Raw genomic sequence first — 72,089 nt, 5'->3', positions numbered from 1 at the left:
TCCCCTACATCTTAGCAAGGGGTATTTAGCTACTCATACTTACGCAAATAATAGGAACTAATTCGATAATAGACATAAAGAATTGCATAATTGAAATAATTGATAAACAAATTCGCATAAAACTATCACTAGGGTTTTGGGATTCTATCTAGCAAGAACTAATACTAATGAAATGAAATAACAATACAGGAATTGAAAGATTAGAATTACCGAAGCAAAGGAACAAGAGTAATCCGAAAGCAAAGTACGACCTTTATTGAGAATTCTAAACTACGAAAATAGCTACTGTATTTTAGGAACTAGGTGATGATGAATCTGATGAGGAAGAGTTACGTTATATAGAAAATATCACGTAACTCCTTCTCCAAACCTAATTACAAATGGGCTTTCTAACTCTCGATCTTTTAATTTGCGCATCAGCTCGCGTGGTGGTCGATCGACCACTGAGGCCAGTCGATCGACCAAAGGTGCTGTACAGAATTGCATTCTGACGATTCTTGCAGCGCACACCGATCTTAAAACAGCTGCAATTTCTTCGTTTCTTGGTCAAATCAGGCATTCTACGCGGTGTTGGAAAGCTTAGAGGATAAGCTTTCACCTCCAATTGGAATCACTCGATTATCTGCTCTAGAACTCTAGATATAGCCATCTGAACGAGGCTGCAATATCGTGAAATGCTTTTTTGCTTGTTAAACTCGTACGCACCCTTGCTTTTGCTATCTTTAGGCCTTGAAACGCGCACCAAGCTCATTCCTCGAGTCAATACTCCATGTCAAATGCAATGCTAAGTACTTAGGGACGGATTCGGCTTATTTTCCACTGAAATTTTCATATTCCTACAAAATCTCAAGAAAAGGAAGAAATACACGAAACAAGGGAAATAGTAGCATAAACTACTCAATTGAGCTCTGAAATGCGTGTAAAATAGGGTGTAAAACATCATATAAATGACACGCATCATTCATCCATTTCAACGACATTCTTCATCTAACAAGTGCATATGATACAACAATAGACAAGTAAATGAACTTATTGTATAACTTTACGTAAACAAAATTTTGTATAAACATATCACATCCCCTAATCACATGTTACTAGCATAGCCACATTGTAAATCATCCATCCTGGAACATCATTATTCATCACATATTATCATATATGAACTACTTCCTTTTTCCACCACATCATTCATCATTCTCATATACTTTTCCAACGATTCCAAACAACATTGTAAACAAACTATCATGCAACATGCTTATTCACAACACTTTATCATTTACCACATTCCCCATTCCACCCCAATCATTTTCCAACATTTCTATACAACACATCATCCAACATTCGCACTAGAACATTAGTAAACACATAACAATCCCATGACACCACATAGTGACTGGTTTAAAGTTGTAGGGCGAGTTCGCGACTTTAGGACGTCTCCCAAGTCTTTGCATTAGCTCCTAACAACTCCTACTCGGGTTTATTTTATTTTGTCTCTCTAGATTCATTGGGTTCATTAGCTACAGGTTCCAAAATCGTCTCTCTGATACCACTTTGTAACACCCCCATACTCCAAGTGCCTTACCAGGACCACTTAAAGCATGAGAATGCTACCATCTCGGTTACCCGAGGCAATGTATATTAAATAGACCATAAAAAAACGTACTTAAATAAATAAGTTTAAGTGATTACATAACAAAACCAACTTTAAGGTAAAGTACAACTAATCTACAACCAAACTACAACTGAAGTAACAAAAGTATAAAGACAACACAGCGGAAGACTACTATCAAACTCGTGGCAACTTCATCCCTAGCTAATCCCGCGCGCATCCATATAATACCTGCTAGACAACTGCTCACCACCCCCGAATGGATCACCACATTTTTTAAAACATTTGAACGGGGTCAATACTGATTACATAAAACAAACAGCTGCAATAAAACAATACCACAATCAATTCAATCAACCCAAACTCTATCACAACACCACACACCTGACTACACACTAAAGTGTGTAGCCCTGCCAGTTTATCCATCGCAACAGGTAATCCTCGCCGCCAGTGGGGGACCGCGGCCGTTCCCACCTAAGCCCCGCTCATCTCATCCGAGCGGTAAACCCATGTTCATTAATGTGCACATCCCTTCTGTGGCGGGTTCCACAGAAGGCGAATCAAGGGCGTAAAGCCACTCCCGCAAGTGACTCCACTCAGCCAGGGACGCACCCCGAAGATCACAGACAGTTATAGGACAGACACCTTACACAATCAACAATTAGCAAAACCAATTCCAATACGATAAACAATCGACAACAACAACAATCCCCAACAATACTTTGTAACCAATACTGAGTAGGGAAACCCTACCTGGAATAGAAATCACCACAGACGATCTAGCAGCTAATCAGAATTTCTCCTCTACGAATCCTCCTCCTAGAACACATATACATACAATTACTACCAGTACTACACAAAACACCCAAAACCCCCAACATTACCCAATTAGGGTTTTAAAGAAACTCAACCAAACGCTACGAAAATTGTACAAGGAACTTACCCTTGACACGATGATCACAATGACGTAAAGAAAGATATGATCCGACTAACCTAGCTTTGGGATTTGCCAATAACGCGAGAGATGCAATGTACGTAACTTCTATTCTTCTCTTGAAAGGTTTAGAATGTTGAAAAGTGTTAAAGAAAATAATGACGGAAGCTTTTATTATAATCTCGCGTTATTGACAAAACCCGTCTAAACAAACCCGAAAAACACACTTACTCGATCGAGTAAGTCACTTACTCGATCGAGTGCCCCTTACTCGATTGAGTGTCCCACTTACATGATGGAGTACCCATCAGGTCATCTACTGTTTTGCGTAAAAAGGTACTTACTCGAGAGAGTAAGCCCCACTCGATAGAGTACCCATAGACATAGAAAATCGTATTATTACACTAACTATTTTTATTCATACCATTTCTTAGGTCCAATCTCATACCCTCCAAAAAGTTTTATCAACTCGTGTCATCACTCTCCTTTTTACTCTTGGTACCTCACCCTTCTCTCATCATTCCATAAATCTCATCTCAAACTTATGCTATCCCAAGATACCTAAGTCACACTCAATAAGGTCACTCTCACTTGTCCTTTAAATTCCGTTTGCTAACTATGAGTCCGAACAACCGCTAAATATCCAACCTTGGTCGCACTCCACTCCTTATTTATAGGTTGTCTCTCATGATCAACTCACCCAACTCAAAACTTGGCATAGGCTAGCATACCTTCCTAGGTTTCCCAAATTCTTAAACTCGATGACTATATCCAATTTCACACATCTCGTCGAAGACATATGCCTAAGGTTTAGGGTGAGAAAATCATTCTATTAGGCTCACACACAAATTCTATGCCCGAGGTAGGAAATAAAATAACTTGGGATGGATAGAAAATTTTCCCAACGCTTAAATCAATACCGACACTTTAAAATAAACCCTTGACACGAGCTTGTCATTGAGATGAAGTTTACTTAACCCGAAGAATGGAATTAAAGAAATTACGGCATGGCTTCCTTTGTATTTTAACCAAACCACGAACTTGCTTGAAAAGCACACTGGAAATATGATGAACTTTCTAAAATGATGCAAATTCAAAAATAAACACTATCAACTTTACCAACTTTGTAAAATGCTCTTCCTTATTATGAAATTTTACTCAAACTTGACTAAAATGTGAATTATTATACTAAAACTGTACTCCCTTCGTTTTGATCAATAGTTATCTATTGCTTTTGGTACAAATATAAAGGAAACAAATATGGGTAAATTTGGACCACACAAATCTCTTAACCCCACGTACACATGAGAAATGGCCGACAAAAGGTACCCAATATTGAAAGTAGATAACTATTCATTGAAACACCCCAAAATGGAAATAGATAACTATTGACCGGGGCAGAGAGAGTAACATTTTAGGTCATTTGTCTCAAATTTCTCGAAAACTCTAATACGGAATAATCCGTTATAGGATGGTACATATCACTATAGGCCAAGTTCGAAGCCTTACGAATCGGTTAGGATAAAACCTAACTTGGAAAAGTCAAAATCCAGGGTACCTTTTATCGGCCATTTCTCATGTTTTTTTGTCAGTGGAACCCAATTATCCTAACTGGTTAAAATGTTTATGAAACGGTTTGTAAAAGGGTATTTGAACCCGTTTCCATTTGAAAAGGTTGTTTAGACCGCTTATGTGTTAATGTGAAGAACGACACTTGAATAATCATCATTGTATTGACGATATTCGATGTCGGGTTCGGTTTTGCAAGCTTGACATGAATAAATTTGAAACATGTTTAAGGTTTAGGGTTTAGGGTTTTAAGTAGGACATGAATAATGTTTGAAAAATGTTGATTATGAACTAATTGTGTTAAGTTCAATGTTTTGTAATTAGTAAATGTTTATCATCGTACTCGGATTTAAACCGATAGGGTATGTGGAACCAAGGATGATTATGCATGTATGACTAATATGGTTATTTTTGCAATGTAAAGAAATGAATAAAAGGTTTTAAGATGTCTTTTAAAATGTAATTAACCAAATGTTATCACCGTAACACGGATTAAACCGTCATGGTATGAGGAACCAAGGGTGAACTTGATTTATGGTTAAAAAACATTATCATGAAAAATGATTTGAAATGGTAAACACCGGTTGTAAAATGAAATAAAAATGGAAAGAATTAACTTAAACACGTTTGAGTTCTGACGTGGAAAGCCCATTTAGGCGTGAACCACCTAGTTGTGACTAGGGGCTTCTGCTTCCAGTCAAAACTCAGTTTTGGCTCCTTCGATTCGTATTTTGAACCATGTTATGCATGTTTTAGCATGTTAAGGTAATAAAAACAGATAAAAAGACATGAAAGAAGAGGATTAATTATACCCTAATACTTACATGCTAGGTTGAAGACGAGATATTGACGGAAGTGTAAAAACTTGTTAGGTCGGATAACTCGGTTGAAGACCATTTTATCAATATAAAGAGTGTTTCTTTAGTTTAGTGATTGTGTAGTTGGTCAAAGTCGTCGGTAAAGTGAGTTAATGCATGATGACGGTACCAAACAATGTGTATGGCTTGTATTTTCGATCGGTAAGTCGAAAATACACGTCGGTTTATGACTTGAGAAGTCAAGTCTAGTATTTTAAGGGATAAATGAGGGAGCGGACACTCACGTACCTGCAAATGGTGGCATTTGAGGGGTATTTATAGGGGATTGAGTGGTTGTGTGCGTTTTGAGTGACGTGGCCGCATAGGCTACTCTTAGAGACGCGAGCCATTTCGCAGGTCTTCGGGCTGTCTTGTCACTATCACGCATTTGAAATCATGATTTGTTCTATCCTATGTTTTGGATGGTATGATTGTTGTACTTGACCATTCAAGTATACCGTGTATACTTAACATGGAAGCTTTTTTATGTTTGTTTTTTGTGTTTGATCCGGTTTAGCTCGTTGTTGGAGTCGGGATTTGAATTTTTGAGTCGATTTTTATCCAGTGTTGGTTTTGACTCTATTTAGTGTTATTGAGACCCCATCGTCGTGCATAAAATACTCCATGTTCTTTTGAAAATTTTTGTAAATGTTTTGTTTTCGAAATCGTTTTGAGTTTTCCGACGTATAGTTATACAAAATGTCTATTAAAGGAAGCGATTCCTTAGCATGTTGTAGTTCGATAATCATCAGGTGTTTTTTGGGAAATCAACAGAAACTGGGTATCTACAGAGCCCTCACTTTGACTGAGGCTTGGACTGTTGGAATATGTGTCCTCCGACAATAATGCGATCACAACTGTTGATCATAATGATCACATGTTAAAATCTCATTTTAAAAGAATACGATTGGGAAGTATTTTTACTGTCAACTGGTCAACATATATCGGTAATGATTGGCTGACTAAAGTTTGACATTAGTGTCGTGCGACGGTGGTGATCAGTTGATCCCCTAGGTCATATCTAAAGGATATTACTCTTAATTGATCATTTAATTAATCGTATAACGTTACGAGTTAATTAAATTACTTGAAAATTGACGGACGATTTTGGAAGTAAAATTTGCGTGTCTCATTATAATCTGATTAAATAAGATACGGTCCGAGTAATCGAATTGTTTCATTACTCAGATGAAATTATTGTTTATAGAAACAATTGAAATTGAATGAATCATTATAAATACAAATTGTTGTGATTTATAATTGGTAAAATATTTTGGTACAAGTAATTATGAATTACTAAGTCGATTTTGTATATGACGTATTTTTATTAATACGTTGATTTTTAATATGTTAAAAATACATAACAAATTTATGCCACATATGACATGTGACATAAGACAAATTGACATTTTGACAAAGATAATATGGAGTCCATATTATCTATGTGTACCGAAAATAAGAGGCTCATTAGGCTAATATTGTGTTGGATATATTAGTGGAAAACATGATGATTACAAAATAGCTAGCCATGCAAAACCTATTGTTCTTGTGAAGGCAACCATGAGCATGCATTGGCTCTTTTTGTTCCTCCTCTCCCACCCGGTTTTGGGAAGAAAACCCTTGCGGTTTTTCTTCTTATTTTTGCCCAATATTCACTTAGATAAAAACTAGTGATTATTATTCATTCATCCCATCTAAAAACAAGAGTTTTAGAAAGAGAAAATTTCCTCCATTATTCCTCTCTCTCAACCGGTTTTGGGAGAGATACCAAATAATTTTTGGGTCAATTTTTCTTACAAAATTAATATTATCTAGTATACATTATATTAATCTTATTAAGAGTGTGTCTTGGGTATTAATCCTTGGGAGAGATCCTATACTTGGGTCTTTGTTCATCCATAAAGGAAAGCACAAGAACAAGAGAGAAGTAGATCTCTCTTGTGCCCTAGAAACCGAAATTCCAATGTAAGGATGAATGTTTCTTCTATATTTTGTTTATAAGTTTGCATGCATAAGATCATTTATTAATTTTTTGACAAATTAACCTAAACATATATGAATATGTTAGTATATAGATCTAATTTTCCTTCAATCGGTATCATGAGCCATGGTTGTTTGCATGCAAATCGGTTAAAAGTTTTTCCGAGTTATAAAGATTAACATATAAAACTTGTATAATTTGTGTTATTATGATATATCACAAAATTAATTTTTTGCATGTTAAAGTTTATGATCCTAAAATGTTTTTAGGATATTTTGGTTACTTTATGGATTTTTATTGTTCATATTACATAATAATGGCATTAAAATATGATTTTACGAGTATAAATGTTATTTTCGGACTAAAATTAGCTAACCTTCGAATTTTCCAGTGATTTTCAGTTATGTTGTCACATATATTATTTTGAGATAACCTGTAAATTTTCATAATTGTTGGACTTTTTATGCTCAAAAAATGGATTTTTCATTATTAAAATCGGATTTAAGTGAAAAATAGGTTAATATGAGATAAATTTCGAATCTGGTCATAGAAATTTAGTATGTTGTCACATGCAATTTTACAAGATGTGTGTAAAATAATAGGCTATATTAAAGTCTTTTTGCATGATTTATGGATTTTAAAATAAAAATGGCATGAATAGTGACTTAATTAGTGAAATATTTATAAAACATACTCCATGACTAAGGAAAAACGTCCAATGTTGCATTTTATTATCTTTTTCAGATATAAAATTGAAAAGTTGGTGAATATAATTTTTTTCATGTTTTTATGATTATTTAGTTAAAACCGATAAACCGCAACATTGTTTTTCCGGATAAATTTCGAAATTTTTAACCTAAGTTTTTGAACATTATGAGTGTCATGGTATTTTTCCAGAATGTTCATGAGTTTAAATTTCAAATTTTGAATTTATTAGAAAGTTTGTGATTTATTTGAAGATTATAGCTTATTTTTATAATTTTAACTCCATTAATGAACAATTTTAGAAATATGAGTTAATTATGGTAAAATAATTAGTGAAGACTAACTTTTGAGTCCTAAGAGGTTAGGGTAATTAACTTATGCATAAATATGAATTTATGTAATTTTTGTGATTATAAAATGTTGAAATCACGCAAATCCGTAAAAACCGAGTAATATACGATATTGGCTACTTAAAGGCGATTTAGCATAAAATTGGGCATGTTCATACATATTATAATGCTGCATTTTCTTTATGATTGTCATAATTTTATTTATGTAATTTTTGAATTATGTAATTTTTACTTAGTATGGCCTTAGTTTTTAATTGGTATTTCCCGAAATGTATGGGAATATCGATTCGGTTATAATTTATTGTGATCTCGTATCACCGTTTTGTAATTTAATAGATTTATTTTATTTTAGTTACAAATGTATAATAAGAAATTATGTAATTTGCTATGTAATTTAATTTATCTCGGAGTTCCCCAATACGGATTTCTTCAAGATGGCGATACATAAAGACGGTGTTACCTCGAGATACGTGCCACAACCGAAGTTCAAGGGACCAATGGAGTTGGTTTCCGAATATGTAATAGTTAACTAGATTTTCTATTTTAGGAAGGCCATACTAGGATTTTTTTTTATGCTTTGCATTTTATTTATATGTCGTATGCATCGCTAAATCGCCATAACTAAAACATGCATCTTCTTTCATCGAGTTTATCGACCGTGTCAATTAGAATTATCGTAGTTCACCGCTTTAGTTCACTTAAAACGTGATAGATAATAAATTGACATGACCTCTCGCTAAAACAATTAATTGAGACATAGCCTTACCAAATTGTAGAAACCATGAAAACCTATTTCGCGAGGGAGTGCACTCGGCCCTACCGGGGTACAAACCTTGTTACGTAGGGGAAGTGGGTGATGAATGTTTATCCACCGAATTCATGTTGATGAGGGTTTCATCGGCCATACCGTGCCCAAGTTGATGTGGATTTGGATCATGGACACATTTATTCGAAATTTGGATTGAACTCAACGGAAGTATTCGTGACCGTAGTCGCATGTGTTCCGGGCTAAAGATAAAAGTTAGTGTAAATTTATCGACCAAGAGTTCTAGAAGTAGAATAGATTAAAGCGTTAATCCACTGAGTTATATTGATAAGGGTTTCATCGGCCATACCGTGTCCAAGTTAATATGAATTTGGATCTTGGAATCATTTATGATAGTTGGGTAGAGGTCACTATTTAAATGCTCATATCTTGTTAATTTATTTACAAGTGTGATTTAAAAAGGCAAAATGTTAATATTTCCTTTTCCTCCATATTTGTAGTTCATTACAATGAATCCATCAAACGCTACCGCACCAATAACTATTGAGTCTTACCACAATGTTTTTGACGATGTTTGCTTCAACAATGATTTTGACACTACTAGAGAACTTCATTTTGGGATAGGTTCGGATGGAAACCTAAACTTCATCACTTCTTCTAAACCACCTACTACTACTAGACCTCGTGTGAGCCCGTCTTAGGAAGACTACCTCATACAATCTATAGGGTCGTTGTCTCTGGAAGATAAAGATGCCAAAACTAGTGGGAGCTCAAGCAATCAAGTTCTTGCTTCAAAGGGCAAAAAGTTCAAGAAGAAGGGAAAGATAATCAAAAACTTCAAGCAAGTTAATGATGAGTGCCATTATTGCTATGGCATCGGACATTGGCTTAGGAATTGTCCCGTATATTTGCGAAATATAAGGGAAGGAATCATCGTTCCAAAAGGTAAAATTCCTAAAGAAATTTATGTTATTGATATAAATTATACTTCCACTACGACATGGGTACTAGATACCGACTGTGGTTCTCACCTATGTAACCATTTACAGGGTTTAAGAGATGTGAAGAGGCTTAGCAAGGGAGATGTGGATCTACGCCTTGGAAATGGAGCTCGAGTAGCGGCCGAATCCAAAGGAACTTATGTTTTAGCTTTGCCTAATGGATTTGAATTGTATTTACATAATTGTTTTTATGTGCCTACACTCTCTAAAAACATTATTTCAATCCCTATGCTAGACATAGACGGTTTTTGTTTTGTCATTAAGAACAATCGTTGTACTATTTCTAGGAACGACTTGGTTATAGGCCAAGCTTCCTCTATCAATGGCATTTACATTTTAGAGACCTCAAATCCGACTAATGATATCTATAACATTCAATCAAAGAAACTCAAATCAAGTGACCCAAGTGAAGCGTTCATTTGGCATTGTCGATTAGGTCACATAAACGAGAATCGCATCAATAGATTAATTTCAACTAATGTGATTACACCATTTGATTATCAATCATATGGTACATGCGAATATTGCCTACTTGGCAAAATGACTCGTAATCCTTTTAGTGGTAAAGGGACACGAGCAAGTGAGCTATTGGGACTCATACACACCGATGTGTGTGGACCAATGAGTATCACCGCTCGTGGTAATTATGACTACTTTATAACCTTCACCGACGACTTAAGTAGACATGGGTATGTCTATTTAATGAAACATAAGAGTGAAGCGTTTGAGAAATTCAAGGAATTTCAAAACAGAGTAGAGAACCAATTGGACAAAAAGGTAAAAGCACTACGTTCCGATCGTGGTGGGGAATATCTTAGCCTTGAATTTGATTCACACTTGAAAGATTGTGGTATTATATCACAACTTTCTCCACCTGGAACACCACAACTAAATGGTGTTGCCGAAAGGAGAAATCGAACCCTACTTGATATGGTTCGATCCATGATGAGTCAAACCGAGTTACCGAACTCGTTTTGGGGATTTGCGATTCAAACCGCAATTAGATCTTTGAACAATAGTCCCACTCCATATGAGATGTGGACGGGAAAAGTTCCCAATATATCCTATATGAGGATTTGGGGATGTGATGCTTACGTCAAAACTAAGAATGACAACAAGCTTGCCCCAAGATCCGAAAAATGCACCTTTGTAGGTTACCCCTCGGATTCTCGAGGATACTACTTCTACAAACCTCAAGAAAACAAAGTGTTTGTGTCTTGCGAGGCTGTCTTCTTAGAAAGACAATTCATTTCTATGAGACAGAGTGGGAGAAATTTTGAACTTGACGAAGTTCAAGAGCCACAAACCGAGAAAGAGACGCAAGAAGATGTTCCTTCGTCGTCTAACGCGGTTGTACCTCCTCGACTAAGAAGAACGAGTCGAGTAATTCGCCATCCCGATCGATATGTGGGACTTATCGAAGAAGATGGAACACTCAATGTGTTGCTTATAGAAAATGATGAGCCCGCTACCTACAAAACCGCAATCTCTAGTCCTAATTCCTCCTTATGGCTTGAAGCCATGAAGTCCGAAATGGATTCTATGCATGAAAACCAAGTTTGGGACTTGGTAGATTTGCCTAAAGGGGCAAGACCCTTTCAATGCAAATGGATATTCAAAGTCAAGAATGGCATAGAAGGCCATGACGATGTCTACAAAGCTAGGCTAGTGGCAAAAGGATTTACCCAAGTTCAAGGTCTCCATTATGATGAGACCTTCGCCCCCGTAGCCATGCTAAGATCCATACGGATTTTGTTAGCGATTGCCGCATTTCATGATTATGAAATATGGCAAATGGATGTCAAAACCGCTTTTCTAAATGGGCATTTAGAAGAGGAGGTGTACATGATACAACCCGAAGGTTTTGTTGATTCTAAAAATCCTAAGAAAGTGTGCAAGCTTAAGAGATCCATTTATGGTCTTAAGCAAGCATCTAGAAGTTGGAATCATCGATTCAATCATGTTATAAAGGAAAATGGTTTCACTCGAAGTGTTGAGGAACCGTGTTTATACATGAAATTTAGTGGGAGCAATGTTGTGTTCCTAATCTTGTATGTCGATGACATACTACTCATTGGAAATGATATTCCAATGTTGTCTTCTGTTAAGAAGTGGTTAGGTAACCACTTCCAAATGAAGGATTTAGGAGAGGCACAACGCATATTAGGTATCCGGATCCATAGAGATAGATCCAAGAGGATATCGGCACTAAGCCAAGAGTCTTATGTTGATAAGATTCTTCGACGGTTCAGCATGGACAAATCCAAAAGGGGTTTGGTACCTATGGTAACTGGGACAATATTGAGCAAGACTCAATCTCCCTCCAAACCCCATGATGTTGAACGCATGAAGACGATCCCTTATGCTTCCGCTGTCGGATCAATCATGTACGCCATGATATGCACACGTCCTGATGTCTCGTATGCCTTGAGCATGACGAGTAGATATCAAGGAAATCCAGGTGAGAGTCACTGGATTGCTGTCAAGAACATCCTTAAGTACTTGAGAAGAACTAAGGATTCTATCTTAGTGTTTGGAGGAGACACCGAACTTCGTGTTAATGGTTACACGGACTCAAGCTTCCAAACAGATAGAGATGACATGAAATCACAAGCTGGTTTTGTTTTCATGCTCAATGGTGGAGCCGTTAGCTGGAGAAGCTTCAAGGAAGCTGTAACCGCGGATTCAACAACGGAGGCTGAGTACATTGCAAAGATCGAAGCTCGCCAAGGAAGCTGTGTGGATTAGGCAATTCACGGAAGGTCTAAGAGTAGTACCTACCGCCAATGATCCCATCACTCTCTATTGTGATAATAGTGGGACAATCTTCCAAGCTAAGGAGCCGAAGTCTAGTAATAGATCTAGACATGTACTTAGAAAATATCATGTAATAAGAGATTTCATTGAAAGAAAGAAAATTGCGATTTTTAAGGTTGGGACGGATGACAATATAGCCGATCCGCTCACCAAGCCTTTATCGCAGGCTAAGCATGATGGACATGTTGCGTCCATGGGACTTAAACGTGTACCAAGTTTTTGTTAGATTTTGAAATGAAATAAAAGTGTTGTTTTGTTCATGTTCAAAATCACATTTGTCTTTTATCTTTAATTTATACTTTGTTACATCCAAACGGGTTGTAGTGACAATTGAACCCCGTTAAAGTGAACACGAATTAACATAGTATTTGCCCATAGTCACTTGTATGGGGTGACGTCTCGAAGTGACTAGTGTGTGATTCGATTGATGGCAAGTTCAAGTGCCATAGAGTCATGTGAGACGACTAGTAGATCACATAGGTAGACTGTTAGGAACATTTTGTCGGGCCTAATGACCGCTTATAGAGTTCTGGCAAATTTATATAGCCTGGTCATGGCGAGAGCTGCTATAGTATTCAAATGAGTCGATTCTTTTGACTAAAGACTATTCGCCTAAGATGTCACAGTTTCAGATTAACATTGATTTGTGTTACTACGACCTTCGTAAATGGGGTCAAATGGGCATATTTTGGGTTATGATGGTTGTGGCTAGTTGAAGGGAATGAGTGCAATAGGAATTGTCCACCCCGAGTCAGGGTTATAACAATATCTCAGGGCCACTCGAGGAGTAATAAACTGGAAATGCGTGGCCACGCTCGGATTGTATCCATGGTGGATAAATCCGGTCAATCAGTTATTCTCCAGATCGAGGAAACCACTCTCGATATGATCACTTGCAAGTACGATCTGAAAGACGCCTTGCATTGAGTGGGAGATAGTAATAGGACAAGAGAATTGGTGACGCACACTTGTCGACAAGTGGGAGATTGTTGGAATATGTGTCCTCCGACAATAATGCGATCACAACTGTTGATCATAATGATCACATGTTTAAATCTCATTTTAAAAAAATACGATTGGGAAGTATTTTTACTGTCAACTGGTCAACATATATCGGTAATGATTGGCTGACTAGAGTTTGACATTACTGTCGTGCGACGGTGGTGATCAGTTGATCGCCTAGGTCATACCTAAAGAATATTACTCTTAATTGATCATTTAATTAATCGTATAACGTTACGAGTTAATTAAATTACTTGAAAATTGACGGACGATTTTGGAAGTAAAATTTGTGTGTCTCATTATAATCTGATTAAATAAGATACGGTCCGAGTAATCGAATTGTTTCATTACTCAGATGAAATTATTGTTTATAGAAACAATTGAAATTGAATGAATCATTATAAATACAAATTGTTGTGATTTATAATTGGTAAAATATTTTGGTACAAGTAATTATGAATTATTAAGTCGATTTTGTATATGACGTATTTTTATTAATACGTTGATTTTTAATATGTTAAAAATACATAAGAAATTTATGCCACATATGACATGTGACATAAGACAAATTGACATTTTGACAAAGATAATATGGAGTCCATATTATCTATGTGTACCGAAAATAAGAGGCTCATTAGGCTAATATTGTGTTGGATATATTAGTGGAAAACATGATGATTACAAAATACCTAGCCATGCAAAACCTATTGTTCTTGTGAAGGCAACCATGAGCATGTATTGGCTCTTTTTGTTCCTCCTCTCCCACCCGGTTTCGGGAAGAAAACCCTTGCGGTTTTTCTTCTTATTTTTGCCCAATATTCACTTAGATAAAAACTAGTGATTATTATTCATTCATCCCATCTAAAAACAAGAGTTTTAGAAAGAGAAAATTTCCTCCATTATTCATCTCTCTCAACCGGTTTTGGGAGAGATACCAAATAATTTTTGGGTCAATTTTTCTTACAAAATTAATATTATCTAAAATACATTATATTAATCTTATTAAGAGTGTGTCTTGTGTATTAATCCTTGGGAGTGATCCTATACTTGGGTCTTTGTTCATCCATAAAGGAAAGCACAACAACAAGATAGAAGGAGATCTCTCTTGTGCCCTAGAAACCGAAATTCAAATGTAAGGATGAATGTTTCTTCTATATTTTGTTTATAAGTTTGCATGCATAAGATCATTTATTAATTTTATGACAAATTAACCTAAAACATATATGAATATGTTAGTATATAGATCTACTTTTCCTTCATGGATGGGGCGAAAGTCAAAGTATAACCCCCAGGTCAATCGAAGATTTCAACCCGGAGACCGAAGCGACGTCAAGGCGGCTCGAAAGTATTCGGGCTAAGGAGCTGCCGTCGGGAAGGGGGGCGCCAAGGCGACTCGGGGATACGAGTGAAGGGCCTGCCGTCGGAAACAGTTTAGAGTCTGTCGACTGTCCGTATGGGTCGTTTAATGTCCGTTAGACTACGTACAAAGGCTCGCCAACCATAGGAAGGAGTCATACTTGAGGCATCTTTGGGATATGTCCTTAAATCGTTTCTTGTTTGCACGCAAAGTCTCGCCAGCCGTGTTGCAGATATGATAAGGCTCGCCAGTCGTGTTGAAATTGCGTTTTGAGGCTCGCCAGCCGTGCTGCGGATATGTTAAAGGCTCGCCAGCCGCGTTGAAGGTGAGTTTTGAGGCTCGCCAGCCATGTTAAAGGCGCGTTTTGAGGCTCGCCAGCCGTGTTGAAGGTGTTTTTTGAGGCTCGCCAACCACATTGAAGGTGCGTTTTGAGGCTCGCCAGCCATGTTGAAGGTGCGCTTTGAGGCTCGCCAGCCATATTGGAAGTGCGTTTTGAGGCTCGTCAGCCATGTTGAAGGCGCATTTTGAGGCTCGCCAGCCATGTTTAAGGTGCGTTTTGAGGCTCGCCAACCATGTTGAAGGTCGAATGATCGACTGTGGGAAATAGCCGCATTGGACGGGCTTATTTCGAGAGGTTGTTGAGTTAGTGGACTTCGTGGGGAGATCTCTGATATCCCGCTGGGGAATTTTGGCGTTTATATTAGATTTTGTGGTGCCGGAAGGAGATAGGCTTGAGCCTGGCTCCTGTGGACGGCGGTCTCTGTTATCGTCTTTCATAACTTCGAATTTCGAAGAGAGGTAACAGTTTTTACTGCCGTTGTTCGGAGTTATTAGAAATAGCGGATGTGAATTCCGCCATTTGATGTTTGTTTGGGAGATAACGGTTTTAATTCCGTCTTCTTGTGATTTGAAATTTGTGAGAAGTAGTGAATTTAAACTACTCTATTTTGTTCGAAGGAGTAACAGTTTTTAATGCCGTCGTCTGAAATTGTGAGAATAACGAATCTGAATTTCGCTATTTTGAGGAAGTGATGGTTTTTAATCCCGTCGTTTAAAGTTTGCAAAAATAGCGAGTTTCAATTCCACCATTTTGTATTATTATTTTTTTTTGGAAAATGACGGTTTTTAGTTCCGTCGTTTGAAATTTGTGAAAATAGCGTGTTTGAATTTCACTATTTTGTATTTGTTTGAAGAGCGACGGTTTTTAGTTCCATCGTTTGAAATTTGTAAAAATAGCGAGTTTGAATTTCATTATTTTGTATTTTTTTTAAAGGAAAATGACGGTTTTTAGTTCCGTCGTTTGAAATTTGTGAAAATAGCGAGTTTGAATTTCACTATTTGGTATTTGTTTGAATAGCGACGGTTTTTAGTTCCGTCGTTTAAAATTTGTGAAAATAGCGAGTTTGAATTTCACTATTTTGCATTATTTTTTGAGGAAAATGACGGTTTTTAGTTCCGTCGTTTAAATTTGTGAAAATAGCGAATTTGTGTTCCGCTATTTTGTTTTGGTGTGAAAAGTGACGGTTTTTAATTCCATCATTGAGAAAAATAGCGGGTGTATGGCGAAATTGGGCCAAAGCCCAAAATTTCGCTGTTAAAGATGACAGTACCCCAAAGAGGCGCAAGCCATTTTGCAATACAAGGGCCTCCCCTTTTTTCCTAAAAGACGCGAGAGCAGGTTGCTCTCATTTCACTTCGTCTTCCTCCTTCAAACACACGATAATCACCAAAATCGCCATTTTCGATCATGTTTTCTCGCATATATTTGTTCCATTGTCCTTATGTCATCTCAAGGTATGTAAACCCTCTTGAATCCATTTGAATTTGTTTGCCTTTTTCTCGATTGAATTGGGGTAAAACCCTAACCCTCTCGAAATTGAATTGGGCGTTTTTGTTTGTCCCATTTTTGAGTGAAATTGATGATTGCATTAGGTTAGAAACTTGTTTAGGAGTGTAGGGGTGCTTTTAATTTGCATTTTGGTCCCCATTCCCGCTACCTAAGAGCAAAAAACCTGAGTAGACGAAATATCGTCGTATTTCACAATGTTGCGTTTGTTCGCTTGAGTTGTGTTCCCCACTAGGTTGCATTGTTGTCGGGAAATACCGTCTTTGCCATGTTGGACATTCGTTGGGTGTTAGAGGCAAAATTTTGAATTTTTGCCTTTGTCAGACGGTCTTATGCTGACGCAATAAGCGTCTGTTTGGGCTCAAACTCAGCCGTTTTGCTTTGAAATGGACCTTAATGGTAGTTTAGGTCACTTTGAGACGTGATCAAATCATGTTGTTTTGTTATGGTCGTAATTTGAATTTTTGACCTGTTTGTGCCCGAATAGGCGTAAAGTCGCCTTTTTCGAGCTGTGAAAAATGGCCAGTTATGTCGGGAATTTTGGTTGAATATTTTTATGGACCTTGTGTGGGTCCGAGGTGTTGGGTGGTTTTTGTAATTTATCGTTGTTTTGACTCGACTTTTGCTTGAAGAGAAGGGTTTTTTGTGAAGTGTTTTTTGTGAAGTGTTTTGCAGAATGGGTTTGGGCGGGTTTGCCCTTATTTTTTTTTTGTATTTGCAGGAGGTTTTTGTGTGTGTATTTTTTAGGATTCTGCCTGTTTTGTGCCGTCGTAATGCCTAAATTTTGGCTTACGTTATTTTTGTTTTGTCTTGATTTCAGGTGAGTGTTCCGGTGCTTCTAGGCCCACTGGGTCCGTGGCTAAGGTCGTGGAGGAGGAGGATGATCCAGGGGGAGGAGAGACAGTTGTTGTCTTGTCCCTGTCGAGTTGTGTTTTTCCCTGGTGGCCTTTCTCCAGCCTTTAATCACGTGTTGATCATTGGCTGTTGTTTGCAGAAATTTGGAAGTCTGATGGTTAGGGGTTAACACCAGTGCCTCGTTCTACGTTGCCGTTTTCAATCGTCGCTGAATTCTAATGATTGGGGGTCAACATCGGGGTGGCACCGTATGTCGTGGCTCTTTCTTATCGCTGAATTCCGACGATTGGGGGTTAACGTCAGGGCGATGCACTATGTCACAATTCCTGATTGTGATGAAGTCCGAAGTCTACCAGGTATTTATTTCATTTATTCACAGAGTGGGAAAGACGGATTACAGTCATGGTAACCACCTCTGCTTCTTTCTTTTCGATGTTGTTCACTTTCTTTTCTGATTAGAAGGATAGGGAGTGCATAGTTCGGTAGGTGGCGGATAACCCCCAGTTTATTGTTTTAGGCCAGTGTCTGTATGATAAATACTTGTACCAGATCCTGTTTGTATGGTCAGTCGTTTGTAAATATGTGTTTTTGGTTTGTAGTTTATTTGTGTTTGGCTTTTTTTTTGTGTTTCGGAGGAGCACGGTCAACGGCCGATTCCCCATTTGCTTCAGCATTTGTTCCTGCATCGTTAGTGTAGAAAACAGGCAACAGGCAGCACATACGCATACACGTAAACACGCAAAAGGATTTGATGAAAACAAAAAAACCACGATGACTCGAAGTTAAAATTTAAATTGTTAAGAAATTTTGAAAATTCCGTGACAAGTCGTCACGCTTGGATTTTTCAAATGAAATTGTTTTGATATTTCGAGAAATTAATTCGTGTTTGAATTAAATTGCATCGAATTTTGCCGAAAATTGATTTGCGACTCGAAAAACTAAAACTCAAACCGTCACGGATGAATTTCAAAAGAAATTTCGCGACTGTGTTAATTTTGATTTTTTGGGAGATTAAAAACTCAGATTTGCAGGAGCTTGAATTTTTAAAAAATATACGTTGTGTTATCAATTTTGATTTTTGTGGAAAATGCGAAAAAGTTGTTATGAAATATTATAGTACAATATTATATGGATGTCCATATCTTAGAATATTTTAGAGTGTATTTTCTTATGGTAACTCTACCCTCATTGTATGTGTATATATACCCCCTCATAATGGAATAATATACAGTTTTGTCTCTTTCTTTTCTTCTCTCTACAATTGTCTCTTGTCTTTATTTCACAACATGTTATCATATGGACATCCTCTACCTAATTTTATTTTTATTTAAAAAATAAATAAATAAGCTTATACGTCGGTTCATTCTACCATAAACATGTCAGGCCTATCTAATATGCTCATGACTAATGACTAATGACGACTTTTATCAATGTTTATGACTTGTCTCAGTGAAGGAATACTAGTACAAGGTAATTGCTTTCGATATATTGTATGCTTAGTAATTATAAATTAGTACTTATTATTGAGTATTGCATAAAATCATGTCGAATGTTTTGAAACGTGGAGTCCATGAAAGATAATCTACTTTATTGAATTGTTCTTAGTGAACGCATGTGAATTTATATATGAAATATGACAAATGTATATATAAAATTCATCAGTTTTTTTATATTATTGGAACTAAAGTTCAATATATGTGAACAAGTTTCAGAAAAAGGACATATCATATAATTTTGGACCCGAAGTTCCAAGGGATTTACTTTATAAAGATGAGGAGATATGTCTGTATAATGACTTTGAACTGTAGTTCAACCTTTTAAAGGTGTGTAATAATTTTAACACCGTCTCATCAGTACAATATTTTTATATTGTATAAGTGAAAGTGGCCAGAAGTCAACGTGTAAATGCTAGTGACCAGAAGTTCATAGCTGTGTTTTTGAACCGCAAATGTGTTTAAAGCGGTTTGTTTTGAAAGGCGAATTTATTTGCGAATTGATTCTTGTTCACTTGATGTTGAACAGTATAATGAGATATGAAATTTGATCCATTCCTTGAAGTAAATGTGACATCTCATAAAGACTTTGTCCGTAGCAGAGATCAAAAATATGGCGTTATGATAAGCCTAATGTTGCGGCCTTAATTGAGCCTGATAATGTAGCATTTGATGAGTCAAGTAAAGAACCCTTAATTGAGCTTAATGATGTAGCCTTATTAAGCCAAATTCGTTCATTGAAAGAAACGAAAATATCTCATGAAAGTGAATATCTCATGAAAAGTCATGTGAGAATATGAGTCTCATATATGCAAGAGTTTGGTATGAGAAAAGAAAAAGGATATACGAGCTGAAATTTTGATATTTATACTATGACCAAAGTTCATAGTATTTACATATACAAACTTATGACCGGAAGTTCATAATGTTTACAGATATTAAAACTGTGGCCTAAATTTCACAGTAGTGTAATTATGTAATTGTCGATATAAATTATGACACAGAGTCTCTAATTCTATTCCGTATACTATTTAGATTTTGGAATTTAAAATTACATACTATGGAAGATTGGAAGTTGAATTATCTTTCCTCTTATTGGTTTATTTTTGTTTATGTATGTCGGTCACCATAATGGAATAATATACAGTTTTGTCTCTCTCTTTTCTTCTCTCTACAATTGTCTCTTGTCTTTATTTCACAACAAAAGCGAAAAATTTTCGGAATTTTCGACTGGTACGGAAAGGATTCGTCGCGGATCGGGGCGACTAGCCCTTCCCCCCTAAAAAGGAAGAGAAAACTCGTACGTTTAAAGCTGCGTCGTGGAAACCGTGCCGAAATTCGTAAAACGCGAAAACAAGGAAATGTGTTTGTGAGAAAACACAAAAATTTCGGACAGGCCAGAAGAGGCGCGAGCCTTAAGGCAAGAAAATATATGCGTCAGGAAGAAACACAACTTGATAGGGACAAATCAAGTTGCGGATCTTGAGAATCAGCCCAAAGAGGTGCGAGCCCCTGGGCACTGCAAGGGAGCTTCACATTTTTTCGGAAAAAAGCGCTGATTGTTTTGTATAAATAGGGACGTTTGTGCTTTATTATTTCATCATCCAAAACACGAAAAACATCTCTACGAAAAACCTTTATTATTCTTCCACAAAAAAAATTCATGGATACTTTCAAAAATTGGTTGTCTCTTGTCTTTATTTCACAACAAAAGCGAAAAATTTTCGGAATTTTTGATTGACACGAAAACGATCCGTCGCGGACGGGGCGACTAGCCCTTCCCCCCTAAAAAATAACAGAAAACCCGTTTGTTTAAAGCTGCGTCGTGGAAACCGTGCCGAATTTCCTAAAACGCGAAAACAAGGAAATGTGAGTGTGAGAAAACACAAAAATTTCGGACAGGTCTGAAGAGGCGAGAGCCTTAAGGCGAGAAAATATATGTGTCAGGAAGAAACACAACTTGATAGGGAAAAATCAAGGTGCGGATCCTGAGAATCAGCCCAAAGAGGCGCGAGCCCCTAGGCACTACAAGGGAGCTTCACATTTTTTCGGAAAAAAGCGCTGATTGTTTTGTATAAATAGGGACGTTTGTGCTTTATTATTTCATAATCCAAAACACGAAAAACATCTCTACGAAAAACCTTTATTCTTCTTCCACAAAAATAATTCATGGATACTTTCAAAAATTGGTTGTCTCTTGTCTTTATTTCACAACAAAAGCGAAAAATTTTCGGAATTTTTGATTGACACGGAAACAATCCGTCGCGGATCGGGGTGACTAGCCCTTCCCCCCTAAAAGATAACAGAAAACCCGTATATTTAAAGCTGCGTCGTGAAAACCGTGCTGAATTTCGTAAAACGCGAAAACAAGGAAATGTAAGTGTTAGAAAACATAAAAATTTCTGACAGGCCTGAAGAGGCGCGAGCCTTAAAGCGAGAAAATCTATGCATCAGGAAGAAACACAACTTGATAGGGACAAATCAAGGTGCAGATCCTAATAATCAGCCCAAAGAGGCGCGAGCCCTTGGGCAATACAAGGGAGCTTCACATTTTTTCGGAAAAAAGCGCTGATTGTTTTGTATAAATAGGGACGTTTGTGCTTTATTATTTCATCATCCAAAACACGAATAACATCTCTACGAAAAACTTTTATTCTTCTTCCACAAAAATAATTCATGGATACTTTCAAAAATTGGTTGTCTCTTGTCTTTATTTCACAACAAAAGCGAAAAATTTTCGGAATTTTTGATTGACACGGAAACGATCCGTCGCGGATCGGGGCGACTAGCCCTTCCCCCCTAAAAAATAACAGAAAACCCGTATCTTTAAAGCTGCGTCGTGAAAACCGTGCCGAATTTCGTAAAACGCGAAAACAAGGAAATGTGAATGTGAGAAAACATAAAAATTTCTGACAGGCCTGAAGAGGCGCGAGCCTTAAAGCGAGAAAATCTATGCGTCAGGAAGAAACACAACTTGATAGAGACAAATCAAGGTGCGGATCCTGATAATCCGCCCAAAGAGGCGTGAGCCCCTGGACAATACAAGGGAGGTTCACATTTTTTTGAAAAAAAGCGTTGATTGTTTTGTATAAATAGGTACGTTTGTGCTTCATTATTTCATCATCCAAAACACGAAAAACATCTCCACGAAAAACCTTTATTCTTCTTACACAAAAATAATTAACGGATACTTTCAAAAATAGGTTGTCTCTTGTTTTTATTTCACAACAAAAGCTAAAATTTTTTGGAATTTTCGACTGACACGGAAACGATCCGTCGCGGATCGGGGCGACTAGCCCTTCCCCCATAAAAAACAAGATAAAACCCGTATGTTTAAAGCTGCGTCGTGGAAACCGTGCCGAATTTCGTAAAACGCGAAAACAAGGAAATGTGAGTTTGAGAAAACATAAAAATTTCGGACAGGCCTGAAGAGGCGCGAGCCTTAAAGCGAGAAAATCTATGTGTCAGGAAGAAACACAACTTGATAGGGACAAATCAAGGTGCGGATCCTGAGAATCAGCCCAAAGAAGCGCGAGTCCATGGGCACTGCAAGGGAGCTTCACATTTTTTCGGAAAAAAGCGCTGATTGTTTAGTATAAATAGGGACTTTGTGCTTTATTATTTCATCATCCAAAACACGAAAAACATCTCTACGAAAAACCTTTATTCTTCTTCCACAAAAATAATTCATGGATACTTTCAAAAATTGGTTGTCTCTTGTCTTTATTTCACAACAAAAGCGAAAAATTTTCGGAATTTTTGATTGACACGGAAACAATCCGTCGCGGATCGGGGTGACTAGCCCTTCCCCCCTAAAAGATAACAGAAAACCCGTATATTTAAAGCTGCGTCGTGAAAACCGTGCTGAATTTCGTAAAACGCGAAAACAAGGAAATGTAAGTGTGAGAAAACATAAAAATTTCCGACAGGCCTGAAGAGGCGCGAGCCTTAAAGCGAGAAATTTTATGCGTCAGGAAGAAACACAACTTGATAGGGACAAATCAAGGTGCAGATCCTAATAATCAGCCCAAAGAGGCGCGAGCCCTTGGGCAATACAAGGGTGCTTCACATTTTTTCGGAAAAAAGCGCTGATTGTTTTGTATAAATAGGGACGTTTGTGCTTTATTATTTCATCGTCCAAAACACGAATAACATCTCTACGAAAAACTTTTATTCTTCTTCCACAAAAATAATTCATGGATACTTTCAAAAATTGGTTGTCTCTTGTCTTTATTTCACAACAAAAGCGAAAAATTTTCGGAATTTTTGATTGACACGAAAACGATCCGTCGCGGATCGGGGCGACTAGCCCTTCCCCCCTAAAAAATAACAGAAAACCCGTATCTTTAAAGCTGCGTCATGAAAACCGTGCCGAATTTCGTAAAACGCGAAAACAAGGAAATGTGAGTGTGAGAAAACATAAAAATTTCTGACAGGCTGAAGAGGCGCGAGCCTTAAAGCGAGAAAATCTATGCGTCAGGAAGAAACACAACTTGATAGAGACAAATCAAGTGTCCGATCCTGATAATCCGCCCAAAGAGGCGCGAGCCCCTGGACAATACAAGGGAGGTTCACATTTTTTCGAAAAAAAGCGCTGATTGTTTTGTATAAATAGGGACGTTTGTGCTTTATTATTTCATCATCCAAAACACGAAAAACATCTATACGAAAAACCTTTATTCTTCTTCCATAAAAATAATTCATGGATACTTTCAAAAATTGGTTGTCTCTAGTCTTTATTTCACAACAAAAGCGAAAAATTTTCGGAATTTTTGATTGACACGGAAACATTCCGTCGCGGATCGGGGTGACTAGCCCTTCCCCCCTAAAAGATAACAGAAAACCCGTATATTTAAAGTCTGCGTCGTGAAAACCGTCTTTGAATTTCGTAAAACGCGAAAAACAAGGAAATGTAAGTGTGAGAAAACATAAAAATTTCTGACAGGCCTGAAGAGGCGCGAGCCTTAAAGCGAGAAAATCTATGCATCAGGAAGAAACACAACTTGATAGGGACAAATCAAGGTGCAGATCCTAATAATCAGCCCAAAGAGGCGCGAGCCCTTGGGCAATACAAGGGAGCTTCACATTTTTTCGGAAAAAAGCGCTGATTGTTTTGTATAAATAGGGACGTTTGTGCTTTATTATTTCATCATCCAAAACACGAATAACATCTCTACGAAAAACTTTTATTCTTCTTCCACAAAAATAATTCATGGATACTTTCAAAAATTGGTTGTCTCTTGTCTTTATTTCACAACAAAAGCGAAAAATTTTCGGAATTTTTGATAGACACGGAAACGATCCGTCGCGGATCGGGGCGACTAGCCCTTCCCCCCTAAAAAATAACAGAAAACCCGTATCTTTAAAGCTGCGTCGTGAAAACCGTGCCGAATTTCGTAAAACGCGAAAACAAGGAAATGTGAGTGTGAGAAAACATAAAAATTTCTGACAGGCCTGAAGAGGCGCGAGCCTTAAAGCGAGAAAATCTATGCGTCAGGAAGAAACACAACTTGATAGAGACAAATCAAGGTGCGGATCTTGATAATCCGCCCAAAGAGGCGCGAGCCCCTGGACAATACAAGAGAGGTTCACATTTATTCGAAAAAAAGCGTTGATTGTTTTGTATAAATAGGTACGTTTGTGCTTCATTATTTCATCATCCAAAACACGAAAAACATCTCCACGAAAAACCTTTATTCTTCTTACACAAAAATAATTAACGGATACTTTCAAAAATAGGTTGTCTCTTGTTTTTATTTCACAACAAAAGCTAAAATTTTTTGGAATTTTCGACTGACACGGAAACGATCCGTCGCGGATCGGGGCGACTAGCCCTTCCCCCATAAAAAACAAGATAAAACCCGTATGTTTAAAGCTGCGTCGTGGAAACCGTGCCGAATTTCGTAAAACGCGAAAACAAGGAAATGTGAGTTTGAGAAAACATAAAAATTTCGGACAGGCCTGAAGAGGCGCGAGCCTTAAAGCGAGAAAATATATGTGTCAGGAAGAAACACAACTTGATAGGGACAAATCAAGGTGCGGATCCTGAGAATCAGCCCAAAGAAGCGCGAGTCATGGGCACTGCAAGGGAGCTTCACATTTTTTCGGAAAAAAGCGCTGATTGTTTAGTATAAATAGGGACTTTGTGCTTTATTATTTCATCATCCAAAACACGAAAAACATCTCTACGAAAAACCTTTATTCTTCTTCCACAAAAATAATTCATGGATACTTTCAAAAATTGGTTGTCTCTTGTCTTTATTTCACAACAAAAGCGAAAAATTTTCGGAATTTTTGATTGACACGGAAACAATCCGTCGCGGATCGGGGTGACTAGCCCTTCCCTCCTAAAAGATAACAGAAAACCCGTATATTTAAAGCTGCGTCGTGAAAACCGTGCTGAATTTCGTAAAACGCGAAAACAAGGAAATGTAAGTGTGAGAAAACATAAAAATTTCCGACAGGCCTGAAGAGGCGCGAGCCTTAAAGCGAGAAATTCTATGCGTCAGGAAGAAACACAACTTGATAGGGACAAATCAAGGTGCAGATCCTAATAATCAGCCCAAAGAGGCGCGAGCCCTTGGGCAATACAAGGGAGGTTCACATTTTTTCGGAAAAAAGCGCTGATTGTTTTGTATAAATAGGGACGTTTGTGCTTTATTATTTCATCATCCAAAACACGAATAACATCTCTACGAAAAACTTTTATTCTTCTTCCACAAAAATAATTCATGGATACTTTCAAAAATTGGTTGTCTCTTGTCTTTATTTCACAACAAAAGCGAAAAATTTTCGGAATTTTTGATTGACACGAAAACGATCCGTCGCGGATCGGGGCGACTAGCCCTTCCCCCCTAAAAAATAACAGAAAACCCGTATCTTTAAAGCTGCGTCGTGAAAACCGTGCCGAATTTCGTAAAACGCGAAAACAAGGAAATGTGAGTGTGAGAAAACATAAAAATTTCTGACAGGCTGAAGAGGCGCGAGCCTTAAAGCGAGAAAATCTATGCGTCAGGAAGAAACACAACTTGATAGAGACAAATCAAGGTGCTGATCCTGATAATCCGCCCAAAGAGGCGCGAGCCCCTGGACAATACAAGGGAGGTTCACATTTTTTCGAAAAAAAGCGCTGATTGTTTTGTATAAATAGGGACGTTTGTGCTTCATTATTTCATCATCCAAAACACGAAAAACAACTCCACGAAAAACCTTTATTCTTCTTACACAAAAATAATTAACGGATACTTTCGAAAATTGGTTGTCTCTTGTCTTTATTTCACAACAAAAGCGAAAAATTTTCGGAATTTTTGATTGACACGGAAACATTCCGTCGCGGATCGGGGCGACTAGCCCTTCCCCCATAAAAAACAAGATAAAACCCGTATGTTTAAAGCTGCGTCGTGGAAACCGTGCCGAATTTCGTAAAACGCGAAAACAAGGAAATGTGAGTTTGAGAAAACATAAAAATTTCGGACAGGCCTGAAGAGTAGCAAGCCGTAAAGCGAGAAAATCTATGTGTCAGGAAGAAACACAACTTGATAGGGACAAATCAAGGTGCGGATCCTGAGAATCAGCCCAAAGAAGCGCGAGTCCATGGGCACTGCAAGGGAGCTTCACATTTTTTCGGAAAAAAGCGCTGATTGTTTAGTATAAATAGGGACGTTTGTGCTTCATTATTTCATCATCCAAAACACGAAAAAAATCTCTACGAAAAACCTTTATTCTTCTTCCACAAAAATAATTCATGGATACTTTCAAAAATTGGTTGTCTCTTGTCTTTATTTCACAACAAAAGCGAAAAATTTTCGGAATTTTTGATTGACACGGAAACGATCCATTGCGGATCGGGGCTGTAATACTCCGTATTTATGGTCTTGGGGGTACTCTATCGAGTAGCCCTTACTCTGTCGAGTAGGGGTGTGTCGCAGAATAAAATAGTTTCTGACCTGTTGGGCACTCGATCGAGTAGTGGGGCACTCGATCGAGTAGGGTACTCGATCGAGTACCTTGGGTACTCGATCGAGTGTCCGGTTTATCGGGGGTTTTCTCGGGTTTTGTTAATTACGCGATTAAGGTATATAAACATATTCGTCTTTATTCTAAAACACTTTTGCCAAAACCTAAAACCTGTTTAAGAGAGAAAGCGATTGGTCCTTCTTCCTAATCGCGTTCTTGACAATTCCTGAGATCGACGGTCGGTTTGCATCGTAGTTTGTGTCGTTGGATTCCTTGCGTCAAGGGTAAGCTTCTAGCATAATTTTTATAACGTTTTGTTGAGATTAGTGAAACCCTAATTTAGTAATTGGGGGTTTTTATGAATAAGTGATTGAATAGTAGTATTCATGTGTATATGTTAGGAGGAGAGTTCATAGAAGAGGCGTTTTGAGACATTTTGTAGATACCGTCAATGCTTGTGTGCTTTCCAGGTAGGATTTCCTACTCAGTATTAGTCCCATAATGGGATATTGGTGATGTGCTGTAGTTAGTTAATTGATTTGTTGATTGTAATTGTGATTGTGATTGTGATTGTGATTGGTTTCTATGGCTCTCGAGATGCGTTCTCGGCTGAGTGGGGTCACTTGCGGGAGTGATCTCACGCCCTAGTTTCGCCCTTAGTGGAACCCGCCACGAAAGGGGATGTGCACATTAATGGACAGGGTTATCGCTCGTACGATGAGCGGGGCTTAGGTGGGAACGGCTGCGGTCCCCCATCGGGTGGTCGGGTCCGGGGACGGTCGGTGATTGAGACGGTTGGTTGGATGTGTGTGTGTGTGTGGCAGTTCGGCTGTCTGTTTGTCTTATTATTGGTATCTGTTTTGATTGTGTGATTAGTACTGACCCCGGTGTTGTTTTGTAAAACCTGCGGTGATCCATTCGGGGATGGTGAGCAGATATTGAGCAGGTATAGAGATGATACGGGGATAGCTGGGATGGCCACGACGTGACGATAGAGTCTTCCGCTGTAGTTTAGCTTTTATTTACATTTCAGTTTGAGTAGACAGTTTGGATAATGTATCTTTACTATCGTTTGGGTTTCAAGGATTGTATTCATTCATTAAACGATTAATAATAAATGTTGTTTCTTTATCATTTTGTTGTTTGATTATCATACCTCGGGCAACCGAGATGGTGATGTCTCCATACCTAAGTGGTCCTGGTAAGGCACTCGGAGTATGGGGGTGTTACAAATGGTATCGAGCGACGATCCGAAACCCGTAACCAATGAACTTAATGAACGTAGAGAGTCAATTAAAATGAACCCGGGGTAAAAGTTGTAGGAGCTAGTGCAAAGGCTTGGGAGACGTCCTAAAGTCGCAAGGGGTCGCCCTACAACTTTGAACCGGTCACGTGGGGAAAATGTGTTTGAGTCATGTATGTGCTTAGTAACTTGTGCAATAAAGTGATGAAGTGTGTTGAATGTTTGGTGTTGAAATAGGAAGTTGAGCATGTGAAAGAAAATGATATGTGAACATGTTAATGAAATGATAACATGTTGGATGTTTATAATGTGGCTTTAATAGCATGATGAATTGATTTTGTTGATTAGTAGAATAGATGCGTAGCCTATTTGTTAGAATATAATGAGGTGTGATAAAGTTGGCATGTTAGTATACGAATAACATGCGGGTAGCTTGTACGTATTGGGGGTACTTGATCGAGTGAGACTAACTCGATCGGGTAGGTTTTTGGCGATTTTGAGTCCGTAAACGAGTTTTAGCACTCGATCGAGTAACTAGGGTACTCGATCGAGAAAGTCACTCGATCGAGTAGCCTAGATACTCGATCGAGTGGGTTAGAGATCAGAAGGTCCGTTTAGTTTCGGGAGTTTGGGTACTCGATCGAGTACATAGTGGCACTCGATCGAGTAGCCGGTTACTCGATCGAGTGGGTTTGGATACTCGATCGAGTAGGTGCTGGGCAACGCGTGTTCGTGTTTTGAAGTTTAGTACGCGTGTTTATGTTTATCCCTTTCTTCTATAGCTTCAAGATGCCGCCCAAGAGAAATGCCTTGTACGCGAGAGCTGAGCTTATGACTACGGATGACATCGTTAAGATGTTGGAACACCAAGACGCTCTTACGGAGACCCTGAAGAGAGTGAATGAAGACAAGGATAAGAGTAAGGAGAAGGAGGTTGACCATGCTAAAGTCAGCCTCTATATCGCGAGGTTTAACCCGAAGGAGTACAAGGGGGTTGAGGAGCCTAACCACCTTGATAGTTGGCTGAGGGAGATGGAGAACATACTAGATTTAGTTCGTTGTCCTGATGAGATGAGGGTGGATCAAGCGCATTTTATCTCGAGGGAGGCCGCCGGCAAGTGGTGGGACTCGGTGAAAGTGAGTGCCAAGGAGTTATATACCAACCAGGGGTTACCTGCTATACCTTGGGAGGAGTTTCGTAGGGTGTGAGGAAGGAGTTCGTGCGAGAACATGTGAGGAGTAAGTTGAGGGAGGAGTTCGACAAGTTTAAGATGACGGCTGAGATGTCGTGGTCGAGTACTACAGCAGTTCAATGAGAAATCCAGATATGCCGAGGACATGGGTTTGAGTGAGGAGAATCTTGCTTTGAGGTTTGAGAGAGGGCTAACCACGACAATCATGGATAAGTTACCCGTGGGAGTCCTTGCGATGTGAAGGAAGCATATGAGAGGGTCGGGAGAGCCGAGAGGCTAGTGGAGATGGCTAAGGAGAGGTTAGGTGGAGAGAAGAGGAAGTCGGAGAGCGAGGGTGGTGGCCAATCTAATTTCAAGAAAGGCAACCACAATCAATCTAAGGGGTTTTCTTCTGGGTCCGGGTTTAGTGCTGGAGCATCCTTTGGGAGAGGTCGTGGAAGTGTGAGCAACAAACCGGGAGTGACTGCTTCGGTTGTGGTGGCGAGGCCACAAGAGACATGAGTGCACAAGTGCACCGGGATCTTTCCAGAGACTCCGCGCAAAGCTTCGCGAGCAAAGACCGGCGGGATCATGGCCAAACCGTGGAGGTCGAGCTACCAGAGTGGAGGCAACCGCAACGGCGGTAATTTTATCGAAGACACCGATGAACAACAACAACAATCAAGGGTCGGGTGCTAAGCCGACCGCATCGCCCAAGATCTTGTCCAGGGAGGTGGGCGAAGTCAAGTGGCAAGTCGTTCATGATGGACAAGAAAGCAAATTTGAGGAGGACGAGCACGTTATCACCGGTACATTTCTTGTTAATGGCGTTCCTACGTTTGTTTTGTTTGATTCGGGGCTTCTCGATCGTTTGTGTCTTCGAGTCATGTAAAGCGAGTTGGGTTTGAGGGTATATGAGTCCGTTAGGGAGCAAGTTTTCATACCTTCGGTGAGTCTGTATCGTGTGGGAGGTTGTTTAGGGATGTGTCCTTGATAGTTGGGCAAGTTGATTTCCCTGTAGACTTGCTAGAGTTTCCTTTTAATGGTTTTGAGATGATAGTTGGGATGGATTGGTTAGGAAAGTATAAAGCTAAGATAGACTGTCATCAAAAGAAAGTGTCCCTACGAGGTCCTAAGGGAGTTAGTGTGTCTTACCGTGGGTTTCTAGTCAAACCCAAAGTTAAGTTGATTGCAGCTGTCGCTTTGAAGTCGTATTCGAGGAAGGGATGTCCTCTCGCTTTTGTGCCATGTGAGAGATGACCGGATAGAGAGCCCGGCAATTGAGGAGATACCCGTGGTGGGAGAGTATGCAGATGTCTTTCCGAGAGGAGATTAGGGGTTGCCACCGAAGAGGGAGATATATTTCACCGTTGAGTTGAAGCCAGGGACGGGGCCAATCTCTAAGGCACCGTACCGTATGGGTCCTAAGGAGATGGAGGAGCTTAGGAAGCAGTTGGATGATTTGATAGAGAAGGGATACATTAGACCAAGTGTATCGCCTTGGGGAGCACCAGTTCTTTTCGTGAAGAAGAAGGATGGAACTTTGAGGTTATGCATAGATTACCGGGAGCTGAACCGTGTGACGATAAAGAACAAGTATCCTTTGCCAAGGATAGATGACCTGTTTGATCAGTTGAGTGGTGCAACGGTCTTTTCTAAGATCGATTTGAGGTCGTGGTACCATCAGGTGAAGATTAGAGATGTGGACATACCGAAGACAGCTTTCACGTCGAGGTATGGCCATTATGAGTATGTGGTGATGCCGTTTGGGTTGTCCAATGCGCCGGCAGTGTTTATGGATTTGATGAATAGGATCTTTAGACAGTTCTTGGACCAGTTCGTGGTGGTGTTTATCGATGATATCCTAGTCTACTCAAAGACTAAGGAGGAGCATGAGGAGCATCTGAGGATCGTGTTGCAGACGTTGAGAGATCATGAGTTGTATGCTAAGTTATCCAAGTGTGAGTTTTGGTTGGAGAAAGTTGCTTTTCTGGGGCATGTAATCTCTAAAGATGGGGTAGTTGTGGATCCGGCGAAAATTGAGAGGCAAAGTGACAAGGTGGGAAGCACCAAGAATGTTTCTTGAGGTGAGGAGTTTCTTGGGTTTATTTGGATACTATAGGCGGTTCGTGAAAGATTTCTCCAAGATAGCTAGACCGATGACGGCGTTGATGAGGAAAGAGAACAGTTTTCGTTGGGATGAGAGTTGTGAGACGGCGTTCCAAACATTAAAGGAGCGTTTGACCACGCTCCCGTCCTAGCATTACTGAAGGGGAGCGAGAATTTCGAGGTTTATACAGATGCCTCGAAGAATGGGTTGGGATGTGTGTTGATGCAGAATGGTAAAGTGATTGCCTATGCTTCTAGGCAGTTGAAGCCTTATGAGGAGAATTACCCTACTCATGACCTGGAGTTGGGTGCGGTGGTGTTTGCTCTCAAGATTTGGAGGCACTACCTTTATGGGGCAATTTTTAAGGTATTTTTTCGATCACAAGAGTCTCAAGTACATCTTCACGCAGAAGGAGTTGAACATGAGACAGAGGAGGTGGATGGAGTTGATTGGTGATTACGACATGGAAATCATCTACCATGAAGGAAAGGCCAACGTTGTAGCTGATGCCTTGAGTAGGAAGAGTGTACATTCCTTGTGTACAGCTCTATCTTTGATGAGACTGAGGGATGAGGTAGCGAGCTTTGGGATTCACATGTTGCAGAAAGGAGAGGCTATGGGTGATATGACAAGACACATGGAGTTTTAGGATGATATTCGAGGTAAGCGGGCTTTGGATCCTAAGATAGTGGAGTGGAGAGTCGAGTAGAGAAAGGGACGGTGTCCGGTTTTCCATCCATACAGATGGTAGTTTGAGGTTTGATGGTAGGTAGTGTGTGCCTAATGACGAGGAGTTGAAAAAGACAATCATGACAGAAGCGCATTGCACACCATATTCAGTTCATCCGGTGGTGACAAGCTTTACAAAGATTTGAAGAAAACGTTTTGGTGGCCTGGGATGAAGAAAGAGACAATTTGAGTTTGTGTCCCGTTGTTTGACATGCCGAGAGTAAAAGGGGAACAGAGAAGACCACAAGGTAAGGTTCAATCCTTGGAGGTGCCTGAGTGGAAGTGGGAATCCATTTCCATGGATTTCATTGTGGGTTTACCTAAGAGTCAACAAGGTAACAATATGATTTGGGTGATAGTAGATCGTCGACCAAGTCACTCACTTTGTTCCAATGAAAGATACATGGACTAAGGCACAATTGGCTATGGCCTATCGAAAGAACGTGCTTAAGTTACATGGAGTCCCTAAGGACATAGTGTCCGACAGAGATGCGAGGTTTATATCAAGGTTTTGGAAGGAGTTGCAGGAATCGTTGGGAACAGCCTTTGAAGATGAGTACAAAGATTTCATCCCGCGACGGATGGGCAGACCGAGAGAACAATCAAGACCTTGGAGGATATGTTGAGAGCGTGTGTGATGGATTTCGGTGGTAGCTGGGAGCAGAGGTTAGACTTGATAGAGTTTTCTTACAATAACAGCTATCACACTAGTATTGGTATGGCACCGTTTGAGGCTTTGTATGGGAGGAGATGTAGAAGTCCAATCTGTTGGGACGACAAAGTCTTGAGGCAAAGTGGTTTTAGGACCAGAGATGGTACATGAGATGGTGGAACAGATTAAGATGATCAGGGAACGGATGAGAGCAGCTCAGGATCGACAGAAGAGTTATGCAGATCTACATCGTCGAGACATAGAGTTTCAAGTTGGGGACAAAGTTCTTCTGAAAGTGTCTCCTATGCGCGGAGTTATGAGATTTGGGAAGAAAGGCAAGCTAAGTCAGAAGTTTATAGGGCCTTATGAGATCTTAGAGCGAGTTGGGGAAGTGGCTTATCGTTTGGCGTTACACCGCTTTGGAGAGAGTACATAATGTGTTTCATGTATCGCACTGCGGAAGTATGTGAGTGACCCGTCACATGTGTTGGAAGCAGAGAGCTTAGAGCTGGATGAGTCTTTATCGTACCTTGAGGTGCCTAAGCAGATCCTAGACCGAAAAGTTAGAAAGACCAGGAGTGGTGAGACAGTGTTGCTTAAGATCCTTTGGTCTAACCATGAGACTGAGGAAGCTACATGGGAGGCGGAGGATATCATGAAAAAGCGTTACCCTTTCCTTTTTGATCAGGTATGTATGGTTACGGGGACGTAACCTTGTTTCTTTTAGGGGGGTAGGAGATGATCGCGAGAGTTTTTAAGGGTTTTTACACCCCTTGTATATGTTGTGTCGGTATGTTGTCGGGATAAGTTGGGTTAGGTAGCATGTTTTACGTTGTGTTTATTTTGACCTTCGAGTCGGGAAGCTTATGGGAGTACCTTTGTTTTGGTAGTGGTTTGAACTTCGGGGACGAAGTTCCTTTTAAGGAGGGAAGACTGTAATACTCCGTATTTATGGTCTTGGGGGTACTCTATCGAGTAGCCCTTACTCTGTCGAGTAGGGGTGTGTCATGAGAATAAAATAGTTTCGACTGTTGGGCACTCGATCGAGTAGTGGGGCACTCGATCGAGTAGGTACTCGATCGAGTACCTTGGGTACTCGATCGAGTGTCAGGTTTATCGGGGGAATTTTCTCGGGTTTTGTTAATTACGCGATTAAGGTATATAAACATATTCGTCTTTATTCTAAAACACTTTTGCCAAAACCTAAAACCTGTTTAAGAGAGAAAGCAGTTGGTCCTTCTTCCTAATCGCGTTCTTGACAATTCCTGAGATCGACGGTCGGTTTGCATCGTAGTTTGTGTCGTTGGATTTCTTGCGTCAAGGGTAAGCTTCTAGCATAATTTTTATAACGTTTTGTTGAGATTAGTGAAACCCTAATTTAGTAATTGGGGGTTTTTATGAATAAGTGATTGAATAGTAGTATTCATGTGTATATGTTAGGAGGAGAGTTCATAGAAGAGGCGTTTTGAGACAGCTGTAGATACCGTCTGCTTGTGTGCTTTCCTGCAGGATTTCCTACTCAGTATTAGTCCCATAATGGGATATTGGTGATGTGCTGTAGTTAGTTAATTGATTTGTTGATTGTAATTGTGATTGTGATTGTGATTGTGATTGGTTTCTATGGCTCTCGAGATGCGTTTCGGTGAGTGGGGTCACTTGCGGGAGTGATCTCACGCCCTAGTTTCGCCCTTAGTGGAACCCGCCACGAAAGGGGATGTGCACATTAATGGACAGGGTTATCGCTCGTACGATGAGCGGGGCTTAGGTGGGAACGGCTGCGGTCCCCCATGGCGGTGGTCGGGTCCAGTGGACGATCGTGATTGAGACGGTTGGTTGGATGTGTGTGTGTGTGTGGCGGTTAATTTGCGTCTGTTTGTCTTATTATTGGTATCTGTTTTGATTGTGTGATTAGTACTGACCCCGGTGTTGTTTTGTAAAACCTGCGGTGATCCATTCGGGGATGGTGAGCAGATATTGAGCAGGTATAGAGATGATACGGGGATAGCTGGGATGGCCACGACGTGACGATAGAGTCTTCCGCTGTAGTTTAGCTTTTATTTACATTTCAGTTTGAGTAGACAGTTTGGATAATGTATCTTACTATCAGTTTGGGTTTCAAGGATTGTATTCATTCATTAAACGATTAATAATAAATGTTGTTTCTTTATCGCTGTTGTTTGATTATCATACCTCGGGCAACCGAGATGGTGATGTCTCCATACCTAAGTGGTCCTGGTAAGGCACTCGGAGTATGGGGGTGTTACAGGGGCGACTAGCCCTTCCCCCCTAAAAAATAACAGAAAACCCTATGTTTAAAGCTGCGTCGTGGAAATCGTGCCGAATTTCGTAAAACGCGAAAACAAGGAAATGTGAGTGTGAGAAAACATAAAAATTTCGGACAGGCCTGAAGAGGCGCGAGCCTTAAAGCGAGAAAATCTATGCGTCAGGAAGAAACACAACTTGATAGGGACAAATCAAGGTGCGGATCCTGAGAATCAGCCCAAAGAGGCGCGAGCCCCTAGGCAATGCAAGAGAGCTTCACATTTTTTCGGAAAAAAGCGTTGATTGTTTTGTATAAATAGGTAAGTTTGTGCTTCATTATTTCATCATCCAAAACACGAAAAACATCTCTACGAAAAACCTTTCTTCTTCTTACACAAAAATAATTAACGGATACTTTTGAAAAATAAGTTGTCTCTTGTTTTTATTTCACAACAAAAGCTAAAAATTTTCGGAATTTTCGACTGACACGGAAACGATCCGTCGTGGATCGGGTCGACTAGCCCTTTCCCCCTAAAAAAGAAGATAAAACCCGTATGTTTAAAGGTGCGTCGTGGAAACCATGCCGAATTTCGTAAAACGCGAAAACAAGAAAATGTGAGTGTGAGAAAACACAAAAAGTTTGGACAGACCTGAAGAGGCGCGAGCCTTAAGGCGAGAAACGCTATGTGTCAGGAAGAAACAAAACTTGATAGGGACGAGTCAAGGTGCGGATTCTGAGAATCAACCCAAAGAGGCGCGAGCCCCTGAGCAATGCAAGAGAGCTTCACATTTTTTCGGAAAAAGCGCTGATTGTTTTGTATAAATAGGGACATTTGTGCTTCATTATTTCATAATCCAAAACACGAAAAACATCTATACGAAAAACCTTTATTCTTCTTACACAAAAATAATTAACGGATACTTACGAAAATAAGTTATGTGTTGTTTTTATTTCACAACAAAAGCTAAAACTTTTCGGAATTTTCGAATGACACGGAAACGATCTGTCGCGGATCGGGGCGACTAGCCCTTCCCCCCTAAAAAAGAAGATAAAACCCGTATGTTTAAAGTCGTCGTGGAAACACGTGCCGAATTTCGGAAAACGCGAAAACAAGAAAATGTGAGTGTGAGAAAACATAAAAATTTCAGACAGCTCGAAGAGGCGCAAGCCTTAAGGCGAGAAAATCTATGCGTCAGGAAGAAACACAACTTGATATGGACAAATCAAGGTGCAGATCCTGAGAATCAGCCCAAAGAGGCGCGAGCCCCTGGGCAATGCAAGGGAGCTTCACATTTTTTCGGAAAAAGCGTTGATTGTTTTGTATAAATAGGTAAGTTTGTGCTTCATTATTTCATCATCCAAAACACGAAAAACATCTCTAAGAAAAACCTTTCTTCTTCTTACACAAAAATAATTAACGGATACTTTTGAAAAATAAGTTGTCTCTTGTTTTTATTTCACAACAAAAGCTAAAAATTTTCGGAATTTTCAACTGACACGGAAACGATCCGTCGCAGATCGGGTCGACTAGCCCTTCCCCCCTAAAAAAGAAGATAAAACCCGTATGTTTAAAGGTGCGTCGTGGAAACCGTGCCGAATTTCGTAAAACGCGAAAACAAGAAAATGTGAGTGTGAGAAAACACAAAAAGTTTGGACAGACCTGAAGAGGCGCGAGCCTTAAGGCGAGAAACTCTATGTGTCAGGAAGAAACAAAACTTGATAGGGACGAGTCAAGGTGCGGATTCTGAGAATCAGCCCAAAGAGGCGCGAGCCCCTGGGCAATGCAAGAGAGCTTCACATTTTTTCGGAAAAAGCGCTGATTGTTTTGTATAAATAGGGACATTTGTGCTTCATTATTTCATAATCCAAAACACGAAAAACATCTATACGAAAAACCTTTATTCTTCTTACACAAAAATAATTAACGGATACTTACGAAAATAAGTTGTGTGTTGTTTTTATTTCACAACAAAAGCTAAAACTTTTCGGAATTTTCGACTGACACGGAAACGATCTGTCGCGGATCGGGGCGACTAGCCCTTCCCCCCTAAAAAAGAAGATAAAACCCGTATGTTTAAAGGTGCGTCGTGGAAACCATGCCGAATTTCGTAAAACGCGAAAACAAGAAAATGTGAGTGTGAGAAAACACAAAAAGTTTGGACAGACCTGAAGAGGCGCGAGCCTTAAGGCGAGAAACTCTATGTGTCAGGAAGAAACAAAACTTGATAGGGACGAGTCAAGGTGCAGATTCTGAGAATCAGCCCAAAGAGGCGCGAGCCCCTGGGCAATGCAAGAGAGCTTCACATTTTTTCGGAAAAAGCGCTGATTGTTTTGTATAAATAGGGACATTTGTGCTTCATTATTTCATAATCCAAAACACGAAAAACATCTATACGAAAAACCTTTATTCTTCTTACACAAAAATAATTAACGGATACTTACGAAAATAAGTTGTGTGTTGTTTTTATTTCACAACAAAAGCTAAAACTTTTCGGAATTTTCGAATGACACGGAAACGATCTGTCGCGGATCGGGGCGACTAGCCCTTCCCCCCTAAAAAAGAAGATAAAACCCGTATGTTTAAAGCTGCGTCGTGGAAACACGTGCCGAATTTCGGAAAACGCGAAAACAAGAAAATGTGAGTGTGAGAAAACATAAAAATTTCAGACAGGCCTGAAGAGGCGCAAGCCTTAAGGCGAGAAAATCTATGCGTCAGGAAGAAACACAACTTGATATGGACAAATCAAGGTGCAGATCCTGAGAATCAGCCCAAAGAGGCGCGAGCCCCTGGGCAATGCAAGGGAGCTTCACATTTTTTCGGAAAAAGCGTTGATTGTTTTGTATAAATAGGTAAGTTTGTGCTTCATTATTTCATCATCCAAAACACGAAAAACATCTCTAAGAAAAACCTTTCTTCTTCTTACACAAAAATAATTAACGGATACTTTTGAAAAATAAGTTGTCTCTTGTTTTTATTTCACAACAAAAGCTAAAAATTTTCGGAATTTTCAACTGACACGGAAACGATCCGTCGCGGATCGGGTCGACTAGCCCTTCCCCCCTAAAAAAGAAGATAAAACCCGTATGTTTAAAGGTGCGTCGTGGAAACCGTGCCGAATTTCGTAAAACGCGAAAACAAGAAAATGTGAGTGTGAGAAAACACAAAAAGTTTGGACAGACCTGAAGAGGCGCGAGCCTTAAGGCGAGAAACTCTATGTGTCAGGAAGAAACAAAACTTGATAGGGACGAGTCAAGGTGCGGATTCTGAGAATCAGCCCAAAGAGGCGCGAGCCCCTGGGCAATGCAAGAGAGCTTCACATTTTTTCGGAAAAAGCGCTGATTGTTTTGTATAAATAGGGACATTTGTGCTTCATTATTTCATAATCCAAAACACGAAAAACATCTATACGAAAAACCTTTATTCTTCTTACACAAAAATAATTAACGGATACTTACGAAAATAAGTTGTGTGTTGTTTTTATTTCACAACAAAAGCTAAAACTTTTCGGAATTTTCGATCGACACGGAAACGATCTGTCGCGGATCGGGGCGACTAGCCCTTCCCCCCTAAAAAAGAAGATAAAACCCGTATGTTTAAAGGTGCGTCGTGGAAACCATGCCGAATTTCGTAAAACGCGAAAACAAGAAAATGTGAGTGTGAGAAAACACAAAAAGTTTGGACAGACCTGAAGAGGCGCGAGCCTTAAGGCGAGAAACTCTATGTGTCAGGAAGAAACAAAACTTGATAGGGACGAGTCAAGGTGCGATTCGAGAATCACCCAAAGAGGCGCGAGCCCCGGGCAATGCAAGAGAGCTTCACATTTTTCGGAAAAAGCGCCGATTGTTTTGTATAAATAGGGACATTTGTGCTTCATTATTTCATAATCCAAAACACGAAAAACATCTATACGAAAAACCTTTATTCTTCTTACACAAAAATAATTAACGGATACTTACGAAAATAAGTTGTGTGTTGTTTTTATTTCACAACAAAAGCTAAAACTTTTCGGAATTTTCGAATGACACGGAAACGATCTGTCGCGGATCGGGGCGACTAGCCCTTCCCCCCTAAAAAAGAAGATAAAACCCGTATGTTTAAAGCTGCGTCGTGGAAACACGTGCCGAATTTCGGAAAACGCGAAAACAAGAAAATGTGAGTGTGAGAAAACGTAAAAATTTTGGACAGGCCTGAAGAGGCGCAAGCCTTAAGGCGAGAAAATCTATGCGTCAGGAAGAAACACAACTTGATATGGACAAATCAAGGTGCAGATCCTAAGAATCAGCCCAAAGAGGCGCGAGCCCCTGGGCAATGCAAGGGAGCTTCACATTTTTTCGGAAAAAAGCGTTGATTGTTTTGTATAAATAGGTAAGTTTGTGCTTCATTATTTCATCATCCAAAACACGAAAAACATCTCTACGAAAAACCTTTCTTCTTCTTACACAAAAATAATTAACGGATACTTTTGAAAAATAAGTTGTCTCTTGTTTTTATTTCACAACAAAAGCTAAAAATTTTCGGAATTTTCGACTGACACGGAAACGATCCGTCGCGGATCGGGTCGACTAGCCCTTCCCCCCTAAAAAAGAAGATAAAACCCGTATGTTTAAAGGTGCGTCGTGGAAACCGTGCCGAATTTCGTAAAACGCGAAAACAAGAAAATGTGAGTGTGAGAAAACACAAAAAGTTTGGACAGACCTGAAGAGGCGCGAGCCTTAAGGCGAGAAACTCTATGTGTCAGGAAGAAACAAAACTTGATAGGGACGAGTCAAGGTGCGGTATCTGAGAATCAGCCCAAAGAGGCGCGAGCCCCTGGGCAATGCAAGAGAGCTTCACATTTTTTCGGAAAAAGCGCTGATTGTTTTGTATAAATAGGGACATTTGTGCTTCATTATTTCATAATCCAAAACACGAAAAACATCTATACGAAAAACCTTTATTCTTCTTACACAAAAATAATTAACGGATACTTACGAAAATAAGTTGTGTGTTGTTTTTATTTCACAACAAAAGCTAAAACTTTTCGGAATTTTCGACTGACACGGAAACGATCTGTCGCGGATCGGGGCGACTAGCCCTTCCCCCCTAAAAAAGAAGATAAAACCCGTATGTTTGAAGCTGCGTCGTGGAAACACGTGCCGAATTTCGGAAAACGCGAAAACAAGAAAATGTGAGTGTGAGAAAACATAAAAATTTCGGACAGGCCTGAAGAGGCGCAAACCTTAAGGCGAGAAAATCTATGCGTCAGGAAGAAACACAACTTGATATGGACAAATCAAGGTGCAGATCCTGAGAATCAGCCCAAAGAGGCGCGAGCCCCTGGGCAATGCAAGGGAGCTTCAAATTTTTTCGGAAAAAAGCGTTGATTGTTTTGTATAAATAGGTAAGTTTGTGCTTCATTATTTCATCATCCAAAACACGAAAAACATCTCTACGAAAAACCTTTCTTCTTCTTACACAAAAATAATTAACGGATACTTTTGAAAAATAAGTTGTCTCTTGTTTTTATTTCGCAACAAAAGCTAAAAATTTTCGGAATTTTCGACTGACACGGAAACGATCCGTCGCGGATCGGGTCGACTAGCCCTTCCCCCCTAAAAAAGAAGATAAAACCCGTATGTTTAAAGGTGCGTCGTGGAAACCGTAACGAATTTCGTAAAACGCGAAAACAAGAAAATGTGAGTGTGAGAAAACACAAAAAGTTTGGACAGACCAGAAGAGGCGCGAGCCTTAAGGAGAGAAACTCTATGTGTCAGGAAGAAACAAAACTTGATAGGGACGAGTCAAGGTGCGAATTCTGAGAATCAGCCCAAAGAGGCGCGAGCCCCTGGGCAATGCAAGAGAGCTTCACATTTTTTCGGAAAAAGCGCTGATTGTTTTGTATAAATAGGGACATTTGTGCTTCATTATTTCATAATCCAAAACACGAAAAACATCTATACGAAAAACCTTTCTTCTTCTTCCACAAAAATAATTCATGGATACTTTCGAAAATAGGTTGCGACATTAGTGTCGGGATTTGTCGCCTCCCGAGAAGTATCAACTCGGTGTACTGGGAGTTGGTCAATTGTTTTTGCTTCATCAAGTTAAGGTGCAATCCTCGTTCCTTGAAGCATGCTCTCGGTTTTGGGATTCGAAACATCATGTTTTTGTTTTCCCAAAAGGTGAAATTTGTCCTCTTGCCGAAGAAGTGGGCGCCATTGGAGGGTAGCCGAGGTTGTACTCCGGTGCTTCCTCTGACTCGGTTGTGTTACAAAGAGAAGTTTCGTTCAATGTTGGGCTAGTCGATGAGCCAAGTGAACTTTCTCCTTGCTCCCCATGGTGTGGATATGTTGGCTCTTATCAACATCTTCTCAAACCGGTTGGATGTTAATATCTCGGAGGTGGCTAGGAGAAGGGTTGTTGCCTTTTGCCTAGTGCATGCGTAGCTCCTTGTCGATGCCTTGAAGAATGAGGGGTCTGTTGGAGTGAGTGTCCTCCACAATAGTCCGTTTACATATTAAATCTCGTACAAGGAATATAAGGGACTTATCCTATATATATATATATATATATATATATATATATATATATATATAGAAATAGGATCATATGAGTTTGGTCATTCTTGGTGAGTTACCCCTCTAAAGCTGAACCATTGATCTCATCTAAGATGGAGGGTTGAGATTAAATCTTGCTCAACATATAAATAGTCATTTTTCTCTCAATCTTCTTCATTATTAGAAAAATCACTCTCTCTCCTACCTTTCCCCCAAAAAATTCACAGAAAAAAAAGAACCAGTAGAGAATATCAAAATCAGATCAAATTCGTTCAAGTTGCAGGTTATAAACTTAATATTCAACCTCAATATTCATCATCCTCGTTCAAATTTCTCATCAATTAAGGAGATTTCGTCAGTTTTGCGGTATGTTACTCTACAACAATTTTATTTTTTTTCGATTTATGACCTATTTTTTGTTTTCAGTTGTTTATTATCTTATGTTTATGTCATCGTCGTCAAATATCTTGTTCCATCAATTTTTTTCATAATTTCTAGGCTTTTGTGTTTGATAATCTATTTCTACAAGATTTTATGAATTTTTAAGTTGTTTATAAAGTGTTTTGTCTACTTGTGTTGTTTCAATTGTGTATTCTTATACGGATTAAACAATCTTCAACATTTATTGTCCAAGCAAAGCATATATATGTGTTAAATTACCCCAATTATTGTATTATGTTAATATGTTAATAGCAGTTATTTTATTGCTTTGAACGAGTTATTGTGTTATTCGAACTCAGTTATTGTATTTTGTGTTTTTTTTTTTTTTTGCAGTGTTATTCTATTAATAACAGTTATTGCATTACTTTACCCGAGTTATTGTATTACTCAAATTCAGTTATTGTATTTTGTAGCTACTTCTTGTTTTCTATGTTAGAATATATTTTGTCAATAGTAGTTATTGTATTGTTTTAACCGAGTTATTGTATAATTCAAACATAGTTATTATATTGTTTTAACGTAGTTATTTCAAATTAGAGTTGTTGTAAGCTGGTTATAGTAATATTACACCTCAATTAATGTATTGTTCTACACTATATGTGAGCACTTGAACTCGACAGGCCGTGGATTACATGATGGAAATGATTGTGCATGTGATAGCGAGACTACACGATCTAAATACTAAATCAAGCGCATCTTCATCAGGCATTCCAGAGATTTGCTGGTCTGCATCAAGAACATCTTTTTCTGGAACTGGTAAGTTCTCATTTTTCTGAATTAGTGCATTTGCTTCCATGACTGCACTTGTTTGTTGCTCTCGATCGACTGCGTCTTGTTCACTTTCATGGACCACGGCTGTTTAATATTAACATTGCTGGTTTACCAATAGAACTCTGGGATTTCAGTTTGGTTATGTTGGTATATTTATTTTCTCTTACACTGCTATATAAATATGATGACTTATTCAAATCAGCTGAGGCTAAGACTGAGTTTAGAGTTGTTTATATGGTTTTAAGCTGCCCATTCACCGAGTTATTGTATTATTCAAACCTAGTTATTGTATTGTTTTAACTTAGTTATTTCAAATTGTAGTTGCTGTAAGATAATGTTGTTTTCTTATATAATTTGTTTAAGTTGGTTATAGTAATATTACATCTCAATTAACGTATTGTTTAACTTAGTTATAGTCGGTAATAATAATATGCTTTATTTCTGTAAAATATGCAGTTATTTTATAGTTGTTTTACGATTATTTCAATACTTATAAGTGGTTATTGTATATCAGTTGCAAAGTTATTTATAACTTACCTACTTTTTGTTTTTATTTCTTTCAGTGAGCTTTCGTTTTTTGCTGGTTCAACCCTCATCAATAAGCAAGACATGGTTCTCGTTGGGAAGAAATGCTAGTGTAAGAAACGTGAAAACAACGGCAAGACACAGTTCTAGTTAGAAGAAACACTTTAGTCGTTGTATTGGAGATAAATATATGTAATATTTATGATGTTACTATTGTTAGATGTATTACTTGAAAGGATTAAATGTAATTATAATGATGCTTAGATGTAATATTTATGATGTTACTATTGTTAGATGTATTATTTGAAACACTTTAGTTGTTGTATTTGAGATGTTTAAGTGTATTGTGTTGGAAATAAAATACTTATATAATGAAAGTAAGTGGGTTTTTTTTTTCACCTTGTTATATTATTATTTCATTTTTCATATTTTGCTATTGCATTAACCAATCTCAATTATTGATTGATTGAAAATGACTAGTTATTCAATTAAACAAGATAACAACAAACACAAGATATAGAAAGTTGAATATATTTGAGTTTCATCTCAATACAATAATACGATTTACTCATTACAATAACTGAGTTTCTATATTACAATAACTGAGTTTCTACATTACAATAACTACAAATACCAGAATTCCTACATTACAATAACCGAGTTTCTACATTACAATAACTGAGTTATTCAATTAAACAAGATGAAAACTAATAAAAAATGACCAAGTATATACATCATTTTTTCCGTTGAACGTCAATTATCCGCGTCTATCTTGATTCAACCTGTAAATCACCAAAAAGCATAATATAACTTAACAGAACACCCAAGAAGTAACTACAAGATACAATAACCGAGTTTTAATAATACAATAACTAGGTTAAAGTAATACAATAATCGAGATGTAATATTACAACAACTGCATTTTGTAAGAACATTATATAGAATAACTCAGTCAATATATTACAATAACTAGATTGCAAAATAACTACAACTAACTTTAAACAACTAACAAGTGAATAACTGAATCACATCATTACAATAACCGACTTTATTCATTACAATAACCAAGTTTCTACATTACAATAACTACAAATACCAGAGTTTATTCATTACAATAACTGAGTTTATACATTACAATAACTGAGTTTATACATTACAATAACCGCGTTCCTAGATTACAATAACTGAGTTTCAGCATTTGAATAACTATTAAATAACCATGTTTCTTCATTATAATAACTGAGTTTGTACATTTAACTAGACATTTTAACAAACAGTTGGTGTGCTAATCTAGATTACCAACAATTTTTAAAGATTATGATAATACATCATCAATCAAATGCCAACGATGTGATAAACAAGCATACTAACGGAGTAGCGATTGAAATAATTCGCAAAATAACATGTATTGACTTATATAATACGCTTACCTTCGTTTTGTCGACTCACGCTAAGGTTTCTGCAAATTTTTCGGTAGAAATTGACGATCAACCAAATTGAACGAAGATAATGAACTATTTTTGTGTTTTTGTCTTGAATTACTCCAGCTATTCGATTATTAGCTATGAAACCGTAAATGATATTCAAACCTTCGTTTTGATTTGATATGTTAGAGTTTTCCGATTGGAATAATTTTGGGCAAAAAATTGATCGTTTCAACTAAAATAATTGAAATTGTGAATGAATTTGGATGCGCCACATGTCAACCCAACATTAAATACAGTATTAATTACAGCTAAACATTAAATATAAACTTAATAAATGTTGTATAAATCTCAGCAAAATATTAATTATAGTTTAATAAATTTTATTATAAAATTACATTAAATAATTACGATAATTTGATACTAAATTTATTAAAAAAATTATTTTGATAAAAATTCAAAAATGTGAATATTATGTTCATTGCGAAAAATTCTTTAATTGAGTATAATTTTCAGTATATTTATTAAAATATTTTGATTTGTAGAAATGATTAAAGTGAGTGTCTCATAATATTTTATGTTTACATACAAAGACATTTTGAGAAAGTTATAAAACGTAGACCATTAAATCCTAATAAAAATATATTTGGAAGAGTCATTGTATTTCTTAAAAACATAACTTAAAGAAAACTACTAAGAGATAAGTTTTTATGTGGGAATGAAAAAAAATATATTGCGAAAAATTGAATACATGTGAGATTTTGATAGGTTTAAAATTTGATTAGTGTGATAACGAGTATGTGTACGAGTATGTATGTACGCAGTGATCACGAGTGCATTTGAATAATCAAAATAAATGTAATGATTATTAAATAAAATCGTATTATAAACGATATAACAAAGTAGAAAAAACGTTACATTTTTCTTTAATATCTTCAATTAAAATATGTATACGTCAAATATAAATATTGATTATGACTAGCTAAATATTACTTTTAGCTAAATATTTTATATGTTATCTTTTAAATACTTTGAAGTTAAACCTCAAAAAATATTATTCGAGAAAGTTTAACCTATTTTATTTACAGGTAAACTATTAAACATCATTTATATATAGTTGTTTAAAAATACAAAAGGCGCAATTCTTATAGATATATTTGACACATAACACATCTAAGACAAAATCAAAACATTTGAATAAGTTGGGTTTAACTCTATATGTTTCATACATAAATATCATACGGTACATAAAAAATTAAAAATTACCTAAAATTATATTCACATCATTTTGAACAAATATTAATTGATTTGGAACATAACATCTCGTGAAATGCTATTGATTGTTGCATTATACGAATAAATTTTAATTTAATTAATATGATATTTGATCGGTCACAAAATAATTTATAAAACATTGATGATGCATAATTAATTATCACTTATTAGTTTTAATTAAAATTGTATGTATTTTATTATAAAACATTGAAGTTAAACCTACAAAATTTAAATTTTAGAAAAATTAATTTATTTTTATTTATAAGTAAGAATATAAAAGGTCATATATAAATTATGTTATTTTTATTCAATTTATAATAATAAAATTTTAAAACAGACCGCGCGAAATGCGGGATACTACCACGGTATGCTTCGCGCGGTCACAATAGCTAGTATCTGAATAATAATTATGTTATAACAAACATTTTCTTCAATTATGTCACAATAGGAACTCTCGTGACACAATAGGTAGTATCCGAATATTAATTACTACTTATTATAAATTGAAGAAAACTGGGTTGAAACGTTGTAGATGCGCCACGTGTCCTATATAGCATTAATGACAAGTATTAATTACAGCTAATTATTTAATATGAGTATAATAAATATTGTATAAATCTCAGCAAAATATTAATTATAGTTAAATAAATTTATTATAAAATTACATACAAAAATTACGGTAATTTGATTCTAAATTTAGTAAAAAATTATTTTTATAAAAATTCTAAAATGTAAATAATTACGTTCATTATGAAAAATGCTTTCAATTGAGTATAATTTTGATTATATTTATTGAAATATTTTTAGATGTAGAGATGATTAACGTGAGTGTCTCACAATATTTTACATTTACGTAAAAAAACATTTTGAGAAAGTTATAAAACCTAGACCATTAAATCTGGTAAGAAAAATATATTTGGGAGAGTCATTGTATTTTTTAAAAAATAGAACTTATGGAAAACTACTAAGAGATAAGTTTTTATAATGTGAATGAAAAAAATTATATTGCGAGAAATTGAATACATATTAGATTTTGATAGGTTTAAATAGTGTGATAAGGAGTATGTGCACATAGTTACACTTTGATCGCGAGTGCATTTAAATAATCAAACCTAATATGCTATTACAAACGACATGAAAAAGTAGAAAACACGTTAAATTTTTCTTTAATATCTTCAACTAAATATGTATGCGTCAAATATAAAATATTGATTATGACTAACTAAATATTACATTTAGTTAAATATTTATATATTATCTTTTAAATACTTTGAAGTTAAACATCAAAAAACAATATTAGAGAAAGTTCAACCTTTTTTATTTACAGATAATTGATGTGATCAATATTTGAGCATATTTAGTCCCCGAATTAGCCTCATTCCTATGCTTTTTAGTGCATATTTGGGTCATTTACTATCTTTAGTCCTTTGTTTTGCATATTCTTTGAGGTTTTGTTTCCTTGGTAGGAGAGGAGTGCAAACCTTGCATTTTCATGGCAAAATAGAGCTAAATTGATCGAATCTAATGACCAAGTATCAAAGAGAAGACAAGATTCGAAGGCCTTTTTACATAATGTAGTAGATGGGCAATCATGAAGAAGATCCTTGCATCCTCGACAAAATCCTGGAGGATTGTTGGAAGAAGAAAAGGAAGCTGAGCCAAGATCCGAGCGTCTCACCCATCGGGACGCCCGTCCAGCAGCTCCCCAGGACGCTCGTCCAAGCCTCTAGGCCGCCCGTCCAAAAGCTCCCCAATCCGCCCGTCTCGACCCTTGGACGCTCAGATTGTACTCCAGAGGGGTACGTCCTCTTCTTTCTTCATTTCAAATGCGCATATTTTTGGAAGACTAGCTAAAAGGAGACCCGCATCTTTTCTTGAGAGGAGCGATTCCTCAAGGACTTAATCGTCATTTAAGCCCTTAGTAACCCTAATTTGTGCACCTAATCCCCACTATAAATACCCCATTAGTCTAATTAGATTATCAAGTTCTTCTTATCAATCTTTAGTGGAGTTTATATTATTCTAATCTCTCTTTAATCTTGTAATCAACTTCTAATCAAATATTAATACAAATCTCATTTCCTTAATTTCTCTATTGATCATCTTTTATTTTGGGTAATTGAAGATTATTTGGGTTCTTGGGAGATTGACAACTTTCCATCAATCATCAAGTACTTTTATTATTCTTTGCATTATTATTTTGGAATCATCACTAGGTATAATTCTCTTAATCCCTTTTTAATTATTGTTAATCATCTTCATTTATTCATCATGTTTTGCTTTGTTAATATGATTGACAACCTTGTTAACATGTTAAACTTGATAATGAGTGAGTAGTTTCCTTAACTAGGGTTAATGGGTAATTAGGGGAAACCAACATGGGGGATGATTCATTCTTAATTTAATATGTTTTCATAATTTATTTGCTTGCTTGTTGTGATCTCAACTTATGCACATGTTATGTTTGATGAAATGGGAGCCTATGAATCCTTTCATTTTTTACCCATCACTTACCTTTTCAATGAGACTTGTAAGACATAAACCAACTCGAGTCTCATTAGACCATGCATATAGTTGAGTAGGGAGGATTAAGTCGACTTGTAGGTGTTGTACAATCTAATCGATTCGGCTCCGGGACCCAAACCTTCCTAGGATTGTAAGATATAAACCAACTCGATCCTATCACAACAATAATTGCTTGCTTATAATTTGAGAATATGTTTGTATGATCAATTCTCATGAATCCCCTATGAACCCATGACACCCTAGTGCTTCTAATCAATCGTTTACATCTCAACCCAAATTGTGACACCCCCAGACACCACTAATTGCAATCGAAAATCCTACATCAATACCCGTCCCTTGGGATCCGACCTTTACTTGCCTCTTTACTAGTAGTAGAGTTGTTTGTGAAGATATAAATATTGTTTTGTTCTAGGTGCTCCTAACGACAAGTAACCGAAATCTAAGCTCAAAGCGGACCGACCAAAAATGGCGCCGTTGCCGGGGACGGTGTTAACTTGATTTGATTTTCTTTGATTGTTATTAGTTGTGTCTTTCTTTGCCTTGGGGAAGTAAAACTCCTCAAGGTTTGTTCTAATTGCTTTCGAGTTGTTCAATATTTTGCAAGATGGATATTATAGATTGTTTTGTTGAGGACCACTTGAGTATACCTTTCTTCAAATACCCTATGCAAGCATTGGAAGCCTTGGAAGCAAGTGAGGCCAAAAATATGCATTGGGAGTTGGAGGTAGATCTTCTTGAGGCCGCTCTAGCTAACAAAGAACTTACTCATGGGCAATCCGAATTAGTACATAACATCCTTGTGGAAGCATATCAACCTATGGAACAAGAGCAACCAATCATAGAAGACATCATACAAACCAAAGAGCAAGAAGAATTTGTCATGGAATTTGAGTATGATAAGATTAGTGAGCTTGAAGAACAAGTTGAGTATGCCATGAGAATGGAGTGTCTAATGGAAATGGAGCAAGTTCTCAATGAACCTTCAATGGAGGAAAGTGAGGTACAAGTCCCAACTTTAAAACCCCTTCCCCCAAATTTGAAATATGCTTATCTTGATGAATCTAAGACCAAACCCGTGATTGTTAATGACAAACTTGATGAAAAGCAATTGGGAAAATTGCTTGATGTGCTGAATGTTGGGAAATGTGTCCTCAACAATAGTGCGGTCACATGATTTAAATATCATTACTAAATCTCATTTTAAGAATACAATTGGGAAGTAATATTGTTATCACAATGGTCAACATATATCGGTAATGATTGGTGACTAGAGTTTGACATTACTGTCGTGTGACGGTGGTGATCAGTTGACCCCCTAGGTCATACCTATAGGGCAACACTCTTAATTGATTATTTAATTAATCGTATAACGTTACGAGTTAATTAAATTACTTGAAAAATTGACGGGCGATTTTGGAAGTAAAAATTTACGTATCAAATTGAAATGTGATTAAATGAGATACGGTCTGAGTAATTGAATTGTATCATTACTCGGATGAAATTATTGTTTAAAGAAACAATCGGAATTGAATGATTTATTATAAATACAATCTGTTGTGATTTATAAATTGGTAAAATATTTTGGCACAAGTAATTATGATATTACTAAGTCAATTTTTGTATGTGACGTATTTTTATTAATACGTTGAATTTTTAATGTGTTAAAAATTACATAACAAATATATGTGACATGTAACATGTTACATGTGACAAATTTGACAAATGACAAAATAAAATGGATTCTCCATTTTATGCCAAAACCGAAAATGTGGGTGTGTGTACATGGTTTATATTGTGTTGTTTATTTTTAAATAGAAACACAATCATAACACTTGTGAGTAGGCTTGCATGCCTAGTCTCTTGTGAAGAGCACAAACAAGAGGCATTGGGCATACTACCCAATGCTCTCTTTTTCGGCCACCAACAACAATAGAGAAGAGAGCTCTTCACTTTACTCATTCATTCATGCTTCTTATTTTTCTAGTGTAAGAAAATGAAAAATACTCTCTACAATTTATGAGAATTCTAGAGAAATAAACTCCAAAATCCCCTTACTCTTGACCGAATATTCAAGAGCACAAACAATATTTTTGGGTCATTTTTCTACAAGAATTAATATTATCTAGTTCTCATACTATTAATTCTAATTAAGAGAAAGCCTTGGGTATAAAGCTTAGGGAGAGATCTTATTCTTAGATCTTTGTTCTTCCATTTGGAAAGCTCAAGAACAAAAGAAAAAGGAGATTTCTTTTGTGCCCATTAGAACCGAAATCACAATGTAAGGATGATTTCTCCTCTATTTTATATTATTGTTTGCATGCATAAAATCCGTTTAATTTTATGACAAATTAATTTTGACATATATGAATATGTTAGTATGTATAAAGATCTACATTTCTTTCAATCGGTATCAAGAGCCACGGTTGTTTGCATGCAAATTGGTTAAAAGTTTTTCCGAGTTATATGAATAACAAAATAAAACTTGTAAAATTTGTGTTATTATGATATATCACGAAATAATTACATGCATGTTAATATTTCTGGTCCTAAAGTGTTTTAGGAATTTTTGGTTAATTTTTCGGATTTTTATTGTTCATATTTAATAATAATGACATTTAAATGTGATTTTATGAGTAAAAATGTCATTTTTGGTCGAAAATTAGCTATACTTCGAATTTTCACTTGGTTTTTGGATATGTTGTTACATATTTTATTTTGAGATAACCTGTAATTTTTCATAATTTTTGCACTTGTTATGCTCGAAAAATGAATTTTTCATTATTAAATATGGATTTAAGAGAAAAATAGGTTAATATGAGTTAAATTTCGAATCTGGTCATAGAATATTTATATGTTGTCACATGCAATTTTAAAGATGTGTGTAAAATAATTGGCTATAAAGAAGTCTTTTAGCATGATTTATGAATTTTTGAAGAAAAATGACATAAATAGTGACATTATTAGTGAAAATTAATAAAATATATTCTATGACTTAGGAAAAACGTCTAATGTTGCATTTTATTGTATTTTTCAGATCTAAAATTGAAAAGTTAATGAAAATAATTTTTTCCATGTTTTTATGATTATTTTATTAAATATCGATAAACCGCAACATTGTTTTTCCGAAAAAAATTTTCGAAATTTTTAACCTAAGATTTTGAACATTATGAGTGTCATGGAATTTTTCCAGAATGTTCATGAATTTAAATTTCAAATTTTGAATTTATTTGAAATTTTTCGATTTATTTGAAGTTTAATGGCTTATTTTTGTAATTTTTGGTCCATTTATGAACAATTTTATAAATAAAGGTTTATTATGGTCAAATTATTAGTGAAGACTATATTTTGAGTCCTAAGAGGTTAGGGTAATTAACTTATGCATAAATATGAGTTTATGCATTTTTGTGATTATAAAATGTTGAAATCACGCAAATCCGTAAAAACCGAGTAATATACGATATTGGCTAATTAAAGGCGATTTAGCATAAAATTGAGCATGTTCATACATATTATAAATGCTGCATTTTTTTTTCCTTTATGATTGTCATAATTTTAATTTATGTAATTTTGAATTATGTAATTTTACTTAGTATGGCCTTAGATTTTAATTGGTATTTCCCGAAATGTATGGGAATATCGATTCGGTTGTAATTTTTATTGTGATCTCGTATCACCGTTTTGTAATTTAATAGATTTATTTTATTTTAGTTACAAATGTATAATAGGAAATTATGTAATTTATTATGTAATTTTATTCCTTCCGGAGTTCCTAAAGACGGATTTCTTCAAGAATGGCGATACATAAAGACGGTGTTACCTCGAGATGTGTGTCACAACCGAAGTTCAAGGGACCAATGGAGTTGGTTTCCGAATATGTAATAGATTAATAGTTTTTCTATTTTAGGAAAGGCCATACTAGGATTTATTTATTTTATGCTTGCATTTTATTTTATGTCACATGCATCGCTAAATCGCCATAACTAAAACATGCATCTTCTTTTATCGAGTTTTTCGACCGTGTCAATTAGAATTATCGTAGTTCACCGCTTTAGTTCACTTAAAACGTGATAGATAATAAATTGACATGACCTCTCGCTAAAACAATCAATTGAGACATAGCCTTACCAAATAGTAGAAACCATGAAAACCTATTTCGCGAGGGAGTGCGCTCGGCCCCCCCGGGGTACAAACCTTGTTACGTAGGGGAAGTGGGTGATGAATGTTAATCCACCGAATTCATGTTGATAAGGGATGAATCGGCCCTACCGTGCCCAAGTTGATGTGGATTTGGATCATGGACACATTTATTCGAAATTTGGATTGAACTCAACAAAAGTTTTTCGATAAGGGATGAATCGGCCCTACCGTGCCCTTGTCGGATGTGTTTTGGGCTATAGATAATTATTAGAGTAATCTTATCGACCAAGAGTTCTAAAAGTAGAATCGATTAAAGAGTTAATCCACCGAGTTATATTGATAAGGGATGAATCGGCCCCTACCGTGCCCAAGTTAATATGAATTTGGATCTTGGAATCATTTATCATAGTTGGGTAGAGGTCACTATGTAAATGCTATACTTGTTTTACAAGTATTAATATAACGATGAATGTTAAGTTTTCCACTATTCCGTTTTTTATATTGTTCTATTTCTTTACCACAATTCATATACGATATCATTTCGATTTTGATACAAATCTCCATTAAAACAACGTAACTAAAGACAAATTTGAAATTGCTTCTAAAAACCTCAAATGAACCATTGCTAAGGATCTCTTGTAAAGAGTATAGATTAAAGTTATTCATTATCAAACAGGTTTTGATTCTTGACTAACACATCTACTTGCAATGGATTGTTATTCATATACTTAATTGAATTAAGTACCTTGAAGCGATAAATTGTTTTGGTGATTAGATTTTCAGAATTCGTAATTGACCAAAATAACGCAACCACTTCAATGAAAGTTTTAAGACTAAAACGAACAAATGAAGAAGTGATCTTCGTGAATTCAATTTTGCTTCTCAAAGCAAAGGCTCATTGAAATAAGTGGGAGCATTCTCTTAAACTGTTAAGATGAGGACGAGGTTCAAGAAGTAAAAGGAATTGATACAAGGTAATGTTAAAGGTAAAGTTGTTGAGAATGACGATGCTAAACCTATCAATCCCGACCGATATGGTTTCCATTGTCTTAAATGTTAGACACGAGAAAGGAAACTACCCCAAATTATTGAAGAATCAACAAGTTAGTTGTGGGACATCTAATGGGACATTCTTCTTTAAAATGTTTATTTGATTAAACATAAATTTTGCTAGTACTACTTCGTCAATATTAGAAACCAGTGGAGGTTTTCATCATTATGTTTGATACATAGGATGATTAGAATATGACGACTAGCAACAATAATGTCGAGAGATAGAGTAATTGTGTACTCAATCTAGTTTTTGGATTTAAAGTTGTACTTAATTATGACTATTATGTGCATAAACTCTAAATAAGAATATAAACTTGTTAAGATACAAAAGAGGTTTTCACTTTTGTGACCCTATACACCACGATTTGATGTATGGCTAGCCCATTATCAAGGTGATTATATTCTAAACCAAACTAGAATGATATATCATGTAGATGATGTAAGATTCAAATTGGTAACCCAAGATTAAACCTTAAATTTTGGAATGATGAACGCAAAGAGTTATCGAGTACTCTTGAAACCATTAGATTGTTAATGGTATATGCGTATCTTGTATTCAAAGCAAGATATCTCGTGCCTTTTTGGTTGAAAAAGGAGATCGAGATTGTAAATCATTTATCCAAAATAGGTTGATCATTTTCTTTTACCAACGATTTAAGTTGACACTAGTATGTTCACTTAATAAGGTAAATAGAGAAATCTTTGAAGAATTTCAAAGAGTTCAAGGAATCACGATTTAGTCGTGATGGGATTATCAAAGTGAAGACTTTGATATAAGCCAAAGGAAATGTGATATTGTATCACAAATTAATCTCTCTTAGCACACGTTATGGAATAATGTGTGATTGGATATGAATTCAAACGCTATTCGATATGGTTTCGACTTCAATCAAGTTACTTTGAGTTACTTGATCCTTTTTGGGGATTTTATCATTTTTGTCTAAATTATTTTTCCACTAAATCGAATCATATGAGATATGAAATGGTAATGTACCATATTTGTAAGTTTTCACAAAGAAACAAATGCTCATTTTTCCCTTTCAATTATCACGAGTACGACGAGTTTGCGGCTCGTGAAACTGTCTTTCTAAAATACAAGTTTATTTTTAGAAGACAGAGTGGGAGAAATTATTCAAGAGCCACAAAGAATGCCACAGAGAATGTTATGTTGCAAGAAACTGGTCTTTCTTGGCTACATGAGACGCTTTGTGTAAGACATTGTTTCTTTAAAACCTAGGAGGTTAAATTCGTCACTTGTTAAAAATGATGAATTCATGTTACTTTTAAGAAAGTAAAGAGCTTATAACTTACAAAGAAATTGTTTGATTCAAGATTGATTACTTCTGGAAAGTAATGAACATATGACTTACATAAGAGTGTTTAAGTCACAACTCAATACAAGGCTTAGAGCCATGAAAATCCGAAATAAAAGGCTTGATTAGTGACAAAGGGTTTTTCACTAATAAAGAGATATTTCATAGCAAGATTAGTTGCAAAGGGTTTTGCACTAATTGAAATGCTTAAGTCTATTAGGATCTTCTTAGGGATTGTGTTTCATTATGAGGTTATGAAATACATAGCGAGTAAATCTAAAACCCACTTCTTCAATAGAAGGAATGTATTCAATACATGTCATGAGTTTAGTAGATTCTTGCAATCCTGAGATAATGTGAAACTTAAGAGAGGGTCTTAAGTAGGACATCAATGAGTTAGAATCAACATTTTGATCATGTGATAAAACATTTCTCGATAAGTCAAGAAGTTGTGTTTATACATGGAGTTTAGTGGGAGTTACGAAATTTTTAATTAGTCCGATATGTGGATGACATATTGATCATTGAGAATGATTTAAGACTTTTGGAGTATTATAATACATCTTGAATATCCGGATTTATGAAGATAAATCCACATGATATTAGCGTCGTTAAGAAGTCTTATGTTGATAAGATTCATGACTAGTTCAATTAAATTGAATATATTTGATTGATTTCATTTGCTTTCGCTGCCGAATCAATTAAAAAGAAATGATGTATAACACTTCATATACCTTGAGTATGATGAATTGTTTTCAAAAATCGAATTTAAGTAATCTTTACCAAGTAAGCTATAAAGATTACCCTTAAGTGCTTGCAGAAGCATTAAGGAAGTAAAGCAAAGTGTTTATGATGCAATTTTGTGTAAGGGTGTTACACAAGTGACAATTGACAATTGAGATTGCGCATGGTTTCCGACAAAACCATAATCAAAACACACTAGGATGGTTAAGATACCATTGTGGCAATGTTAATTAAGAAGTAGATTTTCTAGAATCGTTCTAGGCAATAAAGAACAATGAGAGATTTTTATAACGGAAATTAAGTACACTTGCGATCATGAGATGTGTAAGAAAGATGAGTCTCGCACACTTTGTGAAAACAAAGTGGGAGCTATTCTTAGGCTAGAGGGCCTATGTCTTGATTGGATCTCGACACGTACTCAGGAAGTTTTGTAATGCAAATGTATACATTACAAAGGAAAACAAGTATGTAGTAAGGTTGAGTAAGGTACAAAAGGTTGATAAAACCTACTAACCAAAGCCTTCTCAAAGGCTAAACATGATGAGTCATGTCATTTCAATTGAATTGAAATGAACAACTACGTACAAGATCAAATTAGATTATAGAATATGAAATAGTAATCAAGCATTGACTATTCATATGTGATAATCACATTTGTCGTTCGAGTTTTATTTTAAAACTCTTTTATTATACTTTGTTACATCCAAACGGGTTGTGGAGACAATTGAACCCCGTTAAAGTGAACACGGATTAACATTGTATTCGCCCATAGTCACTTATATGAGGTGACGTCTCGAAGTGACTAGAGTGTGATGCGATTGATGGCAAGTTCAAGTGCCATACAGTCATGTGAGATGACTAGTCGATCACATAGGCAGATGTTAGGAACACCTTGTCGGGCCTTATGACCGCTTATAGAGTTCTGGCAAATTTATATAGCCTGGTCGTGGCGAGAGCTGCTATAGTATTCTAAATGAGTCGATTCTTTTGACTAAAGACTATTCACCTAAGATGGCACAGTTTCAGATTAACTTTGATTTGTGTTACTACGACCTTCGTAAATGGGGTCAAATGGGCATATTTTGGGTTATGATGGCTGTGGCTAGTCGAAGGGAATGAGTGCGATAGGAATTGTCCATCCCCTTGTCGGGTTAAAACAATATCTCGGGGCCACTCGAGGAGTAATGAATTGGAAATGCGTGGCCACGCTCGGAAGGTATCCAGAGTGGATAAATCCGGTCAATCAGTTATTCTCCAGATCGAGGAAACCACTCTCGATATGATCACTTGCAAGTACGACCTGAAAGACACCTTGCATTGAGTGGGAGATAGTAATAGGACAAGAGAATTGGTGACGCACACTTGTCGAGGACAAGTGGGAGAGATTTTGGGAAATGTGTCCTCAACAATAGTGCGGTCACATGATTTAAATATCATTACTAAATCTCATTTTAAGAATACAATTGGGAAGTAATATTATTTGTCAATCGGTCAACATATATCGGTAATGATTGGTGACTAGAGTTTGACATTCTTTTGTCGTGTGACGGTGGTGATCAGTTGACCCCTAGGTCATACCTATAGGGCAACACTCTTAATTGATTATTTAATTAATCGTATAACGTTACGAGTTAATTAAATTACTTGAAAAATTGACGGGCGATTTTGGAAGTAAAAATTTACGTATCAAATTGAAATGTGATTAAATGAGATACGGTCTGAGTAATTGAATTGTATCATTACTCGGATGAAATTATTGTTTAAAGAAACAATCGGAATTGAATGATTTATTATAAATACAATCTGTTGTGATTTATAAATTGGTAAAATATTTTGGCACAAGTAATTATGATATTACTAAGTCAATTTTTGTATGTGACGTATTTTTATTAATACGTTGAATTTTTAATGTGTTAAAAATTACATAACAAATATATGTGACATGTAACATGTTACATGTGACAAATTTGACAAATGACAAAATAAAATGGATTCTCCATTTTATGCCAAAACCGAAAATGTGGGTGTGTGTACATGGTTTATATTGTGTTGTTTATTTTTAAATAGAAACACAATCATAACACTTGTGAGTAGGCTTGCATGCCTAGTCTCTTGTGAAGAGCACAAACAAGAGGCATTGGGCATACTACCCAATGCTCTCTTTTTCGGCCACCAACAACAATAGAGAAGAGAGCTCTTCACTTTACTCATTCATTCATGCTTCTTATTTTTCTAGTGTAAGAAAATGAAAAATACTCTCTACAATTTATGAGAATTCTAGAGAAATAAACTCCAAAATCCCCTTACTCTTGACCGAATATTCAAGAGCACAAACAATATTTTTGGGTCATTTTTCTACAAGAATTAATATTATCTAGTTCTCATACTATTAATTCTAATTAAGAGAAAGCCTTGGGTATAAAGCTTAGGGAGAGATCTTATTCTTAGATCTTTGTTCTTCCATTTGGAAAGCTCAAGAACAAAAGAAAAAAGAGATTTCTTTTGTGCCCATTAGAACCGAAATCACAATGTAAGGATGATTTCTCCTCTATTTTATATTATTGTTTGCATGCATAAAATCCGTTTAATTTTATGACAAATTAATTTTGACATATATGAATATGTTAGTATGTATAAAGATCTACATTTCTTTCACTGAAACAACATGAAAAGGCTATAGGTTATAGTCTAGATGACCTTAAGGGGATAAGTCCTAACTTTTGTACGCATAGAATTCATCTAGAGGAGGACCATAGACCTACCATCCAATCTCAAAGGAGCTTAAACCCCCACATGCAAGAAGTTGTTAAATGAGAGGTTATGAAATTGTTGTTAGGAATTATTAATCTCATTATTTAACATATTCATATATGTTCAAATTTATTTAGTCATAAAATAAATTCTAGATCTTATGAATGCAAACTAAAATAAAAGAGATGGAAAAATCTAATTCTCACCATCAAAAATTCGGCCAAATGGGCACAAATGAAGGTCTCCTACCTTCATTTGTTCTTGAGCTAGAAAATACATTAGGATGATCATCCAAGACTTCAAAATAGAAGCCCTCCAATATGTAGCACCCAAGACTATCCCAAAATCCCACAAAATAATATGTACAAGATATTTGTAATTTGGTTTACCTTAAAATCGATTACTATTACTCATATACTACTACTAGTATTATTAGTGATTGATTTGTACAAATTAGATTCATAAAAATGATTTTTATGAAGAACAAGAGAGAGAGTGTAGTGATTTTCATAAAAACATGAGAGAATGAATAATTGAGAAAAATCTCTCAATTCTGGCATCTAAAAACCGGTGGGCATATATGGTTTTAGGACCATTTTTCTTTTTCCTTTTTGTCTTCACAAGACAAATTAGTGTAAGGCTTTGTCATGGTCAAGTCACTATCAAGTGTCATAGACAAATGAATAAGACAAATGAATAAGACAAAACTTCTAAAATTGCCCATCAATTTTCGGTTATGATGTGTAATATGGAGTCCATTTTATTTTTATCAATTGTACAATTGTATGTCATGTGACATGTGACATGTTTTATGTCATGTTTTAATTTAAAATGCATATTTAACAAATTAAATATCATTTACAAATTAAATAAATCATATTTAACAAATTGACTAGTAATTCAAAATTACTTTCTCATAAAATGGTCATTTAAATACTAGTTAGTACAATTCACAACATCTTATAATTATAACTAACTTATCATTCTCATCTCGCGTGTTTCGCAAACACCGATTAATTTTAGTAATATAACTTCTTAAATTACTAAATTAAATCTTATTTAATCACATTATAATAAGATGTCATTTTCTCTCTTATGATAAAATTTGTTCAATTTTAAGGAATCAATTAACCTGTATCGTCATACAATTAATTAACCTTTTTTAATTAAAGGAATCGTCCTTTAGGTGTGACCTCAAGGGATCAACTGATCACCACCGTCGCACGACAGTAATGTCAAACTCTAGCCAGCCAATCATTACCGATATGTGTGGACCAGTTGACTATATATGTAATGTATCATCCCTTCCTTATTATTGTAATGAGATTTAAATATGTGATCAATATGATCGACAATTGTGATCGCATTATTGTCGGAGGACACATATTCCAACAATCTCCCACTTGTACTCGACAAGTGTGCATCACCAATTCTCTTGTCCTATTACTATCTCCCACTCAATGCAATGTGTCTTTCGGGTCGTACTTGTAAGTGATCATATCGAGAGTGGTTTCCTCGATCTGGAGAATAACTGATTGACCGGAATTTTCTACCATAGAAACCTTCCGAGCGTGGCCACGCATTTCCAGTTCATTACTCCTCGAGTGGCTCAGATATATTGTTTTAACCCTGACAAAGGGGTGGACAATTCCTATCGCACTATTCCCTTCGACTAGCCACAGCCATCATAACCCAAAATATGCCTATTTGACCCCGTTTACGAAGGTCGTAGTAACATAAATCAAAGCTAATCTAAAACTGTGCCATCTTAGGCGAACAGTCTTTAGTCAAAAGAATCGACTCATTAGAATACTATAGTAGCTCTCGCCACGACCAGGCTATATAAATTTGCCAGAACTCTATAAACGGTCACTGCCCGACAAAGTGTTCCTAACAGTCTGCCTATGTGATCGACTAGTCATCTCACATGACTGTATGGCACTTAACTTGCCATCAATCGCATCACACTCTAGTCACTTCGAGATGTCACCTCATACAAGTGACTATGGGCGAATACTATGTTAATCCGGGTTCACTTTAACGGGGTTCAATATTGTCATACAACCCGTTTGGATGTAACAAAGTATGATAAAAGAGTTTTAAAATAAAACTCTAACGACAAATGCGATTATCACATATGAATAGTCAATGCCTGATTACTACTTCATATTCTATAATCCAGTTTGATCTTGGATGTAATTGTTCATCACAATTTAATTGAAATGACATGACTCATCATGTTAAGCCTATGAGAAGGCTTTGGTTAGTAGGTTTTATCAACTTCTTATACCTTACTCAACCTTACTACATACTCGTTTTCCTTTGTAATGTATACATTTGCATTTCAAAACTTTATGAGTACGTGTCGAGATCCAATCAAGACATAGGCCTTCTAGCCTTAGAATACCTCCCACTGTTTTCACAGTGTGCGGGACTCATCCTTCTTGCACATCCTATGATTACAAGTGTACTCAATTTCCGTTGTAAATATTTCTCATTGTTCTTTATTGCCTAGAACGATTCTAGAAAATCTATTTCTTAAATAACATAGCCACAATGGTATCTTAACCATCCTAATGTGTTTTGATTATGGTTTTGTCGGAAACCATGCGCAATCTCAATTGTCAATTGTCATTTGTGTAACATCCTTACACAAAATTGCATCAAAAACACATTGCTTTACATCCTTAATGCTTCTGCAAGCACTTAAGGGTAATTTTTATGGCTTACATGGTAACTATTACTTAAATTCGATTTGAAATAATTCATCATACTCAAAGTATATGAAGTGTTATACATCATTTCCTATTTAATTGATTCGGCAGCGGAAGCAAATAGAATCAATCAAATATGTTCAACTTAATTGAACTAATCATGAATCTTATCAACATAAGACTTCTTATTTAGCGCTAATATCATGTGGATTTATCTCCATAAATATGGATATTAAAGATTTATTATAATACTCCAAAAGTCTTAAATCATTCCCAACGACCAATATGTCATCCACATATAAGACTAATTAAAATTTCCGTAACTCCCTCTAAACTCCGTGTATAAACACAACTTCTCGACTTATCGAGAAAATTTTTATAACATGATCAAAACATTGATTCCAACTTATTGATGTCCTACTTAAGACCCTCTCTTAAGTTTCACATTATCTTAGGAGTGCAAGAATCTACAAAACTCAAGACATGTATTGATTACATTCCTTCTAATTGAGGAAGTGGGTTTTAGATTCACTTGTTATATGTATATCATCATAATGAAACACAATCCCTAAGAAGATCCAAATAGACTTAAGCATTTCAACTAGTGCAAAACCCTTTGCCACCAATCAAGCTTTGATATCTAACAAGTCACTTGGAATTTATTTCGGATTTTCATGGCTCTAAGCCTTGTATTGAGTTGTGACTTAAACACTCTTATTTAAGTCATATGATCATTACTTTCCAGAAGTAACTTGAATCAAACAATTTCTTTGTAAGTTGCAAGCTCTTTACTTTATAAAAGTAACACTAATTCATCATCTTCAACAAGTGATGACTTTAACCTCTTAGATTTAGAAGAAACAACATCTTACACAAAACGTCCCATGTAGCCAAGAAAGACCAGTTTCTTGCGACATAACATTCTTTGTGGCTCTTGAAATAATTCTCCCACTCTGTCTTTTAGAAATAAACTTGTATTCTAGAAAGACAGCTTCACGAGCCACAAACTCGTTGTACTCGTGATTATAGTAAGGAAAAATGACCATTTGTTTCTTGTGAAAACTTACAAGCATGGTACCCTACCATTTCATATCTCATATGATTCGTTTTAGATTTAGTGGAAAAAATATTTTAGACAAAATGATAAAATCCCCAAAAGGATCAAGTAACTCAAAGTGACGTGATTGAAGTCCAAACCATATCGAATAGCGTTTGATTTCTTATCCAACCACACATTATCCCATAATGTGTATTAAGAGAGATTAACTTGTGATACTATATCACATTTCATTTGGCTTATATCAAAGTCTTCACTTTGATAATCCCATCACGACTAAATCGTGATTCCTTGAACTCTTTGAACTTCTTCAAAGATTTCTCTATTTACCTTATTAAGTGAACACATTAGCGTCAACTTAAATCGTTGGTAATAGAAAATGATCAACCTATTTTGGATCAATGATTTACAACCTCGATCTCCTTTTCAACTAAAAGGCACGAGACATCTTGCTTTGAATACAAGATATGCATATACCATAAGATTAACAATCTAATGGTTTCAAGAGTACTAGATAAATCTTTGCGTTCATTATTCCAGAATTTAAGGTTTAATCTTGGGATACCAATTTGAGTCTTGCATCATCTACATGATGTATCATTCTAGTTTGGTTTAGAATATATTCACCTTGATAATGGGCTAGCCATACATCAAATCGTGGTATATAGGGTCACAAAAGTGAAACCTGTTTTGTATCTTAACAAGTTTATATTCTTATTTGGAGTTTATACACTTAATAGTCACAATTAAGTACAACTATAAACCCAAAAATAGATTGATTACACAATGACTCTATCTCTCGATATTATTTGATGCTAGTCGTCATATTATAATCATCTTATGTATCGAATACAATGATGAAAACCTCCACTGGTTTCTAATATTGACGAAGTAGTAATAATATAATTTATGTCAATCAAATAAACATTTAAAGAAGAAGATCACATTAGATGTCCCACAACTAACTTGTTGATTCTTCAATAATTTGGGGTAGTTTCCTTTCTAGTGTCCAACATTTAAGACAATGGAAACTTTATCGGTCAGGATTGATAGGTTTAGTATCGTTATTCTCAATAACTTTACTTTTATCATAATCTTGCATCAATTCCATTCTAATTTTACTTCTTTGAACCTCACCCTTTTCTTAACGGTTTAAGAGAATGCTCCCACTCATTTCAATGAGTCTTTGCTTAGAGAAGAAAAATTGAATTTCATGAAGACTACTCTTCAATTCATTTGTTTAGTCTTAAAACTTTCATTGAAGTGGTTGCGGTATTTTGGTCAATTTTGATTTCAAACAAATCTAGTTACCAAAATGATGTAACATTTCAAAGTACTTAACACAATTAAGCATATGAGAAACAATTCATTGTAAGTAGATATGTTAGTCAAGAATAAAAAACCCTTTTGATCATGAATAACTTTTATCTATAGTCTTTACAAGAGATCCTAAACAATGGTTCATATGAGGTTTTAGAAGCAAATTCATATTTGTCTTTAGTTACGATGTTTTAATGGAAATTTGAATCAAAAATCGAAATGATATCGTATATGAATTGTGGTAAAGAAATAGAACAATATGATAACGGAATGGTGGAAAACTTAACATTTATCGTTTTATTAATACTTGTAAATAACAAGTAAAGCATTTACATAGTGACCTCTACCCAACTATGATAAATGATTCCAAGATCCAAATTCATATACACTTGGGGCACGGTCTGCCGAAATACCCTTTATTAACATGACTCGGTGGATTAACTCTTTAATCGATTCTACTTTTAGAACTCTTGGTCGATAAAATTACATTAATATTTATCTCTAGCCCGAAACACATCCGGAAATCGTCGTGAATACTTTCGTTGAGTTCAACCCAAATTTCGAATAAATGTGTCCATGATCCAAATTCATATTAACTTAGGGCACGGTGTGCCGAAATACCCTTTATTACCATAAATTCGGTGGATAGACATTTATCACCCACTTCCCCTACGTAACAAGGTTTGTACCCCGGTAGGGCCGAGTGCACTCCCTCATGAAATAGGTTTTCATGGTTTCTACTTTTTGGTAAGGCTAAGTTTCAATTGTTTATTTTAGCGAGAGGTCATGTCAATTTATTATTTATCACGTTTTAAGTGAACTAAAGCGGTGAACTACGATAATTGTAATTGACACGGTCGATAAACTCGATTGAAAATGCATGTTTAGTTATGGCGATTTAGCGATGCATGCAACATATAAATAAAATGCAAAGCATAAATAAAATCCTAGTATGGCCTTCCTAAAATAGTAAATCTAATAAACTATTACAAATTAGGAAACCAACTCCTTTGGTCCCTTGAACTTCGGTCTTGGCACGCATTTCAAGGCAACACTTTCTTTGATGGATCGCCTTCTCGAATGGCACCGTCTTCAAGGTACTCCGGAATAAATAAATTACATAATTTCCTATTATACATTTGTAATTAAAATAAAATAAGTCTATTAAATTACAAAACGGTGATACGAGATCACAATAAATTACAACCGAATCGATATTCCCATACATTTCGGGTAATATCAATTAAAACTAAGGTCATATTAAGTAAAATTACATAATTCAAAAATTACATAAAATTAAAATATGACAATCATAAATAAAATGCAGCATTATAATATGTATGAACATGTCCAATTTATGTTAAATCGCCTTTAAGGAGCCAATATCGTATATTAATCGGTTTTATGGATTTGCGTGATTTAACCTTTTAAAATCACAATAATTACATAAAATCATATTTATGTACAAGTTAATTACCCTAACCATCTTAGGACTCAAAATTAGTCTCCACTAACATTTGACAATAATTAACCTAGATTTCTTAATATTGTTCATAAATGGACCAAAAATACAAAATTATGTCATAAACTTCAAAATAAATCATAAAAATTTCAAAAATTTATCGAGAAAAACAATGTTGCGATTTATCGATTTTAACAATTATGACCATAAAAATATGAGAAAAATTATATTCATCAACTTTTCACTTTTAGATCTGAAATATATGATAAAATGCAACATGTGACGTTTTTCCTTAATCATGAAGTATGTTTTAGCATTTTTACTAATTAAAGTCACTATTTATGTGATTTTTCATCAAAAATTCATAAATCATGCATAAAGACTTCATTATAGCCAAATATTTTACACACATCTTGTAAAATTGCATGTGACAACATACTAAATTTATATGAGCAGATTCGAAATATAACCCATATTAACCTATTTTCCCATTTAAATACGATTTTAACTTGAAAAATTCATATTTCGAGCAAAACAACTCATTTTATCATCAAAATATACAGGCCATCAGTAGATAATATATGTGAAAACATTTCCAAAAACCACTGAAAAAATCGAAGTTTAGCTATTTTTAGTCCAAAAATGACATTTTTATCATAAAAATCACATTTTAATGCCATTATTATATAAAATGAACAATAAAATCCATAAATAAACCAAAATATCCTAAATACATTTTAGGACCAGAAAGTTTAACATGAAAATAAATTTTGTGATATTTCATAATAAACACAAATTTATAAGTTTTGTTTGTTAATCTTATAACTCGGAAAAACAATAACCGATTTGCATGCAAACAACCTAAGGCTCTTGATACCGCTTGTTAGGAATTATTAATCTCATTATTTAACATATTCATATATGTTCAAATTTATTTAGTCATAAAATAAATTCTAGATCTTATGCATGCAAACTAAAATAAAAGAGATGGAAAAATCTAATTCACACCATCAAAATTCGGCCAAATGGGCACAAATGAAGGTCTCCTACCTTCATTTGTTCTTGAGCTAGAAAATACATTAGGATGATCATCCAAGACTTCAAAATAGAAGCCCTCCAATAAGTAGCACCCAAGACTATCCCAAAATCCCACAAAATAATATGTACTAGATATTTGTAATGTGGTTTACCTTAAAATCGATTACTAATACTCATATACTGCTACTAGTATTATTAGTGATTGATTTGTACAAATTAGATTCATAAAAATGATTTTTATGAAGAACAAGAGAGAGAGTGTAGTGATTTTCATAAAACATGAGAGAATGAATAATTGAGAAAAATCTCTCAATTCCGGCATCTAAAAACCGGTGGGCATATATGGTTTTAGGACCATTTTTCTTTTTCCTTTTTGTCTTCACAAGAAAAATTAGTGTAAGGCGTTGTCATGGTCAAGTCACTATCAGGTGTCATAGACAAATGAATAAGACAAAACTTCTAAAATTGCCCATCAATTTTCGGTTATGATGTGTAATATGGAGTCCATTTTATTTTTGTCAATTGTACAATTGTATGTCATGTGACATGTGACATGTCTTATGTCATGTTTTAATTTAAAATGCATATTTAACAAATTAAATATCATTTACAAATTAAATAAATCATATTTAACAAATTGACTAGTAATTCAAAATTACTTTCTCATAAAATGGTCATTTAAATACTAGTTAGTATAATTCACAACATCTTGTAATTATAACTAACTTATCATTCTCATCTCGGCTGTTTCGCAAACACCGATTAATTTTAGTAATATAACTTCTTAAATTACTAAATTAAATCTTATTTAATCACATTATAATAAGATGTCATTTTCTCTCTTATTATAATATTTGTTCAATTTTAAGGAATTAATTAATTTGTATCGTCATACAATTAATTAACCTTTTTCAATTAAGGAAATCGTCCTTTAGTTGTGATCTCAAGGGATCAAATGATCACCACCGTCGCACGATAGTAATGTCAAACTCTAGCCAGCCAATCATTACCGATATGTGTGGACCAGTTGACTATATATGTAATGTATCATCCCTTCCGTATTCTTGTTATCATATTTAAATATGTGATCAATATGATCGACAATTGTGATCGCATTTTTGTCGGAGGACACATATTCAAACAATTGCTTGATGCGGGAATCATATATCCCAAATCGGACTCCTTGTGGGTTAGCCCCGTTCAAGTGGTGCCTAAGAAAGGAGGTACCACGGTAGTGACAAATGAAAAGAATGAGCTAATACCCACAAGGAAGATCACCGGTTGGCGTATGTGTATTGACTATCGAAAATTGAATTCTGCAACTGGGAAGGATCATTTCCCCTACCATTCATTGACCAAATGCTTGAGAGGCTAGCCTCCAACAAGTTCTTTTGCTACCTTGACGGGTATTCGGGATTCTCTCAAATCCCTATACACCCGGATGACCAACACAAGACCACCTTCACATGCCCTTATGGTACTTTTGCATATAGGAGGATGCCTTTTGGCTTGTGTATTGCCCCCGCCACTTTTCAAAGATGCATGATGAGTGTCTTCTCCGACTACCTAGAGACCATAATAGAAGTTTTTATGGATGATTTTAGCGTTTATGGAAAAGACTTTGACTCATGTGTGCATAATCTTTCTCTTGTATTGCAAAAATATGAAGATGTTAGTCTCGTTTTAAATTGGGAAAAGTGTCATTTCATGGTCAATGAAGGAATTGTTTTGGGTCATTTAATCTCGGAAAAGGGCATCGAGGTCGATAAAGCTAAGGTTGAGGTGATAGAGAAACTCCCACCTCCCGTGAATGTTAGAGGGGTGAAAAGTTTTCTCGGTCACGCGGGTTTATATCGCCGTTTCATAAAAGATTTCTCAAAAATCGCGAAACCCCTCACTCAACTTTTATTTAGAGATGCCCAATTCTATTTCACTAATGAGTGTGTTGAAGCCTCTAATAGAATCAAGGAAGCACTAATCTTGGCACCGATCATTCAACCACCAAATTGGGAACTACCGTTCGAGATTATGTGTGATGCTAGTAACTACGCCGTTGGAGGGGTTCTTGGCCAACGGGTAGGGAGAGCTCTACATGCTATCTACTATATAAGCAAGACTCTTGATTCTTCCCAAGTGAACTATGATTCCACCAAGAAATAGCTTCTTGCCATTGTCTATGCTTTGGACAAATTCCGTTCCTACTTACATGGATCCAAAGTGATTGTCTTTTCGGAACACCGTGCCCTTCGACATATCTTGATAAAGAAAGAGGCAAAACCAAGGTTGTTTAGATGGATTTTGCTTCTTCAAGAATTCGACTTGCAAATAAGAGACAAGAAAGGAGCCGAAAATGTGGTGGCGGATCATTTGTCAAGGATCCGGTTTCATGATGAAGAAGGAGAAATGCCGATCAATGACTCTTTCCCCGATGATATCTTGATGGCTATTCAAACACAACTTGAGAGACATATCACCCCATGGTTTGCCGATTATGCCAACTATATTGTTGGAAGAGTACTCCCTCCAAACTTAAACTACAACCAAAGAAAGAGGTTCTTATTCGAAGTAAACAGGTATTTTTGGGATGACCCAAATCTTTACAAGGAGTGTAGTGATGGGCTCTATGGAAGGTGCATCCCTCAATGGGAGATTCAAGGAGTTTTGGAAGGAAGCCACTTATCACCTTACGGTGGACACCATGGAGCAAGGAGAACTATTGCAAAAATTCTTCAATCGGGCTTATTTGGCCTACGATGTTCCAAGATGCGAGGGAATTCATCCTTCATTGTGATGCTTGTCAAAGGACGGGGAATATCTCTTGGAGAAATGAAATTCCACAAAGAGGCATACTAGAGGTGGAGATCTTTGATGTTTGGGGGATCGACTACCAAGGGCTGTTCGTGACATCCAAAGGAAACAAATATATCCTTGTGGCCTTAGACTACGTCTCAAAATGGGAGGAGGCAATTGCCACCCCAACCGATGATGCAAAAATGGTTACTAAGCTCTTTAAGAAAATAATCTTCCCAAGATTCGGAGTCCCTAGAGCAATCATAAGTGATGGAGGAACGCATTTTCACGAAAAGAAGCTCACATCCCATTTGACCAAATATGGTGTTCAACATAGAACCGGCTTAGGATACCACCCTCAAACAAGCGGTCAAGTTGAAGTTTCAAATAGAGAGATCAAGCAAATTCTTGAGAAAGTTGTAAACAAGACTCGTAAAGATTGGAGCATGAAGCTTGATGACGTTCTTTGGGCTTATAGGACGGCCTACAAGACTCCTATAGGAGCTTCGTTTTACAAACTTGTCTATTGGAAAGCATGCCACTTGCCAATTGAGTTAGAATACAAAGCTTTTTGGGCAATCAAAGCTCTAAAACTTGATCTCAAATTAAGTGGTCAAAGGAGGATGATACAAATCCAAGAGTTGGAATAATTCCGACTACAATCTTATGAGAACGCCAAGATCTAAAAGGAAAGGACGAAGTTGCTTCATGACAAGAGAATCAAGCAAAAGGCCTTGCATAAAGGAGATAAAGTCCTTCTATTCAATTCCCGATATGGACTCTTTCCCGGGAAGTTGAACTCTAGATGGATGGGTCCTTATGTGATCACCGAGGTAGGCAAGTATGGAGACTTTGAGATTGAATCAGAAGATGGAAGCAAATTCAAGGTCAATGGCCAAAGATTGAAGCCATATTATGAGGGAGCATTCATTGGAGATGTCGAGGTCACCTACCTCGGGCCTCCTCATCCTTGAAGAGATCATCAAAAGAAGAGTTTGGTGGAGTCCTCCCTAAACCACCACTTGTAAATATACTAACCCTTCTTACTTGTACTTTTAATTTTATTGCATTTCTATCATAAACATGATTCTTTCCATGAGAGTAGGTGAGGGAGGGTCACTAATCATTTTGATGAATGAAGGAACTAATTTTCAAGTGTGGGGAAACATTTCTATCCGAGTGAAAGAAAGGCAGAAGAAATCCGAGCATCCCGAGAGGAAGACGCCCGTCCAAGCAGAGAATCTGAGCGTCGCCCTGGGAATCCGCTCGTCCTACTGAAGCTGACCAAGCAGCTGTTTAGTTCTGACCTGAAATCCGAGCATCTCAAGTGCTGATCAGCTCGTCTTATTCCGGACGCCCGCCGCATTGGGAATCTGCTCGTCTAGTTGGCAATAATTTCTGTGATTTCTCGCTATAAGAAAATCTGAGCGTCTCCACGTAGAAACCGCTCGTCCTACTATTGAAACACGCTCGTTCCAACCTGAGGACGCTCGTCCTGGCTGCTTCAAAATCTGGAATTTTTCACTGTAAGAGAATCCGAGCGTCCCACGTAGAATCTGCTCGTCCCACCACCCAAGAATCTGAGCGTCCCGATGACGAATCCGCTCGTTCCCCTGCGTCTTTTATTCCCGATTTTCGCAATCAAATTTCTCCCCCACCACACAATTTGTGACATCTCATCCCTCTTTCCACTTACAATATAAAAACCCCCTCTCTTATGACTCCAAAACATATCTCAAGCACTCATTCACTCCACAAAAACAAAAACCCCCAAATTATAGGGTTTCAAAAAGATTCAAAAGCAAGATCTATTTCACAAAGAGCATCTCCATATTTCAACAAATCAAATTCCAAATCTACAATAAAAGAATGGGACCAAGAGGATCTTCATTAGGAAAGAAGAAGACCAAGAGTGAGAGGAAGCTCTTCTACTTCTCACATCAACACTCTAAGGTGGGAAAATGAAGAGATTGTGGATCTCACCAAGCTTGACGATTTTTCCAACATTGAGTTTGTGAACGATGTTCAAAGGCTTGTCTTTCACCGACTACTTGGTAAGAATGTTATTCCTACCAAATTTCTATGCCATGAAACATTAAGAGCCCTTTTTGAGTTGTTTGGTCTTTCTACCTTGTTTCACTTACATGAGCAAACCTACCGACCTCTTGTTCTTGAGTTCTTAAGTTTCTTAAAGATCACAACTTTGATCAAAACAATTTGCATAGATTTAAGATTGGAGAATGTAACAAGGATGATGACTCTTGTTGAGTTTGCAAATGTACTCGGTTTGGATGTTTCGCCTACTCGAACATCAAGACCTAAGAATTATAGTGTGGGACCATTGTGGAGAGCCATGACCGGTCGAGACTTTTTGTATATCAAGGAATGTTTGGCATTTCACATCCAAAACCCTATTCTAAGGCTCACTTACCGGTTCTTATCCGGAACTATTCTTGCACGCCGAGACCCGGCAATTGTGAATGAGCTTGATCTCGTATTTATGGAATCATATCCTTGAAGGAAATGTAGAATCATATACATTATAACATACTCTTATATGTCTAATAATTTGTCATAAAATTAATAACGGAACTTATGCATGCAAACAATAAAATGAATAGAGGAGAAATTATGTCCTTACATATTTAATTTCGGATATTTGGGCACAAAAGAGATCACCTTTCTCTTTTGTTCTTGAGCTTATTCCAATGGAAGAATGAAGATCTAAGTGTAAGATCTCTCCCTATGCTTTATACCCAAGGCTCCTTTTAATTAAATCAATATTATAAATACTAGTTATAATATTAATTATAGTAGAAAATTGAACCAAAAATATTTATAAACACTTAAGTATTTTCGGTTTTGATGAGAGATAAAGAGAGGATTTTATTTCTCTAGAAAACTTGTATTTTGGATGATGGATTAGAATGAATAATAATCTACA

The sequence above is a fragment of the Silene latifolia genome, chromosome 9 (genome assembly GCF_048544455.1).
Source record: "Silene latifolia isolate original U9 population chromosome 9, ASM4854445v1, whole genome shotgun sequence".
In the NCBI taxonomy this organism is placed as follows: Eukaryota; Viridiplantae; Streptophyta; class Magnoliopsida; order Caryophyllales; family Caryophyllaceae; genus Silene; species Silene latifolia.
Note: the sequence above shows the minus strand (reverse complement) of the source record.